The following is a 72,089-nucleotide window of genomic DNA, read 5'->3' as shown; positions in this document are numbered from 1 at the left end:
GGGGGTCGAATAACAAGTCAGCAGTCTTTTCAAATCAGTCCAGTTTAGGTCTAGAGCATGCCAGTGCCTGCGTGATGAGAAGAGGAATCAGACACACTGTGGTGAGATTTTTAGATATTTAAATCGACTGTAGACGCGTCTGCACCCACAGAAAATTCATTGTAACTGTTCATCTTTTTCTCAACAATGTGAAAAGTTACCATAGTGTGGTAAACCTAGGTTTAATCAAAACTTGAGTCCTGAAGTCGACATACTTAACTTCCTTGATACCATAAAGAGGAAGGGGAAGTATAACAAGATATTTTAACCGTGGGAGAGGTAATCTGGCATTTTTTTATAAAGTCAGCACTTCAAATAATACTGCAAAGGGGCATCTCCTCTCACCTAGTCTCTAGCAACTGTGTCTGAACTTGCTCTCCACCAGAGCCACTTAGAGTTGTTTGCCATTTAAAATGATAAATACCAGTCATCACATATAATCATTGGTAAGACACTTAAACAAAGCAAAATAAAGATGTCAGGGAAGGAGGCTGACAGGATTTGACTGGTTGCTCAGACAGGAATGCCTGACTTTATTTAAGTCATAATGCCCAGATCCTCAGCTTTGAAGATCCCCAAACTCCCTATTTTGCTGTATTGGAGGTAATCACTAGGGTTCACAGTGGGAGCTAACAGTAACTAAACTCCTAAGAAACTGATGTGCAAAACCAGCTGCCAATTTATAGTTTCACAGTAAGAAACTATAATACCAAGAGGACCAAATGGTCAGCCCAGTTGTCTCCCTTACGGGAATAGACATGAGCAGTGGGCAGCCACGTGTTAGTCTAGGATAATAGAAGTCAGAGACCAGGAGGTCACATCAGGATCTGAGAGGTCAAGAAGCCCTTCACTATCATGATAAATGAAAACCCACATTATAAAACAGTATGTCCAGTGTAACCCCCACTTTGATTATTTGTTTATTTTTCTTTTTTTGTTATGCTGTGTCGCTTATGGGATCTTAGTTCCCCAATCAGAAATCAAACCCAGGCCCTTGAGAGTGAAAGCATGGCATACTTAGCACTGGACCACCAGGGAATTCCCCCACCTTTGTTTAAAAATAAAAACAAACCTGGAAAAACATACATAATGATGTTTTAATAGCAGTTATAATCTCTCTGTAATGGCATTATGAGCAATTTTTATTTTTCTTATATCCACTTTAAATTTTTTCTGCAAAGTAATTATGAGTTCCTTTTGAAGAAAGAAAATAAAGGATAAGTTAAAAGTTCAACTTTAGAGTCTTTGTTAAGTAAATCAAGAAAATCTACATGGAAAGCTATGCTGTCATTAAATATGTTGTAGAAGAGTTTTTAATGCTTGAGGAAGTATTAATAGCAGTTAATATTTGTGAGGTGCTTACCATGTGTTAGGCACGTGTGCTTTATGTGTCTGAACTCACTTAATTCTGTACCGGGCTTGCAAGGTAGATGAGGAAGCTGAGGCCGAGAAACGTGGGGAAACTTGCCGGTGTCACCCAGCTGGTCCCAAGGTCAGTTTTCTCTTCCATAAAATTTTCTCTCCCTTCCTGACATTAGCTCATCAGATTGATATTTGAATTCAAGAAGATAACAAATATAAAGAAAAGAATCCAGCGCCCATAACGGGCGTCAGCAAACTTCAGCCACAGTCCAAATCCAGCCCTGTCACCTGGTTTTGTATTTTATGTGAGCCATGAGCTAAGAATTGCTTTCACAGTTTTAAATAGTTGGAAAAAGTGAAATCAGAAAGAGAATAGTATTTTGTGACACGTGAAAATTACATGAAATTCAAGTTTAAGTGTCCAAAAAATAAACTTTTACTGGAACACTATCAAGCTTATTCTTATTTGTCTGTGGACGCTTTTCTGCTCTGCTGGGATGAGTAGTTGAGACAGAGCCTGAACCGCAAAACTTAAAATATTTACTATCTGACCCTTTACAGAGAAAGTTTGCCAAAAGCCCCGGGTGAGGTCTAGCGCTGATTATAATAGTTACGTGAAGAAGCCTAATATTAATCAGTTAAAGCAGTGGTCTCTGACTTTGGCCGCACTTCAGAAGCTCCTTGCATGCTCCACTGGTCACCCTACCCTGCTCCCCTGCACAACTGAAGCTTATCCTGTAGCAAGGGAGTTGGGAAGTTTGTATTTTCATGTGCATACTGTGTCTCATATGTTTGTGTTTACATATATATCCTATTTAATTTTGACAATAGTCCAATGACCCCAGTTTTACAGATGAGGAAACTGAGGCTCACAAAATGAAGGTAGTTTGCTGAAAAAGTATATAGTTTAGCAAGTAGCAGTAATACCAGTTTTCTGGAGCTGGTTTAGTGAGTATTCTTACTACACATGCTGCCTCTCTGCACCTCTCTTGCTGTTTCACATGCTTTGTTTACTGTATTCTCTACAACTGTTGATCACTTCCTATTTGGGGTTGGCACCCCGATCCCACATAAAAATCAAACATCAGCCCACTAAGAGGAGTAGCTAATCCTCTGGCCAACCACAATTTACTAATGGGCAAAAACTAACCTCCTTTCAGCCCCAGGTAACATTTAAATCTCAGTGTATTTGAACCCAGTTCTTCTGAAACTGACCTTGCTGTCTTATTGAGGGACACTGTTGGTGGATATTCTCAGTGGAGGCAAGCACAATGGCAGGTTGTTGGGGATTTTTGTTTGGACAGGTGTGACTCCATTAAAAACCACACTATGGAGACTTTCACCATTCCACAGGGCACTTGTGTAATCTTGTATGCGCTCATTTTTACAAAGTGAAAATGGCTTTTCCTTTGTACTTTTGCATTTGAGTACCTCATGCTTGCTGGTAATGCCAACTAATAGCAAATGAAAGATCCATAAATAATGTTAAATCCAGTGGCAGAGTGTTTCTTAATGCCAAGTGTATTAGTAAACTTTGATTCTGTTTTTTTTTTCTTCTTCATGTAGAAGATGTGTTTATTTTTTCATTATTTTCATGGTTCTTTATAGACTGTTACTTCGATTCAGTCTTTTTCCTTCTGGCATATTTAATTTCTCCCTCATTGAGTCCATACCCTTGTGGCCACTCAGTAGGGCAGGGCAGGCCAAGGGGAAGAGAGTGTTGGGTTCTTTGCCAGCACTAGCTTGGAAGCAATGTTGTCTAGTGAGTGACTCTGCTTGCCGAAAGTGTGTGCAATACCTCTGGGGCCCAGAATCAGTAGAAGGTGTCGTGCAAAGTTGCTGCTTTCCTGGAAGAGCAAGTCTTAAATAGTTAATGATTGTAAAGAAACTCATTAAGAGAGGCATATTTTACCTCCTTTTCTGTCATCATTGTAACAGAGGATTCAATCAACTTTAATTTATTCAGCCAGGTGCCTGTGGAAGCTGCCTCGTTTGTTTGGCTTTGTTTTCATGAAATCCCTTGTCAACTGTGTTCCAAGCATCAGTGAGCTAATCCTGCCCCTCTGTCAGATTCACAGTAGACAAAGGCCACTAGCACAGAGTCTCCACAATGAGGACGGCAGAGGATCTATTAATGTGTCAGTTGCCTGTGAATTACAGCCAAGATATTTGCCTAACATATGGCATAAGGTTATCATGTTGTAAAGCATCTCGTTGGAAGTCAAGTATCCATGCCCACTTATAGATGCTCATAACTACTTAGTTGTATAAAAAATTATGCCCAAGGACAAATATCCTTGGGAATTTGATGCAACCACTAAATTACAGTAGAGTTAATCTATTGGGAGCATTTTACTTTTTATAGGATAAAAATAAATCAGAGATGAAATCAGAGCAGCTTTTAAGGATAAAGTGGAAAAACTGCCACATTTAGTTCTAATCCTCAATTAGGACTGAGAGGCGGGGTCTGTAGGCAGTAAGAGTGTTATGAGCAGAGTCCATTTTATCCACGAAGACATTCAAATGGAAAGGAATAAGATAATGTCATGGAGACAGATATCACCTGGTTTTCTGATTGCCCCTCCATATAGGCCTAAGAGGTTTGGCTTCCACTTTTGCTGATTAGGAATCTTTAATCAGTAGCCCCAAGTTAAAAGAACTCAGATACCAACTCACTAACAAAGCTCAAAAACAGGAATGTATAAAAGAGAATGCCAAATTATTCATTTCCAATGAGAAATAGAATGGCCCAACTCAACAGTTACTGAGTCAACCTAATCAAAGATCTCTCTTCTGGCCAGTAAGAGAGGCTGCCTTTTCCTCTTATTAATTTTCCATCCACTGACCACCTCCCACCCTGATTTCTTGCTATAAATTTCCACTTTTCCTTGTTATGTTTAAAATCGAGCCCAACCTCTCTTCCATACTTGTAAAAACCCCCTACTGTGATGGTACCTGAATAAAATCTCCCTCATCATTTTTTAATGATGTTTAGAATAATTCTTTTAAGGACACAAGTTACATGAGGTAACGACTCACAGTGGGACACCATCTTAACTACAGCTGAACCTTAAACAACACGGGTTCAAACTGCACGGGTCCACAGTACTACACGATCTACAGTCGACTGAGTCCCCAGATGTGGAACCGAGGATATGGAGGGCAAACTAAAGTCACATGCAGATTTTCAACTGAGTCATTGTCCCTACCCTCCACCCCCATCCCAACTCCTTTGTTCAAAGATCAACTGTAACACAACTGCAATGACCTTATTTCCAAATAAGGTCACATCTGAGGTCCCGGGGTCTAGGACTTCAGTGTGTCTTTTGGGAAACACAATTCAGCCCATAACAGGCAACTTCTCCAGAATGCATGGTGGGCATTCTGATGGTGCCTCCCACACTCTTATTCTTTCTTCTGGCAGTGCACCACCCTCCTTCTGTCCCCTCTTTCCAAACCTGAGATTCCACACCTCTGGCCACACAGGACTCAAGCAGGGCCTGTGGCTGGTCAGTTAACACCCTTCCCTCAGATTTTTCTAAGTAGAGTCAGAGTGGGGGAAGCCCTCCCCCACTGGGATGTGGTACTTGGGCATGAAACCTTAGACCTGCTGCGCTATGTCCCCAAATAAGTGGAAAGAACTTGTTTACAGGATGAGCCAATGAAGCCATCAGAGCAAAGAAGCTGAGACGAGGGGCAGAGAGCCCAAGCTTGGAGTTCTGGCTCCCAGCTTTCCCCAGGCTCAGCATCGGCTCTTCCAGGGTCATGAGAACTAATCAGGCCCTCTTTGTGCTCAAAGAAGTTTGAGTTGGGACCTATGATTTGGAAGGAAAAGAGTCCCAGGAGAAGACAAAAGATAAAGAGCGTTAAGTGGATCCTTGAGGGCTGTATCATTTGGGAAAACCCTGGAGAGAGCCCCTTGGGAAGGATAACTTCCCCCAGAGAAGCAGAGGGGCTAGAACCCTTCTCTTCAGAAGAGAAGGGAACCCTGAGACATATCTGGGGACACTTCGTGGGCTGAGGCAGGTGGCTTGCTACAGGAGAGCCACTGAATCAGAAAACTTGGTGTTAAAACTGAGGTGGACTCAGTTATGACCCTGTGGGACCTGAAGATACTTGAATTAGCAATGAGAATGCAAGTTATCAAAAGGCTGGCTGACGAGCCTAGAATCCTAGCAAGGGGTATTGACATGAGTTGAATGACTTAACTGTTTACTGGCACCAGGCTCTGACATCTGTTTTCATCATAGAACATGCCTATCAGAAGAATATTAATCTATTCATTATTGAACAAATATTTATTAAGAGACTTTGATGTCCCAGGCACTGCAGTAAGAATGACTATATACTGATATGCAAAAGACGTGAACTCACCTCCCATGGAGTTTTTACTCTACGGAGGAAAAAAGATATTTGACAAATAAATATACTACTAAATGTACAAATTATAGTAAATGTGAAGAAAAAGTTATGGGAATTGAGAATTTTAGATCAGAAGGTCAAGAAAGTCCTCTCTGAGACTATTGAGGCTTGAAGTTGAGTAGAAGTTGGCCAGGTATGGGGAAGGGTGGTAAGGCAGGAAACAAAAGGAGAATCCACATGAAGAAAACAGTGTATGCAAAACCCCTGTGTCCAGAAGGAGCTTGACAAGAAATGAGAGAGAAGCATGGCTGAAGAATAACTAGGGTAGGCGTAGAGTGGCCTAAGAAGAGCCTAGAGAGATGGGCAAAGGCCTAATATAAAGATCCTAGAGTCTATCCCAAATAATTAATGTTCCAAGGCACCTTTTAAGAAAGAGAAGTGATTGAAGGACATAGAGAAAAGAGAGACCAATTAGGAGGTTGTTTGCAATAGTTCAGATGAGAGAGGATGATGGGTGATGGCAGAGACGTCTGCATTTGAGACACTTGTTGAACGTAGAATTTATGGCTCTGGGCCTGGTGTACCTATCATAGGTGACATGAGGGGGGCATTGAGAATGACTTTCAAGTTACTGGCTTGAAATTGTGGTGGTTGGTAGTGCCTAAATGAAGTGAGAAATAATAAAGAAGGATGTTGCAAAGAGATAGGCAAGCAGAATCAAAGAGTGATTTCAGGTTCAACATGTTCAGTCTAAGACTGTTGGAGGACTTTCAGGTGGAGATAGAAAATACTAGTTGGATAGTCAGTCTTGTGATATAGGGGAGATCTAGACTGCTGGTAGAAATCTGTGAATGACTGGAAAAAGAGCAGTTGGGATAGGATAGTTGAGACTGCCTAAGAACAGAGTATAGAGCAAGAGCAGAACCTAAGGACTGAGGGAACTTTTTGCAGTGAGTTGTTGGGTATAACGGAGAAGGCAATGGCACCCCACTCCAGTACTCTTGCCTGGAAAATCCCATGGACGGAGGAGCCTAGTAGGCTGCAGTCCATGGGGTCGCTAAGAGTCGGACATGACTGAACGACTTCACTTTCATTTTTCATTTTCGTGCATTGGAGAAGGAAATGGCAACCCACTCCAGTATTCTTGCCTGGAGAATCCCAGGGACGGGGGAGCCTGGTGGGCTGCCGTCTATGGGGTCACACAGAGTCGGACAAGAATGAAGTGACTTAGCAGCAGCAGCAGTTGGATATAAGCCAGTGTGTTAACAAAGGGAACTGAGAAGGCGCAGCCAGACAGATGGCAGAAGAACCAAGAGAAAGTAGTGTCACAGATTCTACAAGGAGAGTGATATGAGGAGCCACTCCTCGTGAAGTCCAGTAGGATGAGGATGGAAAGGTATTGAATTTGGTGGTCTCATCAAGAGTTTCCTCAATGGAGCAGTGGGAGGGTAAGGTAGACAGGAAAGGGTAGAAGGGTCAATGGGAGGTGGGCAATGGAGTTAGGAAGAAGTATAGACAGTGCTTTCAAAACCTCTATTTAGGGAATTCCCTGACAGTCCAGTGGTTAGGACTCTGTGTTTCCAGTGCCAGGAGGCCTGGGTTCAATCTCTCGTCAGGGAACTAAGATCCCACAAACTGCAAGGCATAGCCAAACAACAGTAACAACAAAACCCTCTAGGGCGTCCCTGGTGGCTAGGACAGTAGGACGGTAAAGAATCTGCCCGCAATGACAGAGACCCAGGTTTGATCCCTGAGTCAGGAAGATCCCCTGGAGAAGGGAATGGCTAACGACTAACACTTTCACTTCACTTTCACCATGGGAGGCAGAGAAATGGTACTGTGACCAAAGAGAGAATATGGGGGCAGGATTTAAATATGAAAGATAATAGAGCATGTGTGTTAGTGGCTTAGTCATGTCCAACTCTATGGGACCCCATGGACTGTAGCCCACCAGGCTCCTCTGTCCATGGGATCTTCCAGGCAAGAATACTGGAGTGAGTTGCCATTTCCTCCTCCATAATAAAGCATATTTGAATGCAAATGAGAATTATTCCCACTGAGTGGGAGATAAAGCACAGGGGAGGTACAAGTCAGGATCCAGGAAGTAGCCTGAGAGAAGGCGCTCTCCTCCAGGCAGGGTAACACCTGACTCCAGCTGTGTGCTGCTTTTGTTGATGACCTTTCCTCCTCATCCTACTCCTTCTGGTTGGCAGAAGAATGCTTCATTTTCGTGAATCATTTAACTGTGAGTCAGAGTCTACGTCTGTTTTTGTGTTGTGTTTTGGTTTTATAGTTTTGTTCTTTGGAAAGAATTTCCATTTTCCTTAGATACTACACTAATGAGAAATATTCTGTCCCAAGGTAGCCTGGGTGGTGTGATTGGAATACCTAGTAAAATTTATACTTGCCCCAAAGTATCATTTAGTAAGAACTAATAATAATTAACTTAAGTACAGGAGTTACCTTTAATGAGCATCTTAATTTCACAGATATTACCTCCTTTCATCTTTTTTTTTTTCCCAGCCAGGGTTCGCAGCTCGTGGGATCTTAGTTTCCCAACTAGGGATGGAGTTCTGGCCCTTGGCAGTGCAAGTGCAGAGCCCTAATCACTGGACCACCAGGGAATTCCCTCCTTTCATCTTTTATTTTTTTACACCAAAAAAATTTCTTTTATTGGAGTATAGTTGATTTACAATGTTGTGTTAGTTTCAGGTGGATAGCAAAGTGAATCAGTTATACAGATACATATATTCATGCTTTTTTTTAGATTCTTTTCCCATATAAGTCATTACAGAGTATTGAATAGAGTTCCCTGTGCTCTAATAAGATAGCAGGTCCTTATTACTTACCTATTTTATTAGAAACTCTGACATGGTTTTTATTATTATTATCTCCACTAGGAAAATAAGAAACTGAGACCAGGAGAAGTTAAGTAATTCATAACTTTTTAGAGCCGATAAATGGCAGATCCTTGGTAGTTTAAACCCAAAATTCCAAGAAAAGCTCTAACTGTGTCTTTATAGATGTATTTTCATTGCCCTTGAGATAGATGTAGATGATGAAACAATCACAGATAATCTGACAACACCCCTCAATTGTCAGCCTCTAAGAACAGGGACAGGGAACGGGGTAGAAACAAAAAGCCCACATTTGAAGTTCAGCTCTGAAAGCCCCTTGTGGGTGCCCTGAACCCCCATCACCTGGGAATCTTTCACAGATAATCATCATTCCACAGAATTCAGCTCATGTCCTCACAAGCAAAACTGAGATTGAGAAATGATTTGGTTCCTGTGGACAATCAGACTGGAACCAGGCATGAATTAACTGCAGTTAACCAAGAGGAGGCTTATATTGTTACCTTTCTTGTACCAGCGCACAAAGTGGAGGGTAGAATAGAGGTTTCTCACAACTTAATTTTCTGAGAATAGTGTTTGCAGTTGGGGTAAGATAATGGATATGAAATCCTCTTGAAAACAGTGCATTCACGTTGCTGTGTGATGGTGGTGGGGGAAGGGAACTGGCAGCTCATGGTATTACCCTAGAGTTCAGGGTCTGTGAGCCAATGACCCTTCCTCCTCCCAGGGAGTGTGGAGCCTACAGAGCCTCCCTGAATCCCCCAACTGTGGTGCTCCATTTACCAACGGGCCCTTAGCTCTTCCAGCACATGGGAAGCCCAAGAATATTGGAGTGGGAAGCCTATCCCTTCTCCAGCAGATCTTCCCCACCCAGGAATCGAACCGGGGTCTCCTGCATTGCAGGTGGATTCTTTACCAACTGACCCCTCCATCACACCAAAGAGATTCAAAATGGAAGATGGACAGTGTACTTTAGAAGCTTCACAGTTCAGAAGCCTAAATCGACTCTTTGTTTATGCAAAGTAAACAAAGGTTTTAGAAAATGTCCACCATGTAGTTAAGCTGTAGGACTCCTCGACACACATTTATTGATAGGCAAACTGAGAAAAGCCACCCTTTTTTTCAGAAAATGATCCTTATAAACTAAGAAAATAAAATGATAGGTGCAATATTTGGATTCAAAAGGACCAGGGGTGGGATGGGGTGGGAGGTGGGAGGGAGATTCAAGAGGGAGGAAACATACATATACCTATGGCTGATTCATGTATGGAAGAAACCAGCACAATATTGTAAAGCAGTTATCCTCCAATTAAAAATACATTTAAAAAAAAAGGACTGGGGTACAACCTCATTCCTATCACTTATAAGATGTGAGTCTTACTTTATTTCTCTCAAGCTCACTTTGCTCAGTGATACAATGAGTATGATAACAATAATAATGCTTAGTTCATAGCAACAGTGTAAAGTAAAGAGATAAAGTTGTCAAGCGAGTTTACGCTCCTCGGTTCTTGTCTTGGCACACCGAAGATTTGGAGTGACGGACATTAAAGCCCTCGGCGTGTCACAGCTCTCGGGTCTTGGACAGACCGTGTTATAGCTCTCAGGTCTCGATCGGACCGTGTTATAGCTCTTAGACAAATCAGTGTTACAGCTCTATTTTATTTAGATAATAGCAGGAAAATCCGTCTTCAAAGCTTGAGTGCATGTCCACCCAAAGACGCGAAGAGAAGAGCGCCACAGCGTGCCGGGGCAGGGGGGAGGGAAGAAAGCGCGCATGCACAGGTGGGAGAGAGAGAGAGAGAGAGAGCCTTTGGCTCCTCTTTTTATGTTGTTTCTTCGCCCTGGGGCTGCCCTATGCAAATTGGGCTTGGCCTGGAGCGCCGTTCCACCTGAAGTCCTCACTCCGGTCCTTGGACCTTCCTTTGTTCTATCTTTGCGGGCTTTTCCCTTCCTTGTCTTTTAGCCACTGCCATTTTGGACTCCTGTTTTCCATTCTAACTACCTAACAAAGTGACAGACCAGGTAAAGTAGGCAAAGTGCTTGGTGTTTCGTGTTATAGCCATTGATCTATAGCTGACAGGCTACAGTCTGTGGGGTCACAGAGTCAGACATGACTGAGCGACTTTCACATTATAGCTGACATGTAGGAAAGTGGGCTTGTAGACATCTTGAGGAAAGTGTAAGGAATCAAGTGAGGTTTTGAGAACAGCTGCTACAGAGTGAAGACGTGTTGGTCTGGAGAAGTGGGTGGTGGGTGTGCCAGGCTTGGTTCCCTGGGGGCTGTAGACAGTGGTCTGCTGGCTTAGTCAGATTTGGACTGGAGGCTATAAAGCTTGTGTCCTTTCTGACACATTAAATAAAGTCCCTCATGCTGGCTTCTAAGTTCAAGGTTTTATAGTTCACCTTGGAGGTAAAAAGCATTTCGCTGCTAGCTTCACTGTTGCTTCTGTACTCGTTCCCCAACACAGGTGCTTTTCATTTCTGAGAACCAGTTTGTCAAGACTAAAGGCTGATGCCTATGCTGTAGGCTTGTCTGGAGAAAAGAAAGCCATTAATGACAGTTAACATATTAATTGCAGAAAGCGCTTCTTTAGGTTTCTGTTGGCAACAAGTTACCAGTCTAACAGAGTAAGTGAAGTGCATCCAGACTCAATTTAAAACCTGGCCAGGCAGGGCTTTTAATCTCCATGCTTCAGGTTTTCGTTATTACCGTTGCCAAAATGCCAAGCTTATAATTTACAAGTATTACCCGTGTGTCACTTAGAAAGAAACCCAAACCTAAAAATAGAAATGAAACTCAGGAAAACACCAACCCAGATAAATGAATCTCATGTTAAGTGCAGAAAGCTTGTAAACTGTGCTCAAGGTTACACTAATTGTTAACTTTCAATTGACTAAAGCAAATGCATTAACCAGTCAGTATGTCACTGCCCAGAGGAAAGTGACAATTCAAGAGAATTACCTCAGAAAAATTTCTCACAATCATTTCTTGCCCTTTTTTTCTCCTGTCTGATTATTCAGTTCTTAGGTAACAGACTGCTCTTTCTGTAACAGCCATGGTAATACTTCCATTGTGATTACTCTTTATTTATAATATTGATTTGGCTGCACCAGACCTTAGTTGCAGCATGTAGGATCTTTAGTTGCAGCATGTAGGATCTAGTTCCCTCACCAGGGATTGAACCCCGGGCCCCCTGCATTGGGAGTGTGGAGTCTTAGCCAACAGACCACCAGGGAAGTCCCCATCATGATTACTTTTACCTAAAGCGTTACTCCCGTAGGGCCACAGTCATTGATCATCCCTGTGCAGAACTTGGTTACATTGCCACACACGGTGTCCTTAACCCCAATCCTTGTTAGAAATGTGCGTGCCATTGTTCAGGGTAGGAAAAGAGATGGAAGTTAAGGGTAGAGACAGAGTACTCACGGTTAAGAGTAGGCCAGAAGTGAGGATAGTTGCAAACCATTGCATCCAAGCCTAAAACCTTGGACCTCCTTCGTCTTTAGCCCCCAACCCCCACAGTCTAGCCAATCACCAAATCTTCATAATGTTTTCTCAATTTTTTTTTTAAACATTATCCATCCTTTCTTTCCCTTGTGTGATGGTTTGTTTTATTGTCAACTTGGCTGGGCTATACTACCCAATTATTTAATCATATGCTAATCTAAGTTTGGGTTACAGTGAAGGTATTTTATAGATGTGTTAACATCTTCGATCAATTAACTTTAAGTAAGGGAGATTATTTTGTTAATGTGGGTGGGCCTCATACAATCAACTGAAATTGTAGGGGAAGGAAAACTTTTTATCTGCCCTCTTAGGTTGAGTGAATGGGAGCTGCAAATTAAACTGATAAAGACCAATTAACAGGAAGAGAAAATGGAGTTTATTTATGCAATGTGCATATAGCAGGAGAACTCTGTGAGAACTCAGAGGAGTGGTTAGAATTTGGGATTTACATACCATCTTAATACTAGGTGAAGGGAAGATGGAGAAAGGCATTTATGGAAAAACATTTATCTTTATAAAGATAATGGATTTTCAAGAGAACAAACAGGAGATAAGAAAGGTTGTGATGATGTTTGTCTATACAGGTATGAGTAGTCTTTCCTGCTCCTTCAGGGCCATAAGGAAACCTCCTTTGTAGAAGGGGTAGCTCTTTTTCATAGTGTCCCTTCTGGGAATAGATCTACCTTGAAGAAGAATTTATGGTAGCCTAATTTCCCAGAAGTTGCTGCTTTTGGTCAGAAAAGATGAGCTCTGAGAACAATTTTTCTCCATCTGTTGAATTTCAAATATCTTCAACTTAAGATAATCTTTATACCAATGTTTGGTTCTGAGTGGACAAAAACTGAGGTTTCCCAGAAAGGAAGTGATTTTGTCTCCTCAACTTCTGCCTGAATTCTAAGTCTTCAGCCTGCGGGCCTGCCCTAAACATTTCAGACTTATCAGCCCCCACAAATGATTACGCCAATTCCTTAAAATCAGTCTCTTTGTATATACATACATACGTTGGTTCTGTTTCTCTGGAGAACTCTGAGAGATACATGGTGCCACTACTGCTAATGAAGGATCTTATCATCTAATATTTATACTAATGGAAACTTATGCAGTCTTCCTATTTGAAGTATTTCTCTGCTCTAAAGTCTTATACATCAACTTTATCTTCCTTTGGTTGCTCTCCTAAGCCTGAGAACACAGCACAACTCATTAAGGAGGCAATCTAGATCCTCAGCATTTGATGGACCCCACCAATTCAGCCTCCTTTTCCAGCACACTTTTTCTTCTAGTCTCCTAGTTCCTGAGTATGCTGTGGGCATTGTCAGCTTCTTATTATCTGCATTTTTTATCACCCATTTCCCCATTCCCTTGTTTTCATTTATAGATGTCCTACCATCCCTCCGATGTCTAACTTTTCTGACAAGTCTTCTTTTACCACTTGTATTATTTTCCTATTTCTACTGTAACAAATTATTACAAATTTAGTAGCTTAAAACAACAACACAAATTTGTTCTGTTATAGTTCTGAAAGTCAGAGGTCAAAAATCATTAGGCTAAGGTCAAGATGTCAGGAAGTTTGGTTTCTTCTGAAGGTGGGAATATATTCACTTGCTTTTTTCAGTTTCTAGCTGTCACCTATATTCTGTGGCTTGTGGCCCCTTCATCCATCTTCAAAGCACATCACTTTAATCTCTGCGTCTGTCATTGTCAAATGGCTTTCTCTCTCATAATAAAATCTCCCTCTGCCACCTTCTAAGGATGCTTGTGATGAAAGCACTCTCCCCTACTCCAGTCAGCAATGGTTCCCTCACAATTCTTCTCAGTCCACTCAAGCACTTGACTTTTTCTCTTAAGCTGGCTAACTTGCTTCCATTTCATTAACAAAATCAAGGTCATCAAGCAACAGATATCTAAACTTCTCCCACTCCTAGAAACGTGGTTTCATTTCCCACCATGGCCACATCATTCCCACAGGTCTCAAAGGATGAGATATCCTTCTAGTGTTCCAGGCCAACTCTTCTACCTCTGCCCTTGGTTTTTCTATGTCTTGTTTTCCCAGGACCTTGCTTTATCAGACATGCTCCCTCTTTATCTTCAACATCTTCCTCTCAACTCATTCTTTGCATTCTTTCAACAAACAATTTATTGAGTGCTATGCAGCATAAGATGCAATGCTGGGTCTCATAGCCTATGAGCATGATCAAGTTATTCACGCTAAAACATAACAAAATGTATAAACAAAAAACTGTCTTTGAACTTTCATTCCTTTCTAGCTTCTCCTTTCTCCTTCCCTTCCTCAAATTAGATCTGTTCATCTATTCCTCTAAACCTGTTGATTTCCCACTTTTCTCAATCTCAGTTCATGTGACCATTATCTAAATTAAAAAAAAAAAACCCACTTATTCCAGACTCTATGCTCTCCTTCATATACATCCAATAAATAACCAAGTACTTCTTATTTTCCCTCCTTGAAATCTCCCAATCTGTCCTCTTTGGATAGTTCATTTATATCCAATTATGGCCCTTAATGATATTTCGCCTAAACTACAGCACTATAATCTTAAGTAATCAGCCTGCCTGCGGCCTTATTTCCTTTAATCTGTCCTCCATGCTGCACTTAGATATTTAAAAACATGAATCTAATTATGTCATCCTCCTGCTTAAATGCTTTTAATGGCTCCCACTGCTTAGAGCCTAAGTTCAAGCTCTTCATTAGCATGGCTCACAGGCCCTTCATGACCTGACCAAACTTATCCCCCATAAATCCTAATCATGCACTTGACACTGTAATAATTCTGCATGTTCCTTCAACATGGCATGCTTTTTCCCACTTAAGAGCTTTTGTTTATAAGCAGTTATTGTAACTTTGAAAGGCCTGCCCGTGTTTGTTCATCTGTCAATCTCACATTCATCCTTCCAGGTCTGCTCAAGCTGCATTTTCTCCAAATCTTCTCTGAACAACAAGCTGTGCTAAACATTCCGGTCTTGTGTTTCCCTAGTACCTTGTGCATACTTTATCATGTTATGTTGAAATTATCTATTTACCTATCCAAGATCTTTACAAGCTCCTTAAGGACACAGACCATGCGAACTCATAAAGTAATATGGTGAGTATATTTCATTTAATACAGAACTTATATTACTTTGTGTATTTGAGTAATTACTTTTTATGTAACTGTTATATCTCCCTTGTGAAACTGGAAGCCCATTAAAGGTAGGAATTATATTTTATAATATTGTGTATCCTTATCAAATAGCTAATGTTCTAAAGATATTAATTAATGATTATTATTGTGAATATTATGAAAAACACCTCAAGGATATACTTTACTATTTGTTCAGTTGCCAAGTTGTGTCCAACTCTTTGCGACCCCATGGACTGTGGCATGCCAGGCTTCCCTGTCCTTCACTATCTCCTGGAGTTTGCTCAATTTCAAGTCCACTGAGTTGGTGATACAATCTAACCATATCATCCTCTGTCACCCCCTCTCCTTTTGCCTTCAATCTTTCCCAGCATGAGGATCTTTTCCAATGAGTCTGCTCTTCGCATCAGGTGGCCAAAGTTTTAGAGCTTTAGCTTTAGCATCAGTCCTTCCAGTGAATATTCAGGGTTGATTTCCTTTAGGAATGACTGGTTTGATCTCATTACTGTTACAGGAACTCTCAAGAGTCTTCTCCAGCACCACAGTTCAAAAGCATCTGTTTTCTGACATTCAGTTTTCTTATGATCCAACTCTCACACCCATACATGACTACTGGGAAAACCTTAGCTTTGACTATCTGGACCTTTGTTGGCAAAGTGATGTCTTTGCTTTAAATATGTTGTCTAGGTTTGTCATAGCTTTTCTTCCAAGGAGCAAGTGTCTTTTAATTTCATGGCTGCAGTCACTGATCATAGTGTTTTGAAGACCAAATCTGTCACTGTTTCCACTTTTCCCCCTTCCGTTTAAAATGAAATGATGGGACCAAATGCCATGATCTTAGGTTTGTTTTATGTTGAGTTTTAAGGTAATTTTTTCACTCCTCTTTCACCCTCATCAAGAGGTTCTTTAGTTCCTCTTCACTTTCTGCCATTAGAGTGGTATCATCTGAGTATCTGAGGTTGTTGATATTTCGCTTGGCAATCTTAACTCTATCATGTAAAGAAAGTAGTCCATTTCAGGGAAAATCTAATTACAACAGATTCTAACAAGACTTCTAAATTCTTATACTGATCGTTAATACAAAAGATTGACTGAGAAAAGTGAAGCATCAGTTAGTATGTATTACACATACACACAAAAACTTTTTTGTTATTATAAAAGTGTCCAACTGACAGGCAGAGATATCAACAAAATTGGGCTGCTTTAATAGATAACTTCTTAGGTAAGGAACACTATATTTTATGTGGCATTTGTAGTCAGTCCTGTTCAACCACATTCTTGCTGTGGTCCCCTTAAATCCCCTTCTCCTCCTAGATAAGTTCATCTATTTTTAAAGCACTGCCAGCATGTTCTAGTCTTCTTTTGCTTTCTTACAAATTTAAGGGAATTTGGGAGAGTCAAGGCAAGCTTTTTTTTTTCATAGAAATATTATTTCCACTTGGTCCACTACTTGTGAGTGGCTCCATGGTGGTTAAAAAGCTATCTAGTACACATAAAAAGATACTAAACATTGCTAATTATTAGGGAAATGCAAATTAAAACTACAATGAGTCAGATGGGTCACATGGGTCAGAATAGCCATCATTAAAAATCCTACAAAATGGGGGCTTCCTTAGTAGCTCAAAGGTAAAGCATCTGCCTGCCAATGCAGAAGACATGGATTCTATCCTGATTCAGGACAATTTTGAGAAAAAAAAATTCTACAAATAACTAATGCTAGAAGGGTATAGAGAAAAGGGAACTTTCCTACACTGTTGGTGGGAATATAAATTGGTGCAGACACTATGGAAAATGGTATACTCAAAAACAGTTGCTCAAAAACAGTCAAAATAGAGTTGCCATAAGATTCAACAATCCCACTCCTGGACATATAGCCAGACAAAACTATAATTTGAAAGATAATGCACCCCAATATTCATAGCAGCACTATTTATAATAGTCAGGACATGGAAACAACCTAAATGTCCATCAACAGATGAATGTATAAAGAAGATGTGGTACATATATACAGCAGAATATTATTCATCTATAAAAAGAATAAAATAATGCCATTTGCAGCAACATGGATGGACTTAGAGATTATTGTACTAAGTGAAGTAAGTCAGAAAGAGAAAGATAGATACCATATGATGTCACTTACATATGGAATCTAAAATATGACACAAATGAATTTACCTATAAAACAGAAACAAACAAAAAACAAACAAACAAACAAACAAACAAACAAACAGAAACAGACTCGTAGACATAGAAAACAAACTTACCATTGCCCATGGGGAGGGAAGGTGGCAGAGGAGTGGACTGGAAATTTGGGATTAGCAGATGCAAACTATTATATGTAGAATGGATGAACAACAACGACCTGTTGTATAGCACACGGAACTATATTCAATATCCTGTGATAAACATAATGGAAAAGAATATGAAAAAGAATGTATATATATGTATAACTAAATCACTGTTCCAAACAGCAGAAATTAACACAACATTGTAAATCAACTATCCTTCAATAAAATAAATTTTTAAAAATGTTGTTTAGTGGCTGCAGGGAGTCTTCAGGACAATGCCCTAAAAGCAGGGGGATGCCAGGGCTCCTTAAATGACACTGGGCTCCATTCTAGAGGCTCCTTAGCATGCTTGAGGGTGAGCTCTTTTGAAGAGATACCCGCTTAGCCCAGTCTGGGGGCCTCCAGCCTGTTGAGTTTAGTTAGATAGTGGCGGATTTCTTGATGAGTTTCACCTTTTCATCTAGAAAGTGGCTCTCCAGGAAGTCACAGAGATGGGGGTTTATAAGGGCAGAACCCAGGGCATGCAAATCCAAAAAGCTTGGTTCATGAGATGGTTGTAAACCTAGCATCTTGGGTTTACCTCATTCATCTTGAGAATACTTCTCCTTGTCTTGGAAGAGGGCTCAGCTACTGCACTGGTTTTGCGTTCTCAAGAGATATACTTCTCCTTGGCCCATTCATGAAAAAAGTGGCTCACACCCTCCAGAGCCACATCACTGCCTTCAAAATAGAAGCCCAGAGAAAGGTAGGATGGTGATGGCCTGCATCTTGGTGGAATAATTCTTATGAACCTGGAAGTTTATGGTTGATCAGCAATAAGGAGCTAAGCTCCATACTGTTGGCTGGTCCTGGAGGTTGAGGATGGCTGAATGGTTGGTTCTGAAGACTGTGACTGGAAAAAAGGTTGGAGGATGACAAGAGGCTGGAAGAAAGAGTGTCCCTGGTCTGTTCTGACCAAATACTGTTGAAACAAGAGACACATCTGTGGACCAGGAGCAGAATGAATGCAAACTCCTTATTCTCCTAATATAGCATAAACATTTTTATGCATGTGTGATCAGGATAACATAAGGGTGCCTTTCAAAGGAAGACGAAGAGCAAAGCCATCATAAAAGGCCAGTATGTAGCCTGAGTAAAAGTGTTAGTCACTCAGTCATGTCTGACTCTTTGCAACCCCATGGACTGTAGCCCGCCAAGCCCGTCAGGCTCTTCCGTCCATGGGATTTTCCAAGCAAGAATACTGGAGTGAAAAAAAAAAAAAGAATACTGGAGTGGGTTGCCATTTCCTTCTCCAATGTAGCCTGAGGGAATGACCTAATAAGTCTGTTTTCCTTATTCTTTATGGCTGTTTCCATGTTAACATCTAAAATATGTTTGAGCACACCTTTGTGCCCCAATTGTTTCACCTCTTAACTTCATCGTCCACTACCTCCCTAGAGCTTATGCTATTTTATCTTCACAGTGTTTGTATCACCCAAGCACTTGGAATTTTCTTTCTAGAGATGTATCTCTAATTTTACATTTGAATTTACAAAAATCATTAATGATTATAAATAACAATGAATATTATTAGGCAACTGCTTTTCACAAAGCACTATGGAAATTCAAAGATGAATAAGGTGTGGATAAGCCTAGCAGTCCTCAACCCTTGGTATCAGGATGGCTTATGTAGTTTTTTGTTTGTTTGTTTTTTAATCTGCAAGTATCAACTGCAGAAATTCTAATTCCATTGGTCTGTGGTCTAAACATCTTTTAAAAATTAACACATCTATTAATATCAAAGTCAGACAAAGACACTACAAGAAGAGAACACTACAGATCAACATCCCTTATGAATGTTGATACAAAAATTCTTAATAAAATACTAGCAAAACAAATATATCAGTATATCAAAAGTATTACATACCACGACCAAGTGGGACTCATTTCTGGAGTAAAAGGATGGTTCAACATACCAAAAAAAAAAAAAAAAAAACCTTACTTATATGATTATCTCAATTGAGGCAGAAAAAACATTTGGAAAATTGAACACTCTAGTATGATAAAAACACTCAACAACCAAGGAATATAAATAAATTCCCTCAATATAATAAAATCCATGTTGAAAATCACAGAGTGAAAATCATACTCAATGATGAAAGACTGAAAGTATTCTTTCTAAGATGAGGAACAACAACAACAAAAAAGATGAGGAACAAGGCAAAGATGCTCACTTTTGTCACTTCCATTCAACATAGCACTAGAAGTTCTACCCAGAGCAATTAAGCAAGAAAAATGAATACAAAATATCCAAATTGGAAAGGAAGAAATAAAATTATCTTTGCTTGCAGATGCAAAGAACTAAAAGATTTCCCTCAACCCTCTTATCCCTGGTTGCACCTGAGAATTAAATGGGCAAAGACAGAGTAACAGGAGAAAACCATAAAAATTTGGTTGTTTTATGTGGCATGAGAACTTTCATAAGGAAACAGAGACCCAAAGAAACAGTTAAACCTAAATATTTTTATGCCAAGTTTGATAAAGTATAGAGAGTTATGAAGAAAAATTATAGTTCAAAGAGTGTGAAGTATAGTAAACTGAATGAAACTTAGCAAGGCCAGTTTGATTAGATTTTCCTTAGTGAAAGTCTCGCAGTCATGTCCAACTCTTTGTGACTTCATGGACTATACAGTCCATGGAATTCTCTAGGCCAGAATACTTGAGTGGGTAGCCATTACCCCAACCTAGGGATAGAACTGAGGTCTATGACATTGCAAGTGGATTCTTTACCAGCTGAGCCACCAGGGAAGCCCTTTGTGACCCTTTATTTGGAGATGAGGATGCTCCTTTCCTCTTGGTAAACAGAGGGCATCTCTCACATGAGATGAAACTTGCTCATGAAACAAGGTGACTTGCTTCAGGGGAGAAACTTTGTGGGGGAAGGTGAAAATGACTTTCCTGTTCATACCGTTTTCTCAAACTCCTTTAGCCAAAAATATCCAACATACCAAGGTGCCATATTATGGGGTGAAAGTGTGAAAGTGTCACTCGCTCAGTCGTGCCCAACTCTTTGCGACCCCATGGACTGCAGCCCATCAGGCTCCTTTGTCTGTGGTATTTTCCAAGCAAGGATTCTGGAATGGTTTGCCATTTCCCTCTCCAGGGGATCTTCCACACCCAGGGATCAAACCTGGGTCTCTCGCACTGCAAGCAGATTCTTTACCGACTGAGCTACCAGGGAAGTCATATATTATGGGGTTGCATGTCTTAAATCTCATCATAGATATGTATTTTATATGTAGAAAACCTTAAAGATTCCACAAAAAGAACCATTAGTACTAATGAATTCAGCAAAGTTCAGTTCAGTTCAGTTGCTCAGTCATGTCCCACTCTTTGCGACCCCATGGACTGCAACATGCCAGACCTCCCTGTCCATCACCAACTCCCGGAGTTTACCCAAACTCATGTTCATTGAGTTGGTGATGCCATCCAGTCATCTCAACCTCTGTCGTCCCCTTCTCCTGCCCTCAATTTTTCCCAGCATCAGGGTCTTTTCCAATGAGTCAGCTCTTCGCATCAGGTGGTCAAAGTGTTGGAGTTTCAGCTTCAACATCAGTCCTTCCAATGAACACCCAGGACTGATCTTCTTTAGGATGGACTGGTTGGATCTCCTTGGAGTCCAAGAGACTCTCAAGAGTCTTCTCCAACACTGCAGTTCAAAAGCATCAATTCTTCGGTGTTCAGCTTTCTTTATACTCCAACTCTCACATCCATACATGACCACTGGAAAAATCATAGCCTTGACTAGACAGACCTTTGTTGACAAAGTGATGTCTCTGCTTTTTAATATGCTATCTAGGTTGGTCATAACTTTCCTTCCAAGGAGTAAGCAGCTTTTAATTTCATGGCTGCAATCACCATCTGCAGTGATTTTGGAGGCCCCCAAAATAAAGTCTATCATTGTTTCCATGTTTCCCCATCTATTTGCCCTGAAGTGCTGGGACCAGATGCCATGATCTTAGTTTTCTGAATGTTGAGCTTTGAGCCAACTTTTTCACTCTCCTCTTTCACTTTCATCAAGAGGCTCTTTAGTTCTTCTTCACTTTCTGCCATAAGGGTGGTGTCATCTGCATATCTGAGGTTATCAGCAAGGTAGCAGGATACAAAATTAACCTGCAAAAATCCACTGTATTTCTATACATAAACACTAAACAATCTGAAAAGAAACTTATGAAAACAATTCCATTTACAATAGCATCAGGAATTAACCAGTGACGGAAAACCTGTACAGTGAAAACTGCAAGACATTGTTGAAACAAATTAAAGAAGATATAAATAAATGGAAATGTACTCCTTGGAAGGAAAGTTATGACCAACCTAGACAGCATATTAAAAAGCAGAGACATCACTTTGTCAACAAAGGTCTGTCTAGTCAAGGCTATGATTTTTCCAGTGGTCATGTATGGATGTGAGAGTTGGAGTATAAAGAAAGCTGAACACTGAAGAATTGATGCTTTTGAACTGCAGTGTTGGAGAAAACTCTTGAGAGTCTCTTGGACTCCAAGGAGATCCAACCAGTCCATCCTAAAGAAGATCAGTCCTGGGTGTTCATTGGAAGGACTGATGTTGAAGCTGAAACTCCAACACTTTGGCCACCTGATGCGAAGAGCTGACTCATTGGAAAAGACCCTGATGCTGGGGAAAATTGAGGGCAGGAGGAGAAGGGGACGACATAAGATGAGATGGTTGGATGGCATCACCAACAAAATGGACATGGGTTTGGGTGGACTCCGAGAGTTGGTGATGGACAGGGAGGCCTGGCATGCTGCAGTTCATGGGGTCACAGAGTCGGACACAACTGAGCGAGTGAACTGACTGAACCCATGTTTATAGAATGGAAGACTTAGTATTGTTAAGAGATGTCAATTCTACTCAAAGTGATCTACAAATTCAATGCAATCCCTATAAAAATCCCAATGATTTTTTTTTTCAGAAGTAGAAAAATCCATACCCAAATTAATGTGAAAACATAAAGGATTCTGAATAGCCAAATAATTTTTAAAAAGAACAAAGCTGGAGTATAAAATCATACTTCCTGACTTCAGAACTCACCAGAAAACCATAGCAGTCAAAACAGTTTGGTATTGGCATAAAGACAGACACTTATAGGCAAGTGAAATAGAACTGACAGCCCAGAAACAAACCGATGCACTTAACCCATGGCTAAATTATTTTTGACAAGAATGCCCAGACCATTCAATGGGGAAAGGGTAATCTTTGCAAAAAATGGTGCTAGGGAAACTGGATATCCATATTCAAAAGAATGAAGTTGGAACTTATACAATACTATACATAAAAACTAACTCAAAAGGCATTAAAGACTGTAATACTTAAAATAATTCCTGAAACTATAAAAACTCTTAGACAAAGGAATTTCCTGGCAATCCAGTGGTTAGGACTCAGCACATTCACTGCTGTGGCCCAGGTTCAATCCTTGGTCAGGGAACTGAGAACCCACAAGCCATGTGGGCCCTCCCCCACCCCCCAATAAAAAATGGCCATTAAAAAACTCTTAGATGAAATATAGGGCAAAAGCTTCATGACACTGGATTTAGAGGTGAATTCTTGGATAGGACATCAAAGCACAGGCAACAAAAGAAAAAATAGCCAAATTGCACTTCACAAAAATGAAAACATTTTCTGCATTAAAAGACAACATCAACAAAGTAAAAGGTCAACTCGAAGAATGGGGGGAAATATTTGCATATGATATATGGGGGATTAATATCCAGTATATAAAGAGAACTACTAAAACTGAATAACAAAACAACCTGATTCAAAAATGTGCAAAAACTTTATGTTTTAATTTTTTTTTTTACTTTTTGGCTGCACCAAGTGGCATGTGGGACCTTAGTTCCCTGACCAGGGGATGAACCTGGGCCCCCTGCAATAGAAGCAGAGTCCTAACCACTTGGCCACCAGGGAAGTCCCCCCAAAATGGGCAAAAACTTTAAATAGACATTTCCCCAAAGAAAATATACAAATGGCCAATAAGCCCATGAAAATATGCTCAATAGCACCAATCTTCAGGGAAATGCAAATCAAAACTACATTGAGATGAGATATCACCTCATATATGTTGGAATAGTTATTGTCTAAAAGGCAGAATATAACAATTGTTGGTGAGGATATGGAGAAATTGAAATGCTTGTGTGCTGTTGGTGGGGATGCAAAACGGTGTATGCTGTGGGAAACAGTACAGTGTTTTCCCAAAAAAATTAAAAATAGAATTACCGTATGATTCTCCTAACAACACAAGAGAGGACTTTACACATGGACAGCACCAGATGGTCAATACTGAAATCAGGTTGATTATATTCTTTACAGCCAAAGATGGAGAAGCTCTATACTGTCTACAAAAACAAGACCAGGAGCTGACTATGGCTCAGATCATGAAACCCTTATTGCCAAATTCAGACTTAAATATAAGAAAGTAGGAAAAACCACTAGACCATTCAGGTATGACATAACTCCAATCCCTTATGAATATACAGTGGAAGTTACAAATAGATTCAATGAGATCTGATATATAGAGTGCCTGAAGAACTATGGATGGAGGTTCATGACATTGTATAGGAGGCAGTGGTCAAGACCATCCCCAAGAAAAAGAAATGTAAAAGGGCAAAATGGTTGTCTGAGGAGGCCTAACAAATAGCTAAGCAGAGACGCTAAAGGCAAAAGAGAAAAGGAAAGATATACCCGTCTGAATGCAGAGTTCCAAAGAATAGCAAGGAGAGATAAAAAAAGCTTTCCTCAGTGATCTGGGCTTCCCTTGTGGCTCAGCTGGTAAAGAATCTGCCTGCAATGCAAGAGACATGGTTCAATTCCTGGGGTGGGAATATCTGCTGGAGAAGGGATAGGCTACCCATCCAGTATTCTTGGGTTTCCATTCTGGCTCAGCTGGTAAAGAATCTGCCTGCAGTGCAGGGGGCCTAGGTTTGACCCCTGGGTTGGGAAGATTCTCTGGAGAAGGGAATAGCTACCCACTCCAGTAGTCTGGCCTGGAGAATTCCATGGACTGTATAGTCCATGGGGTCACAAAGAGTTGGACACAACTGAGCGACTTTCACTTTCACTTTTTTCTTTCCTCAGTGATCAATGCAAAGAAATAGAGGAAAACAATAGAATGGGAAAGACTCGAGATTTCTTCAAGAAAATTAGAGATACCAAGGGAACATTTCATGCAGAGATAGGCACAATAAAGGACAGAAATGGTATGGACCTAACAAAAGGAGAAGATATTAAGAAGAGGTGGCAAGAATACACAGAAGAACTATACAAAAAAATCTTAATGACCCAGATAACTATGATGGTGTGATCATTCACCTAGAGCCAGACACCCTGGAATGTGAAGTCAAGTGGGTCTTAGGAAGCGTCACTCTGAACAAAGCTAGTGAAGGTGATGGAATTCCGGCAGAGCTGTTTAAAATCCTAAAAGATGATGCTGTGAAAGTGCTGCACTCAATATGCCAGACTATTTGGAAAACAGTGGCCACAGGACTGAAAAAGGTCAGTTTTCATTCCAATCCCAAAGAAAGGTCATGCCAAAGAATGTTCGAACTACTGCACAATTGCACTCATCTCACACACTAGCAAAGTAATGCTCAAAATTCTCCAGGCGAGTCTTCAACAGTATGTGAACCGAGAACTTCCAGATGTTCAAGCTGGATTTAAAAAAGGCAGAGGAACCAGAGATCAAATTGCCAACATCCGTTGTATCATTGAAAAAGCAAGAGAGTTCCAGAAAAGCATCTGCTTTATTGACTATGCCAAAACTTTTGACTGTGTGGATCACAACAAACTGTGGAAAATTCTTTATGAGATGGGAACACCAGACCATCTTACTTGCCTCCTGAGAAATCTGTGTGTAGGTCGGAAGCACCATTTAGAACCCGGACATGGAACAATGGACTGGTTCAAAGTTGGGTAAGGAGTATGTCAAGGCTGTATATTGTCACCCTGTTTATTTAACTTCTACTCAGCGTACATCATATGAAATGGCCAACTGGATGAAGCACAAGCTGGTATCAAGATTGCTGGGAGAAATATCAAGAACCTCAGATATGCAGATGATACCACCCTTATGGCAGGAAGTGAAGAGGAACTGAAAAGCCTCTTGATGAAAGTGAAAGAAGAGAGTGAAAAAGTTGGGTTAAAACTCAACATTCAAAACCTAAGATCATGGCATCTGGTCCCATCACTTCATGGCAAGTAGATGGGGAAACAATGGAAACAGTGACAGACTTTATTTTCTTGGGCTCCAAAATCACTGCAGATGGTGACTGCAGCCATGAAATTAAAAGACGCTTGTTCCTTGGAAGAAAAGCTACGACCAACCTAGACAGCATATTCAACAACAGAGACATTACTTTGCCAACAAAGGTCCATCTAGTCAAAGCTATGTATGGTTGTGTATGGTTGTGAGAGTTGGACTGTAAAGAAAGCTGAGCACTGAAGAATTGATGCTTTTGAACTGTGGTGTTGGAGAAGACTCTTGAGAGTCCCTTGGACTGCAAGGAGATCAAACCAGTCAATCGTAAAAGAAATCAATCTTGAATATTCATCGAAGGACTGATGTTGAAGCTGAAGCTCCAAAACTTTGGCCACCTGATGTGAAGAACTGACTCATTGGAAAAGACCCTGATGCTGGGAAAGATTGAAAGCAAGAGGAGAAGGGGATAACAGAGGATGAGATGGTTAGATGGCATCCCGACTTGAGGGATATGAGCTTGAGCAAGCTCTGGGAGTTGGTGAAGGACAGGGAAGCCTGGCGTGCGGCAGTCCATGGGGTCACAAAGAGTTAGACGTGACTGAGTGACTGAACTGAACTGAACTGATGATTCAACAATTCTACTTCTGGATATATATCCAAAATAACTGAAAAGAAGTACTTGAAGAGATATTTGTATGTCCATGTTCATGGCAGGATCATTCACAGCTGCTAAAACAGGGAAGCAATACAAGTGTCCCTTGATAGATGAATGGGTAAGCAAAATGTGGTAATATACATATAATGGAATATTATTTATTCTTAAAAAGGAAGAATATTCTGACATATGCTGCAATGTGAGTGAACCTGGGGACATTATCCTAAGGGAAACAAACCAGTCATGAAAAGATAAATATGGAATGATTCCATATGAAATACTTATATGAAATACTTACACTAGTCAAAATCATAGACAGGAAGTAGAATGGTGGTTGTCAGGAGCTGTGGGGAAGGAAGAATGCTGCTGCTGCTGCTAAGTCACTTCAGTCGTGTCCAACTCTGTGCGACCCCATAGACGTCAGCCCACCAGGCTCCCCCATCTCTGGGATTCTCCAGGCAAGAACACTGGAGTGGCTTGCCATTTCCTTCTCCAATGAGGTAAAGTGAAAAGTGAAAGAAGTCGCTTAGTCGTGTCTGACTCTTAGCAACCCCATGGACTGCAGCCTACCAGGCTCCTCCATGCACAGGATTTTCCAGGCAAGAGTACTGGAGTGGGGTGCCATTACCTTCTCCGGAAGGAAGAATGGACAGTTACTATTTAAGGAGTATAGAGTTTCAGTTTTACAAGATGAAAATAGTTATGGAGATGGATGCTAGCAATGGTTGCACATTATGGATGTATTTAGTACCACTGAACTGTATACTTAAAATGGTTAAGATAAATTTTATGTTATGTATATTTTAGCACAATAAAAAAACTGAAAAAATATTCTCTGGTGATTTTCACGCACTGCAAGGATTGAACTATTGGAAAATATCACTTGCTGTTTGAGGAATCAGGGTGAAGTCCATGAAGAAGTACAGTGGAATTAATCCAGAATTTCAGTCTAAGAGACCTGGTTTCCTTTCGTCTTTGCCTCTTACAATGACATATGAGACACTTAGTAAGCCTCATAACTGCTAAGCCTAGTTTTTATATGCAAATAAAAATGTGACAAAGACTCACATCTGTCACAGAATTTTTATGAAGATTTTAAACAATGAAGAGAGATATAACATGTGGAAGCACATAGAGTAATACCAGATCTAGAGCTGGCAATCAATAAATGATAATTATGTCTGAACTTGAGCTGGCATTTGAGTCAGGCCTTGAAGGATGGATAAGATTTAAACATTCAGACCTGAGAGGGAAAATGTTTCCAGTAAAAAAAAGAAGAGTTTTTATGGACTGCATGATTTTATGGCTATTTATGTGTATGTACCATACAAAACACTTAGAAGCTTTGGAGTCAGATCAGATATGGATCTTTAATTCAAGAAGCTAACAGTCACCTTAGTAACTCATTCATTAAACTGATACAGACACTTTTTCTTTTGTAATGTTCCTTGTATTCCTAATGTGCCACATATGTTTTAATAGGTGTTTTATACCTTAAAATATTTTACAAGTATCTATAATAGATGTTCATAAAGGTTCAAAGAGGAAAAATTATATAACCTAAAAATTACTACCCCCACTTTCTCAATTCTATCTTCATCAGACGTAACATGTGGTATGTCTACTTAAAATCACTTTTTGTGCACATACAAATACATTATATATGTATTTCTTTTTGCCTCTCAAATGAAATCATACTTCACCTGCTGTTCTGGAAACTGCTTTTTATCCACTTTAAACAGAGTGCCAGTATCTTATTAAGTCAGTATATATAAAGCAACCTCATTCTTTGAAATAACAGTATAGAATTCCATTTTATGTACATTTCATCATTTCTTCAATCAGTTACCTATTGATAAGCATTTTGGCTATTTCCATCATGAATAATGCTGGAATGAATATCCTTAGACATATCTGTGTGCTCTGTATAAATATATCTTAGGGGAAATTCCCAGAAATGGAACCAAACAAAATTTCCACATTTCAATAGATAATGTTAAATTGGTATCTTAATGGAATGAATAATGTATACTCCCAATAAAAGAATATGACAGTTGTTGTTTCCCTACATGTTCATCAACCCTGGATATTATCAAACAAATTTATTTATAGTCAAATCTAGATAAAAGTGGTTGATTTTCTTTATACTAGAATTATTAATAAAGTTACTATAAAATTTTTAAATAAACAATCATTATAAAGTATGACTAAAGTTCAGCATCTTTCCATGTGTTTATTTCTATTTATATATTTTTGGGTGAATTATCTTTTTATATTCTTACTCATATTAAGAAATTATTTTGCAAGATTTTTTCAGTTTGACTTTTTTTAGTTGGCACTATCATATCTTTCCCCTTGTACAAATTTTTAAATTTTATGTAGTTAAATTTATTAATCTTTCAAGTCTTTTGAATTCCTTCATTCCAGGATTAAAAAAAAAATGATATAAATTTTAAATTCCAGGGTTTCCATGGTGGCTAGCTGGTAAAGAATCTACCTGCAATGCGGAAGACCCAGGTTTGATCCCTGGGTTGGGAAGATCCCCTGGAGAAGGAAATGACAACCCACTCCAGTATTCTTGCCTGGAGAATTCCATCGACAGAGAAGCCTGGCAGACTACACCCTATGGAGTCACAAAGAGTTGGACATGCCAGAGTTGGACATGACTGAATAACTAACACTTTGACTTTAAATTCCAGTCTTTAATTGCAACATTCTATTAAAATAATATTCATGATATGACAAAAAGAGGGAAAAGTTTATAAATTTTATGTTCTGATTATACTATATCAATTATGGTAAAAGTTAATGAATGTGATTTATTTATGTTCAGTTTTCCAAATCAAGAATTTGGACAAAATTAGTTAATTATTCAAAACATGAAATTTATTCTAGCCCCACTGGCAACTCAGTTCTGATTTGAAGAAATGACTGGTAAAATTTTAAAGAATGCATTTTTTCAGAAATCGTTTTAAAGATCTGGGAGTCCTGTATTCTCCTCCACAAAGTATTATTTTGTAAATTATTAGTCTAAGTATAGATTACATTGCTGGCATTATAGCAGAGTTTTAGTTGTCAACAGTTGAGTACAAACACACCCCCTATTTTCAACAAGCTTGAGGGTATGTTTTAATCTTATTACTGTAAAGAAATCTAAATTATGTTCATAGTCTAAACCTTGCCTGCTAGCAAAACAGTATGTAATGTTTTATTCTCTGCTGATACCATCATGTCTAACCATTGCCACAGATGCAATATGGTACATTGATTACCTCTGTTGCATCTGCTCTGCTTTGTATTTCCATTTCTGGAACACTAAAGCACTGCCAAATTAGCAATATTATCTAGATAAACTACTAATGCTTGCATCATCTGAAACCTTGAAACCAGTATCTCTTATTTGCTGAGCTAAGCTAGGAAGTTGCATTCTTTTTTTTTTTTTAATTCATGCACAAAAATTCAAATTCTTTAAAATATATATTTAAATGTTTTAAAAAATTAACTGTCAACAAAATTTTCTAGGTTCCTAGTTTCTAGGTTTCTAGGTTCAAAGTTTTTAGAAATGGCATCCCAGCATGTATCTTTTACTTTTCTGTATTATGTAACTGCTTGTTCACCTGTTCACCTATTGTTCATTTGATGTAGCATATTTGCCTTGAGTAGTGATCTGAATAATTAGAACAAGGATTCTTTCAGGAAGTGGATTCTATGGATGGGGGATCAATTTCTTATTGACATTTAGAAAAAGAAAATTGCAGAAGAAATACATATTGATCATACCAGTTGTAATCTAATCACAGAGGTTTGTCTCTGGAGTCTCTGCACTTGCATGGTGCAACAACTTCCAACTCAGTGTAGATACTTCCAAATCCATAGGGCTTACATTCTGATTTCTACTAGACTCCAACACGTGACATGATCTTTTCCCTCAAACAAGATTCATGTGTGATTTTTATTCAATCAAACTTATGATTCTTCCGGTCATGTCTTTTCTCACCACCCCAAGTACCTGACTGTCTTTAAGAACTTGTTCTTAAAATTGCCATTGGTTCAACACTCTTTCCACCCTCCAATCCTCCATCCTATCCTGCTGATAATTCAACTTTACCTCTTCAAAGACGCTTTTACCTCCAGATTATATCAGATCTCCTTGCTATACATGATTAGGTTCACAGTACTTTTTCCTTTTATTTCTCATGGTCTGTCATCATATTTGTGCTGTTATTTGGAATGCCTGCCACATTCCATGAGAGACTGTTTCTGCATTGCTCACCATTTTACTGTCAGAGCCTGGCAATTAGTAGATACTCAGTACGTACTGGTTGAATGAATCAATGAATTCATGTCCAAACTCCAATCTCACACACTCCGAAATGACATTCCTCACCTCTCCAGCCACAGTGATTGACAAATTCCTTTCCTGAACTTAAGACTCCTCTTGTTGATGCCATTCATTTATCCTAAGGAATCACAGATTCACAGAATTCAGTAGGAATAGATAGCAAGCTTTCTACTGTAAATAATGTAACTCACTGAAATAAAAGTCTTGGTTTTATTTTTGTGAACACCATCATTACTGATGGGGACTTGACTTCTAAAGTATCGTGAACCATCCTTGGACTATTCAAATGTTTAGAAATATTTCTTATATTTAGCAAGACATTCTTGGGCTTTTCAAGATGAATTTGGCTCCTAAGCATAAAAGAATAAGCCCATTTGCTCTTCTAATGATGGTCCTTTCAGGTGGTCAAAGATTGCTCTCTTGCTCAATCAAAACATAGCCCCTCCCTCAATTATTGCTTTTTATGCTGTGGTTTCTGGACTCTTTCATCATCGTGATTTCCTCTCCTGTGAACTCATTCCAGTTTGTCAATGTCCTTCTTGAAATAAAATTACTTTTGTTACCAGTAATTTTATTTTAAATTTAAAAATTTTTATTTTTTGAAAGTTAAAGTCGCTCAGTCGTGTCCAACTCATGGGATTCTCCAGGCCAGAATACTGGAGTGGGTAGCCTTTCCCTTCTCCAGGGGATCTTCCCAACACCAGGGATTGAACCCAGGTCTCCTATATTGCAGGCAGATTCTCTACCAGCTGAGCCACAAGGAAAACCTGAGAATACTAGAGTGGGTAACCTATCCCTTCTTCAGCAGATCTTCCCAACCCAGGAATCAAAGCAGGGTCTCCTGCATTGCAGGCAGATTCTTTACCAATTGAACTCTCAGGGAAGCCTAATTTTTATTATTATTATTATTAAAAAGAATTTTTAAAGTATGCTAATATCATAGTATTTAAAATTTCTATAAATTCAGAGGTTGCTCTAAGAATAAATTTGTGACAGTTCTTTAAGTCTAAGTTCAGAAATTTGAAAAGTTAATTTTGATTAAGTAATAGATACCTTTTCTGGCAGCTGTGAACAGTTGCTGGACGATTGCTTAGATTACATAACCAATTCTATACTTACAGTTTAAAATTATCTGATTTGCTCTGTCCACTTGCTAGTTGAACTTCAAAAGGACTTAAACAAATGAGTAACAAAATACTGTGCTTGTTTAGGTGTGAGGAAAAGGTTTAGTCTTATAGCTATTCCCTGTTAAGGATCCAAACCCAATGGTTAATAATAATAATCAGCTCTTTCCTGGGCTCAACAAAAATGTTTTGATGTGGTTCGTACCAGCCTCTGATGAGGGTATCAGCCTTCATTTAAAAAAATCATCTTTAGTTTCAGTGGTCATTACAAACCTTACTAAATTGCTGATGATATCCTACACTGCCAAGCACTAATTGTCCTTTTCAGTCCTTTATATAGAATTTATCCTCCATTCCAAGATCATAATAAATTGTAAAGTTGCTGATAATAGTTAATCCTCAAAACAAGACAACAAATGCTACAGAAGAGAAAGTAGCAAGTAAAATGGAATAAATTAGAAGAGGTAAGAAGGGCTTGAGTCTCTCTACTTCTTAAATGGTTTTACTGTCTGGCACATAGTTATGATTATTAAATGTTTGCTAAATGATTGAAAACATCTGGGCAATAGAAATAATTCTACAACAGGGACAACACATAAGCAAGGTACTTGGCTTATCTAGTAACTTATTTTCAATTTCAATTTTTACTACATTTTCAATTTCAATATTTTTGATAACTATGAGTTCAAAATAGCACTACAGTCATTAAAAATACTCAAATATTTCCCGAACATGGTATAAATCAATCTCCTATAATCCAAATATAATCTATACTTGTATATTACAAGTTTCTTCCATCCTACCTTCCTTCCTTATGAAAAATTCACTTAGGCTATTTAAGAAATAGTTATTTTAAAAGTAGCTCATAAATGAAGCTATTAGTTGGCCCTGGATAGAGCCAGCTATAACAACGTGTTCAAGCAATGAAAGGAACAAAAGAACCTTTGGAATGCACCAGCTTGTTCAAAAATAGCAGTTGTTTTTATTTTAAGACTTTAAGGAACTGAAATTTCTCTTTAACGATTTTGTTGCTACCTTTCCTACAGAAATTACCTAGATTGCTTCTTGACCTCTATTCTGAAAGTAGAAGTCTTGTTGTATAGTATTAGTTCCACAGCACAAAATATCCAAAATACTGTAGTTACTGCATTCCCTGCACATTTGGACCTATTTCATCCCTGTATTAAAATATATATCCTTTTTTGTTTATATTGAGCTATAGTTGATTTATAATATATTAATGTCAGGTGTACAACATAGCAATTCAATATTTTTGTAGATTATACTCTGCTTCAAGTTATTAAGAACCAGTGGCTTACAATATATATTCTTTACATAAATTTTCAAGAGAAAAGGCATTGAAAGTACATATTTATATTTTACATGAATATACATTACATATATATTCAACACATTTATGTATATTAAACTATATAAATATATCCTACAAGCAATAATTGAAGTTTGAAAAATATTACTATATTTGTAAGTTCCATCCTTTCAGAAGCATACACTAATGTGAAATAATTTTTGGACTATCTGTCATAAACCAAATAAGTACTCGAGACAACCTGGGCCACATTTTAAAAATCCTCTTTAAAAAGAAGAAAATAGAAGTTTATGTTTAAGAGTACAATTTGCCATCAAAGTCCAGAAATGGTTATGAATCTTATTCTGCTTTACTTATTATGATTTAAGGACCATAACTTCCAAAATCATTTTAGATAAAATACAAAAATTCTAAACTAAAACTGTTTTTATGTGAAATAAATCTGTAATAAATTTGAAAACGTCCATTGATTTATTATTTACAAGCAGTCTGTCAGAGTTCATTACATATCCTGCACTGTTTTAGGCACTAGGGTACAAAAAAGAATGTAACAGAAAATTCTCGCCCTTAGGGAGCTGACATTTTAGTGACAGGTCTCAGGTTTTTTCTCCTTTGTAGGTATTTAGCATATAGTTTTTACAAACAGTTACACATAGGATGCTACAGAACCTGAAGAAAATGAAGAAGCATTAGTTGAAGACTTCAAAAGTGTGTTTGTCTTGTTTGTACTAGGAACTGACTGTCGCATTAAATTAGCATTTCAGAAGAAGCTGTTTAAATCCATATTGTTGACACTACAGTGAAAGCAGTGAAACTAGTCAGCAGATGATTAAGTTTTATGGTTGATGTCCACACTTTTGTATCCTGGGACCAATATCAAGTTTCTGGGAAAAACATCCTTGCTCTCTCCCCATGTCCCTCTATCATTAAGTCTAGGTCTCAGCTTGTTGGTGTTAAATGTGTTCTGGGAATAAAGATGTATCTCAATCATTCTTTCTGCATTTTTCACTTATCAATCTGAGAAGATTTACTTCAGCTTTTCCAGGTTTTTTCCTCTCCTGAGGCAAGAAGCATTTAGATTGTTTATTATATATTCCACAAGTGAAAGTCTGCATTTAACTGGCTACTTTTTCAATTCCCAAGACCATCAGTTAGTAGAATCAATATTATTTCTGGGTGAGTGGAACAACCTTTACTAGCAGTTGGAGGTGGCATGTACATTTCTAGCTAGATTACTGACTTCCCACTAACTAGTCTATTAGGAAAGCGACACTGTTCCCACGGAAATTAACCACCATTCAATTCAGGCTTGAAATCTTAAGGCTGAAGTGGAGGAAAAAAATGGATTGTCATGGGTTATGTTACTGTTTCAGGAGGGCAGACAGGAGTTAGTGAATTGGTAGTGTTAAAATGGGACTTTACTAAATGACTCATTAAAACTTCAAGAAAGACGAACCTCTACTGGCCCCAGAAGATTAAAGCAGAAAAAAGACTCAAAAACCTGTTTTCAAAAAGAATTTAGCAACTGTGGGAAACATATAAATTCAGTCTGGATGCTTGCAAGACCACCTCCCCTATCACTCAGGCCAGAAACCGGGCACAGGTATGAGAATTTTGCAAAAACAGCTTTCAAAACTATTTTCTAACGCGAGACGGTGTGCCTGAAGAGCTTCGAGGTGGAAACCACTTCACGCAGTCTAGTATTCTCCCTGGCTTGCTAACCTCTCCGCCTTTCCCATCCCGCCACTCCCACTTGGCCGCCGCCTGCAGGCAGAGGGCGTTTGTTTACGTGACGTCAGCCGTAGTAAGCAGCCCCCGCCCCCGTTTCCCTCTGGCCGCCGCGTTTCCCGCGCCACGGCGCTTCTCCCCTTAAAAGGACAATAGAGGCCTCGGGAGCGCGCTCGGCCGCCGGGCCTTTTCCCCTCCCAGCCCTCGACGCGCGCGCGCCCGTATGCAAATAAGTTCGATTCAGGAGAATTTTGTACCGGGAGCCGCGCGTGCGCAGAGGGAAAGCGGAATCTACACCTTCCCCGCCAGCGGTAGCAACTGCAGAACTGCAGGAGACAATCTTTCTAGACAAGGCTGTTGAGGAGGAGGGAGCGATTGAAGGGGGGGTTGACTTAGCGTGCACTGCGCCCCTCGGGATCGTTATTGCGCGTGAAACGGCTGCTTTTGGAAGGTGAGTAACTCGAACCACTACTGTGGTGCAAAACTGTCTCACGAGGCTTTGATTTCAGAGTGGTTTCTTTTCTCTTTTCACCTCACCTCACTACCTCCCCCAGTCCTTCCACAGACACACGCACCCATTTATACACACAGGAAGTTTTGTCTTGGAGATGGCATTTCGAGGAGCCTGTTTTCGTGATCTTCAGACCCCAGATTCTTTTGTATCTGCATGTTTTAGTGTGCCCTTTTTGATTGGGGAGGGTATTTGAGGAAAAGCGAAAGTCTTGGGGTGGGGGAAGTGAACGGAGCCTGGAAAGGGGTGAGGAGTCGCCGGAGTTGAGGGATCCACGTTGAAGGTGACAATGACTTTTCGCAGCCGCAGTGTTCGCTGGCGAAAGGGAGCCCGGTGGCTTAAAGGCCCCAGAGAAAAGGACTTGCTGGCGATTGCAGAGGGGCCCCGGGTCTGTGCACCCGCGTGGGCGCGCGCCCGGGAGTGGCCGGGCGCCGTTGTTGGCCCTCGTGGTTTAGTTTCTTGCGGCCCCTCGCGCGTGTTGTCATGAGGGTGGACAATGAACGCCCCTTGCTCGGAAACTAAGTTGCCGCTTACTTGCGAGCTGGAAGGCTGAGGGGGTTTAAATCGGCCTTTCGGGTCGGTGCCGGCGTGGCCATAGTGCACGCGGGTGGCGTTGTCCGCCCAACTCCGGAGGGATGCGGATGCGACAATGAGCAACACGCGGCCGCTCGGAAGCGGCCCCGGCTCGCAAACGCCTCTTCCCCGGCCGCGCCCAGACAGCGCGGGCGTCCGGGGTGTCGGTGGAGCCTTAAGTTTGGTTCGCAAATTTATTCACCTGTAGCGTATAAAGTGGGCGCCGCGAAGCTCTCTAGGGCGACGGTGCGCGGCTTAAGATGGCCAGTCGTAGCCGAGTTGACTCCGGGATGGAGGCAGCGGCGTTGTCTGCGCCAGAGGAGTGCGGGAACTCTGGAGGGCACTGCTTTTTGTGCGGAGCGTGACAGACCACGTGCTAGGGCTGCGACCCGGGTTTGGTCCGGGGTCCGACTGAGCGTCCGGCTCGCGGTCAGCGGGGAGATGCGGACGCTGTCGGGCCGGCCGGCCGGCAGGACAATGTGACTTGCTGATGATGGCGTCTTGCCAGTTTAAAAAGCAGAGTGAAAGTCGCCAACTCTCGGCCGGTGCGGGGCGGGGGATCCGGGCGTTTCTCATCAAGGACATTGCAAAACTTTGATTAAATGGGCCTACTGCTTGGGGAGGACGGCGGGACCGGCTCCGGACTCCCGGGGCGCAGGGTCCGGACCCTTCCCCTGGGCGATCGTCAAGTGTCTCCCCCTGGGAAACAATCCCACGCCCCTGATGCTGCACGTAGGCAGCGCCCGGCTGGACAGAAAACAAAGAGCTGCATGTGCCGGTGCGGGCCCGGTCGGCGCTGGAGGCGGCCGCCTGGCAGGCCGGGCCCTCCTAAGTTCGGGCGAGTTTCGGGAGGGGCTTTTGTCCCTCGGCCCCTCGCGGGGAAACTTTGGCGACGCTACTTGTGCGCGGTGCGGTGCCGGAGCGCGGTGGGGAGGCGGCGTGCTTCCTCGCGGTGGGCGACCGAGGGGCAGCAGTCGGGGCTTGGCGCTGGAGCCAGGGCGCCGGGTGCCGCGACGGCCGAGGGCCCGGGAGAGAGCGGCCGCGAGGGCTCGGCCCGCTCTCCGGGGCCGGAGCCTGCGTCTGGGAGGTCTGTGGATCCGCCTTTGAAGTCGAACTGTTGCCATGTTTGAATTACGTCAGGGCAAAGCCATGAGGAGGAACAAGCCCCGGCAGCACGGCGTGCGGGAGGCGCGGCCTGCGGGAGGCGCCGGGCCGACCGGGTGGGCGGGCGCGGGGCCCGTTGTTCCGGCGCAGGTGAGGGAGGCGGCGGAGAGGGAAGCGCTTCCCTCGCGCCGCCACCCCCTCCCCTGCGGGCAGCTCTCCACTGGAACTTTCCTCCCGACCCCAGCTGCTGTATTTACCCACGGGTCCGCTGGGGAGCGGTTCTGTTTGCTGCCTGGGTGTCTCTCTCTCGGCCGTCGCCGCGTGCCCGGGGGTGGGGGGGGCAGCAGCCTGGGGCCACCGCGGAGGACTGGGGCGGGACGGGGAGGCATTTTACTGCTTTCGGGGAAACCGGCGAGCACCCCTTCCCCCCAGCCGAGCCGCGGCCCGCACGTTCAGGGGACCCAGCCCCGACGACACCCAAAAAGCAACCGCAGGGAACTTCGGGGCTCCCGTTGTCCTACAAAGGGAAGTGAGGACTGTGGGCGAACCGTGCGTGCAGCTCTGGTCTTTGTGTGTTTACGCGTGGGAGGGGGCCGGCTGTGGCCAGGGCTGTTTTGGTTGGGGAGGTGCTACTTGGGGTGGTCGGGCGGTGCAGACTTTGTTCTGCTAACTCTGACCCCTACTAGATTTCTTTGTTTTTATTTTCTCGCTCTAATCTTCGATTACTCCAGGCACCCGGAAGACCAAGAATTACTGTTTAGCCAAACATGAACCCAGTGCTAGACAGTTTCTCCCCATCCGTCCTTCCCCTACCCCCGCACTCCTCACTCACATTATCCTAAGGAAGCTTAAGAAAAGTCCCCCCCCCCCCCACCCACCGCGCCTTTCTTCTAATTAAAAAAAAAAAAAAGAATTTGACCTTGTCATTAAAAGTACTTAAAGCACCTGTTTTTTTAACTGGAGTTTGTCACTCTTGAAGAGCGTTTTCATAATTTGTTACAAAACCGAACGCGTTTACTAGTTGCTCAATCTAAATAAACTTCTGGGACTTTGTTTCTGGTGGGCTATGGCATTTAAAGTATTTACGTAATGGTTTGGGCAAGGGGGAATCTTTTGGCCTAAAGGTATGCTCAGCTCAGTTCCTGCATTATCTTTGGACGACCTTGAAGAAGCTAGCACGTAGGAGTTAGGCCTTTCTAGGAGATTTTCTGTGGGGGCTGGGGGGGGGGGGCTACTCGGGGGGGATGACACAAGGTAATGGCTAGCTGTCCCTGCTAGCTCTTCCTAGTTCTGTGAACTGGGATTGACCTGCTGGTTACCCCTCTTAGATTTTCTTTTCAAGCTAACTTTTTTTTTTTTTGGTATGTGGCCCCAGGCATAGCTCAGAAATTATGCTGGTTTGACACATGGATGCTTCTTTGGTATTTGGGGTTTGCTTGCAGTCTAGACATCCGATAAGCAGCACCGTGTCTGTTGTTTCTTTCCTTGTTTCTCCTGTATTTTGATCATGTTTAAGGGTTAGAATCTAAAAGTGGCCTTTACGGAAAAATAAAAATATCCTTTGAGGGCCGCGCCCACACATACCAGAATATCCATACAAACTGAAACCAGTTTTGTGCTTTATTGTTTTGCTATTCAATATACTATTTTCCCCCAAGTTTTGGTTGACCAAATGACAAATACCTAGGCTGCCAATATTAGTACATTTCTGAAATAAATAGAAAGATCTTGTCAAGAGAATGAGAAACTTCAGATTTAATAACCTTACAGCTTTCCTTCGGGGAGTTATTTCTCTGGGTCAGGTATTTATTAATAAAACGCATATGAGGAGCTTTGCCAATACACTGAGATTCTTTGTTTTCTTAATTAGTATTTTGTAGCCAAGTTACAGCTAGATTTCAGTATTCTGAGAGATTTCAAATGTATCTAGAGTTTAAGGCTTTTGTTTTGAATATCAGATGATATGTGCAGCAGAGATTTGGTTTATCAAGGTAAATGAGTTGAGAGTGGGAAGGACACAGACAAGGTCTCTGCTGCCTTCCCTTTTTGCATTACTTTTGCAAGAGATTGGAGATAAAAAGTTCTATACATAGTATATCCTAGAATCTTGGGTGGGTCTTACGGCTGCTATTGCACAGTACTATTCTGTATATCTGGAACCTGAATGATCAGTTTTTTCTCCAGAGTTGGCAGTCAGACCCTGGGAAAACCTGGCTCATAAGCTCACAGTCAGGCAGATTTATGTCACAAAAGCACTTTGAGAATGATTTTCCATGTAAAAGAAGTTTTTCACTGGGAAAAACTTAAGCTAATTTGAAATGTAGACCAAGGTCATAAGCTGTTGCAAGGACAAATTAATTTACTATGTGCTAGGCACATAGTAGGTTGCTTTAAAAGTATTACATTTTCTTTTTTTCCCCTAAGCAGTGCTAGGCATATAATTGGCTAAGAAGGAGGGGAGTATATTTGTTGAGGCACTAGGTTAGTGTTCAGAAGTCTATGGGGTTGAAATGCTTGGTTTCCAAAGACTTGATCATCTTAAGCAAGTTACTTTGTAGTCAGATTTTGTTATCTGCAAAATAGGAACAATCATACCTGGTTCTCAGGGATGTAAATTAAGTAAATCATGTGCTTGGTAATACAACCTGTTGTCCTCACAACTTTGAAAAGTAGACATTTTGCAGGAGACAAAACAGGTTTGGATCAGTTTCCTTGCTGGAATGCATAATTTAGTAAATGAGAAGTGGAAAGAATAATTGTTTTTGGCCCCATCCCCCACCTTCAGAAACTGTTTCTGGGAAGACACTGCCTTAAACTCCTGGTTGCCAATCTAATTCTGATTCACCAGGTAACATCAAAAAGTCCGGTAGAAATCTAGAAAATACCATTTTCTTTCTGATTTGTCCACAAGAGTGTCCTGTTATAAATTGAAAATATTTTGTTATCTTTTGGTTCTCCAGTTTCTCTTTTTCAGTTTCTCTTTAATTGAATCTGCACTTGAGTGGTTTTCTGTATTATGGAAATGCAGCTAATCCAAAAGAAGGGAGTTTTATTTTCAAGGGAGAGTTTTCTTTTTGTACTAGAAATATAGAAGTCACAGACACATTTGCTATTACATATTCAAGTACAAAATTTCAATTTAACTAAAATAATTTTTTCTAGCTTCATATTTAGTTGTTTGCACCTACTATAAGTTTGATTTGGCTTAATGTTATTTTAATTTGTTTGATGTTAATGTATGCTGAGTTTAAATAGCTCTCGTTTTGAGATTCATTTCTACACACATTGTTCTCCTAATCCTCCCTTCCTCTACACATGCCTGCTTGAAATCAGCAAGAAATATTTTTTCTACCAATTATTATGAAAATATTGACTAGTCTGCTATTAGTCTTTTCTGATTAAAGTCATTCATTTGGTTTACATTTCTTGGAAATCTTTACAGCTCACTTTTTTGGGGGGTGCAAAAGTCTAGAAACTAAATATTAAAAATGACATTTTTTAAAAAATTTGTTGTGTACACCATTCCTGTTTCATGCCCTTAAAAACACTGTTCAAGTCCATTTTGTCTACCCCACACTTCTTAGCAAGTTCCACCCAGTTCTGTATATGATGTACAGTCAGCACCTGGTTGTAATATAAGACTTATTAATAGTTTCTGTCCTGTAACAGTTGAGTAGAGGGAGCAGTCCTCTGGAGGAAGGCATGGCAACCCACTCCAGTTTTCTTGCCTGGAGAATCTCCATGGACAGAGGATCCTGGTGGGCTACAGTCCAAGGGGTTGCAGAATCAGACACCACTGAGTGACTAAGCACACAGGGAACAGTACCTTAAACAAGTACATGAAATCCAGTGTGTTCGTTTTGTAAAAAGATGTAATTCTCAAATAATTTCTTAGGTTAAGAGGATGAAGGAGAAACCATTTGGACAGAAATAGAAGACTTAAGTATTGATGTGGTTAGTTATTAAGGTTGATTTGACACTCCTGGAATATCAGAATTCTGTGTTGGGAGTAGCTGGTAGACAGGACTAGATCCTGAAAAGCTTTGAATTTTCTTGCCAAGGAGTTTGGATATTATCCTGATATCCAGGTGTTGGTACCTTGGAAGGAATATTAATATTTGAACTTTAGGACAATACCACTTATTTGAAGGGTGCAGCCTTATAAGTCAGTTATGAGGCTCTGACAGAAGTTCAGACACGTAATGAGGAACAGGCAATGGGAATGGAAGGAATATGAACCAGAGAAGTGAAAGAAGAAACAGATTCTCTAAGGACTTCATCATGGAGATGGTAGAGATCTTGCAGAAGATGAGAAAGGAGCACCTGGTTGACTTTCAGATTTTTTATGTGATTATGTGGATTAAAGTCAGGTTAGATGAACACAAAAAGAATGTGTTTGAAAGAGAAGACTATATAATCAGGAGGGCATTTAAAGGTTAGGACTGCCAGTCCTTGTATTTATTGGTGCTTCAGAGAACTTTAGGAACTTTCCTGAGATTTGGGTTAGACCAGGTATGTGCTTTCTTGACATTTCTGTCAAGTTTGAAAATGGAGAACAACCTTCATGGAAAGGAATATGGTTGTTTCATAAACTTAAAATCTCTGGAAATTTTAAGTTCCTCCTTCCCCACAAACTTGTTCTTAAAACCTTCTGAAATCAGGATTCTACCCTCATTTTAATTAGTTGGGTGTGTCTTGGGACAGATAAGAGTTTATATTTCTATAATGTGCAAGTCATAAATTCAAGGAAATAAATGGTATATATACACTGATGTTTTCATATTCTTGCTCCACAGCATCCCTGGAAAATAGAAGTAAGATTTTACCCTAATATTACAGAGGACAAATAAAATTTGAGGTGACTTCCTATTTACTTGTAAAGACAAAAGCAGAAATATAGACTCCACCTTGACTTCATCACACTCAAAATAGTCATATTTCTTAACTAATAATCATCCTTTAAAAGCAAATAAGTACTATCCCCGAAACCTTTAACTTTCTCATTCACTGGAATTGCTTTTAATCTAGTGTTGGAATACCCAGGTTTGTCTTGTTTTGTTTTTACAGTATCAAAATGGGAAGACCTAGTATTTCTTTTTACATTGTCTAAAATGCAGAGACCTGGATTTGTGATTTTTATTTTTAACCTGTGCTATGTCAGCTGAAGACTTAATTTCTGGGTTTGACCCCTTGCCTGTCAGAGGAGTTCTAGGGTCTTCTACTGAGCGTGGATTCCATAGGCAGCACTGGGTAAATATTTTATCATATAATTTCTCAGCCTGGGTACATGTTTGGAGAAGCTATTGGCAGACAAGTGGGCGTCCACCACGTCTTTCAGTTTTTCTCCAGGCAAGTTTAAATTTTTAAATTTCACTTTAAAAAGTGAATTAATAAATTCAGAAACGTTGGTATTGGGATGTGGGTAGGTACCTACTAGAAGCAGGTAAAAGGAAATAGTAGTGTTTGATTGCCCCATGGTTTTCCTTAAGCACTACTGAAATGTATCTTTTTGTAGGGGAATACTGCAACCAAGTGGCCTAGCAGTGGGAGAACACAAAACAATCCTATTTGACCCTTTGTGAAGAGTGTTGCTACAGTTACACTGTTAGTGTTTACTGGATCCTGTACTTACATGTGATTAAAGATAGCATACCGTTGACTAAAATGGTGTTGAAGGTGGCATTACCAGTTTCAGGCACTCGAGATGGCACTTCACTTTGGATCATAAGTGCTTTTTCGCATTTATTTCTCTTCCTTTCCCATAATCATGCCGTTTAAAGTGCAGCTCTAAAAAATGCCTCTCCTTCACTTCAGACTTGTCTCTGGTTGCTGGGTTCCTTTCGTCTTTATTCACTGCTGCTTCCTTCAAACTTTACACATCTTTTGCTTGTCTCGTTTCTGCAGTTTCCTTCCCATTCTGTTCTGTCTGTTCTGATTTTACTATTCTGTATGCTGTCTTGTGGAGTATATTTCCTAATGGGTATCTCTTCATCTATATGTCTTTGAGGAAGTTTATTTAAGTTCTTTGGGCTTTTTCAGATTCCTCTTTAAGTCAAGTCAAGATATGTGATGATGACTGAAGTTTTGGGGTGTGGTGTTCTTGATTAAAAAAAAAAAACAGTATAGAAGGGAGTAAAGTGAAAGTAAACCTCCCTCATTCTTAGCACCCCTCAGAGACAATTGCTAGTTATTGGTTCTTAAAAGTCTGTTTTAAAAAGCCAGTTTGTGTATTCAAGATCTCATTGAAAACATACTATATAACAAGATAATCTTGGGAAAAAAGTTCCCTCCCTGCACATGTTGTAGACCTACTGCCTTTTAAGGGCTGAAAGGGTATCCTGTAATATGAAGACACCATACTTTAACCAGTCTGAGAATCCATGGACATTTACATTGTGGCGCAGTGGTAAAGAATCTGCCTGACAGTGCAGGAGATACAGGAGATGTGGGGTCGATCCCTGGGTCAGGCAGATTCCCTGGAGGAGGAAATGGCAACTCATTCTAGTAATTTTTTCCCAGAAAATTCCATGGACAGAGAAGACTGGCAGTCCAAGGGGTCACAAAGAGTCGGACACAATGCCTGAGCATGCATGCACGCACACTATCTTACGTGTGCTTTTTTAAAAAAGAAGTCTAGGTCATTTGGTTTTTTTAGAAAAAATGATTAGAAGCTGTAGGGTTTGGTCTCTTGAAAACGAAGAACAATTTAGAAACATTTTAATTTGAGAGATTGCACCCCTGATTTGTGCATCAGAATTTCACTTCTCAAGATGGTATGGACAAGTTACGAAGTTAACTATAAAAGCTGATTTATCATCATCTTTGGCATATTTACTTCTGTTTTCTTCCACCTAGTCTATCCAGTGCATTTTGCGTTTTGAAAAAAGATTTTTTTAAACATTTGTTTATTTTGTTTCTTGGATGTTTTGAGTCTTCCTTGCTGTACTGGAACCTTCTCTAGTTGCAGCAAGCTGGGGCTGCTCTCTAGTTATGGTGTGCGGGCTTCTCATCGCAGTGGCCTCTCTCGTTGTGGAGCATGGACTCTAGGTAGGGCATGCGGCCTCAGCAGTTGGGCACAGGGCATGTGGAATCTTCCTGGACGAGGGATGGAACCCATGTCCTCTGCATTGGCAGGCGAACACTGGACCACCAGGGAAGCCCCTGAAAGGTATTTTTGAATATGAGAAAAACAACTGCCCAGGAGTCTAGAAAATGGAATTGAGAAAGTTATTACATTGGAGGAACTATTGGTGTCCTTCAAAGCTTACCAACTAAGGTGAACCTAATAGATGTTACTTGCATACATCATAATAAGAACCTTCTCCATTTTCCTAAGTGTTAATTAAAATCACACCCTTATAAGATTTGAAAGATAAGAAAATACTCTGCAGAGTTAATATCTTCACCTCACTGTCTCCTCATTGCATGTTAAAAAGGGTACTAAAAGCTCGAAAATTTGCATTTTTCATGATTCTTCATACTGTTTCTTAGTTGATACCAAATCATACTGTTCCATAGTTGATACCAAATCAAGTATTTGGTATTACTAAAAATTATAAGAGATCATCTTTAAGCTTGGAACTATCAGAAAACTTAAACAGCCTTTTACTATTGATTGTGAAGATTACTGCCCCATCATATTATATTTTGCTCAGTAAACTTACATTATGTGTGCTGTATTAAGTGTACTAAGACATCATCCGCTCTTTGGCTTCATAATCTCATTAAATGAGATTAGAATTGGCTCCTTTGCGTCTTGGTAAATAGTGGTTACTTCACGCTTTCCTTGCTTCAACACTAAGGATGCATTCCCCATCCTTTCATTAAGCTGATCATTGAATTTTTATGAAATTTACAGTTTTAAAATAGATGAAACCCCAATAAACCAATCAAAACAAATGTTCAGAATTGATTGTTGCATTTTAAAAATTCGCATTGCTGTCTCTGTATGCTATTTGTTCATGTAATTACAGTTCTTTCTCTTATGGCTTTTGCTGACTAAGCTATTAGCTTTAATCTTTAAGATTGAATTAAATTGGACAGAACAGTAATTTCAGCATGGTTGGTTTGTCTTTAACTGTTATAATATTTTTAAAAAATTGTGGCTTTTTGGCTGACAGTAGGTAAAGAAATGTCAGTGAAAGTGCTTTATCTAACATGAAGTACTGTACAAATGAGTTTTTTAAGAAAGTTTAATCCACACATTTGAGTACATATTACATGGTTGATAATATTCTAGGTGCTGAGGTTACAAAGATGAATAAAGTCAAGAGAATTCCAAACCCAATCTTTTTATTTTTAGAAACAAGCTTATTGTAATAATTTATGTATCATAAAATTCACTCTCAAAGTATACAATTCAGTAGCTTTTAGTATATTTAGAGTTTTGCAACCATTGCTGCTGTCTATTTTTAGCAGGCAAATGAGTTTTTAAATCAGCATTTTAAGCTTTTTTTCTTTTTACCTTTATTTCAAAGGTAAATTTTCTTCTGCTTCTGCAAATACATGCTTAAGGGTGATATTATATGGAGTCTCCTCTCATCTATAACTATTCATCAGTTAGGAAGCAGATGGCATTGGCTTCCTTCTATTAAAACACTGCTGAGTGATGTGACATCTGTAAGAATACATGCAAAAATCACTAATAATTTGAACAAATAGGTTGTTCTGGAGGGATCATTTAATACTGCACAAATGTGAGCTTAGGAAAGAAATACTCTTTTTTTAAAAACTGAAGTTGATTGTTTCATTATGTTACTTATTTTTATTATTTTAATTTCAGGTATATAAAACAACAGTGATTCAGTGTTTTTATAGGGAAGAAGTATTCTAAAGACCACTTAGTTTGTTGAGATAACAGAAATCCCAAGTTTAAAATCAAATTGTGCCATGCTCACTCACCACCTGCTCAAATATATAAAGTAACTTGGTTTCAGAGCCATTTTGTGTCTTAGTTTTTTCCCAGAGATTAGATAAGGTTTTTAATTTTGTAAAACATTAGTGGGTCTGTAGGTTTTGAGAAAATACTTTCAGTTAATCTCTGGCCTCCCCAAAGCTCAAAATGGTTAAACACCAATCACTGCTTAAGTGGGTTGCTTGTAAACAAAGCCCAGAATGAAACCCCTGTGTCTTTACTGCAGATTCCCAGGTGCCTCTCAAGTGCAGGAATAAGCTCAGAAAAGGTTTAATAGGTTTATTAAGTAGTCATCCATTAAAAGGCTCATGTGCTACTTGTGTGTTGCATCAGGACGGGTGCCTGCCTCCTTACTGCACTTAGCACTGAAAGAGGGTGAACCCTAGAATTTAGACTCCCCAGTCAGCTGTTTAGGCAGAAGAATTTTGTTAGGAAAAACAAGGTTGCAGAGCTACATAAAAGATATCAGTCAGAAGACATCAGGCTATTAGATTTTCTCTGATGTGTAAGAAGAACATTTCTCAGGCTGAAGAGTGGATTGGTTCACTTACTATTTATTGGGTCAGTTTTGTGGTGATTCCTACCACCAACAAAAATTGATTCACAATCGCTGATGATGGAAAGGAAAGTAATATTTAGCTATAGCTTTAATATTCCTTAGCAGCTTGCCAGCATGATAACTGGCACAAATTATGACTTCTTGGGCAAATCCAGCCTCAGTGAAGGTAGTATTTAGTTCATATCTTGGAGATGACCTGAATTTTTATAGTTTTGATAGTATGTTTATTATTTGTGGAAGGAAGGGGATTGTGAGGGTAGAAATAGTCTGTCCTGTAATGGGATTTGGCCTGTGTATTAATGGAACGAACTGACCTTTCTTGCTGTACTTCCTCTGTCCTTGCTGAGAAGGGAGAAGGGAGGTTGAATTTTCCTAGAGTTATTGATGAAGCTGGCCCGCTGCAAGAGGAACTGTGGACTTTTGACCTTGGTGATAATGGAAGGTATTAGGGGAATTTGGAGAGGCCACAGGTTGGTGTAAGGACTAGAAAGAGTTGTGTTACATTTTTGCCTCAAAATATTGTTACATTTAATATACAAATTAAAGCAGTAGCTTCTACTTTCTCAGTACTTTTAAAGTTTGTATAAACCTGTGTAGTTTGACATAGTTTTTTCCAAAGCAGTGCATGGCCATTTTCTTCAGGAGGCAATTTTCTTTTCATTTATCATGTGAAGTTTTGTTAGACTGAAAAAAAAATCTACCTCATTTCACAGGTCTATGCCTTTTCCTATTATATACCGAGCACCTTCCTCATTTTTTTTCCTTTCAAAAAGTCTCACTTAATGAAAACAATTAAATCAACTAGAAATATTATGTTCTTCTTTGTTTTAACAATTCTTAAACTAACTTTTAGTTTAGACTTAATTAGTGAAATGCATCAGTGGCCTTCTGATCCATCACATCTTTCTTTTACTTGCCTCTCAAAAACATCAAAGAACACTAGTCCCTGTTTAAAAGGAAAACTTAAGTGTTTGGCTAATTATTTGCTGATAAATTATTTTCTTAAAAGCAAATTTTAAATCCTTTGTATTTCAGAATCCCTTCATCTCAAACACACACGCACACACAGAGTCTATTTGGTTATTTTTCTGAATCACTTTCATAAATACTTACTCTGGTATGGCTAACCAGAATTGTAGTGGAATGAGGTTAGGGAAGAGGTCATTCAAAGACAAACACCAAGGCTTTTGTTTTACTCATATATTTGAGTGTATTTCTAAAAGAACTTTTAAAAGGATGGCATTCCTTTTAAAACGTGGTTATAACTCCTGAAACTGTGGGTACAAATCTAGTTAATACTAATAATTTTCTCTTACGCTTTATGTGATGTTTGTGTGTGCACGTGTGCGCGCGCACACACACATGCACACGCCCTGCTGTGGATTTGTCCTTTGGGGTTTAGTTTCTGTTCATTACATTTACATCACCTCTTAGTCCAGATGTTTGGTGAAGTTGGTCCTTGGTTTGGATATTCTAAATTATTTATAAGGTATGTGTTTACTACCAGCTGCCTTTTTGTTGCAACCAGCCCTAGAGTTCTTCCTTCCTTCCTTGATGGATGTTGAGGGTTTTTTTGATCATGGAAATCACAGTTTATCCCACTCTACATTTTTGAACATCTGCCTCCCACTATTACAGCTCTCAGGCACAGCACCTCATTGAAGAACTTCAAAAACCTCTGTAACGACTGAGGGGCAGACCACTGGTCAGGCAACATGAGCTCACTCTTAATCTGTCTTAATGATTTATGAAATTAGCATTCTTAAACTATAACCCTGGTTTTTTGTATATTTTACATCCTCCTTTCCGTAGTTTCAATTCAAGGATAACTTGCCTGCTTAGAACTCCCCGTTTATCACAGAGAAATCCCCTCTGATTTCCCACAGGGCGAAGTAGTGTGGGTTGATGCATATTGAGCTACTTCTGTGCTTAGTATCAAATTGTAGTCCTGTGGTAAATGCTCAGAACTTTCCAAGAGGGGAATCACAGTAATGCAAACATGCAGAGTAAAAAGACGTACCTTTAATTTTAGGATGTGTCCTCCCCTAGGTGTGATTCCGGCGTTTCATAGGATAGTGGAGAGAATGTGTTGTGTTCTCTACTTTGTTGTCAGACAGTCACTCAGTTGCATTTGACTCTTTGCAACCCCATGGACTGCAGCGCGCTAGGCTTCCCTGTCCTCCTCGACTTAGAATCTTGAATTTTAGAAAATGCCTGCTTCCCGCAGTTTTAGAGTGAGTTTTTGCCAGGAGAGTAGAAGGAGGTAGGAGAAGCCTTGTTATATATGTAAACTATTCTGTTTGTTTTAGACACTTGGCATGCTCGTGTGCCAAGAATTGAGGTGGATCCAGGAGGTCTTCACCAGAGCCCTGATGTCTGGCTTGGTCGTGTAATACCATGTTGCAGGGGGCGGGGTGGAGCAGAGAGCTTGCTTTTAATGGTTTCTTGTTATAGCCCTCAACAAAGCTGTGTCAATTCCCTTGGCTTTACAGGCTATTGCCCAGAAGAAAAGATGTTTGGTTTTCACAAGCCAAAGATGTACCGAAGTATAGAGGGCTGCTGCATTTGCAGAGCTAAATCCTCCAGTTCTCGGTTCACTGACAGTAAACGCTATGAAAAGGATTTCCAGAGCTGTTTTGGGTAAGATCATGTGATGTTTGTACCGTTTTTTAGAGTGAAAAAGATCACAGTCTAAGGAGATATTTCTAAGCAAAGGGATTGGAACAGTGCAGTAATAATTAAAATCACTCATATTCTAATCTAGGTTGTTTCAAGGCACTTGCTCTTAAATCCAAACGATACTGAGAGCATACCTTTTTTTTCCCCCCTAGATTATGAGGAACTACCAAGTTTATTGTGAAGCCCTTAATCATGGGGGAGTTGAGAGGGAGGCTCAGAAGGGAGGAGATACTTGTATACCGATAGCTGATTCATGTTGTACAGTAGGAACCAAAACAACATTGTAAAGCAATTATCCACCAATTAAAAATATATTTTTAAAAAGTTATAATAGAACCTTTCATTGTTAATTTCAAGATGTATAGATTAAAAAAATAACCCTTATTCTCTCTTAGAGTAATTGTCCTTTACTAGTTTTCTGTACTTTGTATTGTTTTTCTAAGTTATACAAATAAATTTTAACGCGATCTGCTGAGGATACTAACAGGGTTTAATATTCTGCCCTGAAACCTGTCAGGGTACATTAGTTTTATTTTATAATTTTGTTCTTTATTTATCTTTTGACAGTAAGCCTCTGCTTAATAAAATGGAATTTACTTTCCAAAAAATACTTTGATGAAACAAGATACTTAATGTTGAGCCATTTTTGATGTTAGGAATTAATTTCACCCCTACATTTTCTTGTCAAAGCATTCTGTTGATTAGTTATTGTTAATCCTAGACTGTATTTATTTTGAAGAGTGTTAGAGTCTCCAGCAACCAACGTTGCCATTTGAAGTCACATTTTTCTCTTAATGTCTTTATTTCCAATTGTATATATAATAAATGCTATTAGTATTTTTCTGTATTTATTTGTAATATAGGAATATGTGTAGTAAATGAAAAATTCCTCAGAGAGACAATTAAAAAATAACTTGGAAACTATACATTTATTTCCCCTTATGCAGATACATTCATTAAAATAATATTACAGTGCCTCTCTGGTTTTGTTTGTTGTGAAACTAGAATATCATGGCACATTATTTTTACTTAAAAGGGTAGTGTTTTATTGCTTATGTATCTATACGTTTCAAGAAAGATTAATTTGACATCATTGTTTAAAACCATGGTGACCAGGCTCTTCTCTAGGTCTTAAATTTTACCATTGTTTAATTAAAAAAACATTCTTTATTTTAAAATGACCAAATTGCAGCACATAGGAGTTAATTAGACTTCTGAAATATTCTACAGAAACAGTAGAACTGGATCACCCCAGACAACTGGAAATAACATCTATAAACTATAAATAGTGTTTTTTCTAAAAGAAATGTAAAAGGAGACAAGTAAAGGTTTGATCTTTTTCTTATCAGGTTACATGAGACTCGTTCAGGAGATATCTGTAATGCCTGTGTCCTGCTTGTGAAAAGATGGAAGAAATTGCCAGCAGGATCAAAAAAAAACTGGAATCATGTGAGTTTATCTTTTTCTCTTTCTCAGTTGTACCTCTGTTATATTTAAAGTAACACTGGTTTTCCCCCTAATTTAGGAAATAATATGTTTCTGGGGTAGAAAAGTCTGAAAAAAAATAAAAATACTTGTTGCTGCTTAGATATAATCATTTAACATTTTGGCATGTTTGGGAGCAAAATGTTAATAGCTTGGTATGGCGTTTCCCCTGAGGTTGTATTGAATATACCCATTTTGGAGATTCACAGTGTACATTTAACATATTTTTAGGTTCAACCCAGAGATTCCTCCAGTTAATTAGACATGAATCCTTTTTTTCATCTCTTAGGATAACAGATTTCCTAACTCAGGCTGGTACTAATGAGCACATGGGTTTACATTCAGAACTGGATTTAAACCCTCGTTTTTTACCACTTACTACTTGTGAACAAGTGACATTTATTTATTAAGTGCAAAAAAGGATAATAGCCATGTCACAGAACTGTTGTAAGAACTGAATGAGATGATATATAAAAAGAATAATTAGTAATCACTCAGTTAAATAGAAGCTGTTTTTATTCTTTATGTTAAATTGAGATTTGCATTTCACTTTATAATGTCACTAGAATTCTTTAGAAAATATTTTCAGTAACCAGAACAACACTGTTAAGTGTTATTTATTTTTCTATATGCTAGCTTTCAGAAGATTTATGACATTTATACAAGAGACTTGTTTTTAAGCAGGCAGGCATTTATTCTTTACATTTTTTCTTAGGCTAGCCTTATGCTGTTCTTTGGTGACAATGTTACATTATTATAATAGGTTTCTGTGTGTCTGTTAACTCATAACATTGTGAGTTTTTCTTTAATTAATAGCTTATGTGGGGAAGATCCAAATTGTGATTTTGAAGGTGATGTCAACCTTTTTACATCAGGATGCATGCATGCTAAGTCGCTTCAGTTGTGTCTGACTCTTTGCGACCCGGTGGACTGTAACCCACCAGGCTCCTCTGTCCATTACATAAGGATAGAAATCTGTAAATAGTAAATGTGAATGAAGACATGAGAAATGAGACCATATGGGGCTAGGCCAGTGGCCTTACCAGGCTGTGGGAGAACATGCCATTGCCCACACGTGGCTGACCTCAGGCTTAAGAGTGTGTAGTAAAAGAGCATAAAGCATAGGCCTGAAAACCCTGATTTGAGTCTGGGCACCTTCCCTACCTACCTTGGCCTATTTACTAGTTTAGTGAAATAAGGCAAAATACAGTTTAATATCTCTTGGTTTTCTTTACCCTAAAATTGGAATAACAAATTACTGCTTACTGCTTTGTGGTGAAGTTAGAATCAAAAGTATACGAAAACGTTTTGTAAACTGCAGACATCACCCAGTAGGAATGTTAATTGTTGTAAGGTCTGGTTTTTCTTAACCTACTTGGCTCATTTTCACCATATATAAAATCTATATAAATTTTTTGTCCAGCAACTCCTGCTGTTACTACTTCAAAGTAAAAAAAAACGTAGATAAACTGTTTTTAATACCATGTGATGATTCAAAGTGCACATGAGCTCTTAAACCTGAGTAGAAAACTATGGTTCTCAAATTTGGCTCCTTCAAATAAGTACTCATCTGAACTAAGGGAATACAGAGGTGTCATTTTTAAAATGGTATTAAATATTCAGTATTTTCTTCCAGGTGGTAGATGCAAGGGCAGGACCCAGTCTAAAGACTACACTGAAACCAAAGAAAGTGAAAACTCTATCTGGAAACAGGATAAAAAGTAACCAGATCAGTAAACTGCAGAAGGAATTTAAACGCCACAGTAAGTTGGTTATTGAGACATGAGGATTTAAGAATGGATGTTTTGTTTTTGTCTGCGGGTGGCACATGGCATATGTAGACCATTTTTTCTCTTGTTGCTTTTTAAAAAAAGAGTGGGAGGCAATGTTGACTTGGTAGAGATATTTTATTTCTAGGAAATCTTGGAACTTTATCTTTGATTTTGATGTCTTAAAAGTACTTTCATTAGCCACTTCTTCAAACTGTACTTAGAACACTTGGACCATTCTCATCTCTTTATTGACATCTTTTCTGGAAGATTAATGTTTCAAGTGTGTTTACTTGATTTTTATCCTTAAGGAGATTGAGGCCTGAAGATATGCAGAAAGGCATGTAAATAATTAGTGGGCAACCCGAGACTAAAACCCAGGTTTTCTGGAGAGTAATTTTGGAAATCATAACTCACATATTGCAGCCTCAAGATTTTTAGGTTTAAAGGGGCTTAATGTGTTGGGTCAGAGGATGGGAAAGAAATGATAAATTACTAATAAGTTCGTCTAATTTTATGGGAAGTCATTGGGGGCAGGGGACCTGTTGTAGTACTTCTGTATTTAGGAATTTAACTTTTGAAAAGGAAATCCACTGTATATAATATTATTACCCCCAGGGGGTTTGAGGCAGCGCTATTGAGACAAGCACAATAGTGTTTCTGCAGGAGAAATGGAGACATATTTATATCGGTGGGATAAACTAACTGTAAATAAACTAGTCATGTTTGCCCACCTGATTATGATCCAGATCAGACCAGATTTTGTGGCCAAATGGGTTAGAAATAAACGTTTGTTTTAAGAACCATTTCAGAATTGTAGGTGGACCTATATTGGAGTTTTCTGGATTAAAAAAGATGTGGGGACTTCCCTAGCGGTCTAATGGTTAGGGTGCCACTGCATGGGGCATGAGCTGTGGCTAAAAAAAAGATCTGTAGGCCCTTGTTAGACAAAATATTATTAATCAATGTTTGTTTTAGAGTAATGGAGAAAGACAGTTAAATTTACTGATCAGACAGAAGGAAAGGAAGGAAGGAGAACTATCATATCTTGAGCATTTTGGTATATATACCAAGCACTTTACAATTATCCCAGTGATTTCAGTTTTAGAGATTAGGATAGGAAGTACAAGGTAGTGATTTCACCTTGATCTGGGGTCATTTAATAAGTGGTAGAGATGAACTTGACCTGGGGTTTGTCTAATATCAAAACCCTGTGCCCTTTCTACACAATCATCCTGCTCTTTTGGATAGCATAGCTAGCTTATGCCCCAGGACCCCAAAGTCTTTCCAGATCTGCTACTGACTCCATGCTCTAAGTTGGTGTTACTAGTAAGTTGTTGGTGTTACTAGTACATAGTTATTTTGATATATATTTAATTAATTATATATTTAATTGATATATATTTAATTAATTATATATTTAATTAATATATATTTAATCTTTGGCTAAACTTTTATAATACATTGGTAGTAAAATATTTATATAACATCAAATACGTGTATATTTTAATCATAGATGTTTTTTTCTTAACCAACTACCACCAAGGGGCAAATAAAAACTGACTCTACTACCCTTTATTCTCAGTAAATGTTTTAGTGAACGTTTAGAAAACAGTAATTTTCTTATCATTTCAGGAGTAGAGAAATTGAAAGTTTGTATGTATATTCTTAGCATCTTCCTTTAATTATAGGGAAGGTGACACCTAACTTTTGCCTTACCTAAGGGAATATGTCCAGTGTAATTTTAGATTTTTGTGATAAAGCTATGTTGTGGAGGGATTGGAGATTGAAAATTAATGGGTTTGGAGACTCAGTGAAACAAGATTTCCTAGGTGCATTGTGAATTGCTAGCAGCTGTGTTCAATGTAACAGTTTTGAGATATTTGAATTTTTATACATCACCCACTAAGTGGTTTCTCTGCCTCTAGTTATGTATTTACTTCTGTGCATCTTACGTGTACCTGACATGTATTCCTCGCCTTGGGATATTCTTTCCTTTGTGATATACTGGAAAGGCATTGGATCTAAGGCTTGAAGATCTAGATTTGAGTTCTTGAACAAATATGTGACCCTGGTGTTGCTTAACATTAAACCACAGTTTCCTAATCAAGAGAAGTAAGGATAAGCAAGTAAAAAGGGCTTTTGTAAAACAAACAAAAAAAAATTCCTCTAGAAATGTTAGCCTTTTTTTTTTTTTTGTCATTTTCCCTAAAATCTGCCATGATTCTGGTTGCTGTAGAATAAAATTGAGAATCCCTAGCAAGTCTTTGGATGTCTCCTTTAGGGAAAGGGTCAGTTCCCTTAATGTGCATGGTGTATTCTGTTTCCATCACTTTGCTCATCATCCCCGTCTATCCCGTGTCGGGGATGGGATTTCCAAATCCTGCCTAATGTTTAAAATTTTAAAAAGTTCTTATATAGTTAGAAATGGATAAATATAACTGCAGTTTCAAATGGTTCATAGATAATGAAGCAGTTACTAGGATAGTGCATTTTCTTCAGAAGCATAGCACTGCTATTGCTGTTAATTATTAGGGAAGTCTTTTAAGTATTCCCATAGCCTTACTCCTTTAAAGCCTGCTACTCTTTTTTTTTTTTAATTAAAAAAAAATTCTTTTACCATTATGGTTTATCATAGGATATTAAGTATATTTCTCTGTGCTGTACAGTAGGACCCTGTTGTTTATCCATTCTATATGTAAAAGCTTCCATCTGCCAAGCTCACCTTTCCACTTCATGCCACCCCAACGTCCCCGCCTTGGCAACCACAAGTCTCTTCTCTATGTCCATGATTTTGTTTCTGTTTCATAGGTTCGTTTGTGTCATATTTTAGATTCCATGTATAAGTGTTATCATACGGTATTTGTCTTTCTCTGTCTGACTTATTTCACTTAGTATGATAATCTCTAGTTGTATCCATGTTGTTGCAAATGGTATTATTTTGTTCTTTTTTATGTGAAGCCTGCTGTTCTTAAGGATTTTGTTTGGTTGTTTTTTCCCATGGAGTTAAGCTATTCATAGATTGGAAGTAAATGAATGTATTAAAAACACTAATGGTGCTTTCTTTGTTTTAGATACTTAATATTATGCTATGTTATGTAAAATTTTGTTAATAGAAAACACTTGTGAGTGCTGTTCAAAAAAGCTTTCTTGAGTCTTATTTCTCCCCATGGAGGGTGTGACACAGGGTTTGTTGTCTAGTGGATACTTCATGAATATTTGATTGGTTCTCTAAATTGGAGGATTGTTCTATCCACCTGTCCTGGGAGGGGGAGTCTTTAGATAAAGGTGAGATATGTAGTAGACTCAGCCCCTGACTGATGTTTCTGATGCTGAGAAAAGCAGTAGGATGGCTTTATAGCTCAGTGACTATTAACCAAAAGATTTATATTCTGGTTTGTAAATGTATGTGATATCTTCTGAGGGCAAAAATACTAAATCATGTGTAGCTTGTATCTGATTAACTGCCTTTATTCCTTACTAAGTTAGAATCTATTGTTTTTGGTTTATAGGTAAGGTTTTGTTTTTCTTTTGATGCTTTCAAGATTTTTCTCTTTTTCTTCAGTTTTTGGGAGTTTAATTATAGTGTGTTTTCTGGCAAAGATGGTAAAGAACCTGCCTGCAATGCAGGAGACCCATGCCTGGTTTGGGAAGATCCCTGGAGAAGGGAATGGCTACCCACTCCAGTATTCTTGCCTGGAGAATCCCATGGACAGAGGAGCCTGGTGGGCTACAGTCCATGGGGTTGCAAAGAGACATGGCTGAGTGACTAACACTTTCACTTTGGCATTGGTTTCTTTGGGTATATCCTGTGTGACGTTTGCTCAGCTTAAATCTGTAGGTTTGTCTCTTGCCAAGTTTGGCACATTTTCAGCCATTATATTTGAGTACTTGTTCGCCTGCGCCTGCTTTGTCCTCTTCCTTCAGGACTGCAGTCTCATGGATGTAGTTCCGCTGGTCTCTTACGGCTCTTCATTTATTTTCTTTAGTGCTGTACAGGTTGGGTGATTTCTATTTTTCTTTCTTCCAATTCACTTATTGTTTCCTCTGTCCCCTCCATTTTGCTGTTGAGCCTGTCCACTGTCCTGTCATTTATTGTATTTTTTGCAGTTTGGATTTTAGTTTCTTGGTTCTCTATAGCTTTTTTTTTTTTTAACTGAGACCTGCTTATTGAGCTTATGTTTCCATTTATTTTAAGCTTGTTTATAAAGGCTCACTGAAGCATTTTTGTCATGGCTGCTTTAAAATCTGTCAGGTAATTCTAGCATCTCTGTCATCTTGGCATTAATATATACTTGACTTTTCATTCAATTTGAGATCTCCCTGGTTCTGGATATGATGTTTTTTTTTTTTTTTTTTTTTAAATTGAAACTTAGACATTCAAAAATTGTGTGATAAGACTCTGAGTTTTATTTAAACCTTCTGTTTTAACTGGCTTTTTTTTTTTTTTTTTTTTTTTGGTCAGAGGGGGAAATGGGAGAGGGGTACACACAGCCCTGTCCCTGCCGGCTGGTGTTAAAAGTCAGGTTCCCCACCCAACCTCTATAGGTATCTGAAGTGGGAGTGGCTCCTGACTGCAGCTGGGTGGGGGTGGGATGGGAATTCAGGCTCCCACGTGGTGGGGCCCTTGGGTTCTTGGTGGGCCATCGTGAAAGCCCAGACACTCTAGTCCGCTTCCACTGCCATCACCCTGGTGAAGGTGTTGGGGAGGCCTCATAACACTCTTGATAGGATGGAAATCTAGGCTTTCCAGTTGGCCTTTGCTAGGGTGGGTGTGGGTAGGGACCTGTTTTTTCTGTTTGGCTGCAGTAAAGTGGTTATTGTGTTGTAAAGATTTCCTGTCTTGTTAGACTGCCCCTTTCTTGGTCCTCTGAGGAGAGAGAGCAGACTTTTGTTGGGGGGTGTGTGTGAGAGCGCGTGTGTGTCTCACTGTGTACCCACTGGCTTTTCTGAATTGCTGGCTTCTTCACCTTCAAGACTGGGATTTATAAGGCAAAAATAAACCCCATAAAAGCTAGAGTGCTCACCTCCACATCCTTCCTTTAAGTCTTAAGCCCTCTAGCTGCTGCCAACTTTTGGAGTCTTTAGTTTTGTTTTATATGTTATATCCTTATATGTTTTTAGTTGTACTTATTAGCAGAAGAGGGAAAAGTATGTCTACTTTTGGTCTTATCAGAAGCTCATTTTCTTTTAGATACACTTTAGTACAAATACAGTAGAATAGAAAATAATTTTTTTCCGTTTTCAACTATCTCCTTCACTGTTTCATGCTGAGGCTTAGTTGCGATGGCATATAATGAAATGATCATTTTTGTTTTCTCTTTACTTCAGATTCTGATGCTCACAGTACAACCTCAAGTGCCTCTCCAGCTCAGTCTCCCTGTTACAGTAACCAGTCAGATGATGGCTCAGATACAGAGATGGCTTCTGGCTCCAACAGAACGCCAGTGTTTTCCTTTTTAGATCTCACATACTGGAAAAGGTAAAAGCAACAGAAAATATCTCTCTAACCAGCAAACCTTCTTAATTATAGGCAACTGTTTCCCACTTCCTTAGCAATTATATGGCATTTGGCAAACAGCTGGTAGCATGTGTGGTTGGAGGTGGATTAGGCAAGAATGGAGCTGAGAGTTTGGATTTTGTGTGTTTTTCCTATTAAAATTAACTTAAAATAAAAACCATGTTAAGGAGTCTAAATTTGCTATAATGGAGTATACTTAGGTATTCAACTATCCCACTGTAAAAAAGTAAAAAGACTAGAAGTATATATATTTTTTTATGTCTTTAAAAATGGCATTAACAAGTGGACAAGTTAATAAGAAATATATATGCATGCTCAGTCACTCAGTCGTGTCTGACTCTTTGTGACCCCCATGGACTAGCCTGCCAGGCTCCTCTGTCCACGGGATTACCCTGGCAAGAATATTGGAGTGGGTTGTCATTTCCTCCTCTAGAGGATCTTCTCGACCCAGGTATCAAACTTGTGACTCCTGCGGCCCTTGCATTGGCAGGCAGATTCTTTATCCCTTAGCAGCCTGGGAAGCCCCTAGTAAGGAATCACCAGAGGACAAATGCCATGTGAATGAGAAACCCCAAAGTCAAAAAAGAGATAATAGACCAGGAAAGAGAATATTGAAAGAGAAAGTGGTTAAGGATTTTGTAGCTCATAGATTTGGGAAGACTATAACAAGTTAAAAGCAAGGTAATAAGCAGTTATCCTATGGGTAAGGAAAATTCACCCATAAACTATGGAACATGGGAGGCGAAACAGTTAGTGAGAAAATAAAGGCTTTATTTTCAGAGGAACAACAAATACACAAGCTGAGTTCTTAGCATGAACAAAGGATGCCAAAAAACCATAGATTTAACACCTGCAGTGGCCCCAGAGATAATTCTCCCAGGCAAGAATACTGGAGTGGGTTGCCGTGTCCTTCTCCAGGGGATCTTCCTGACCCAGGGGTCGAACTCATGTCTCTTAGGTATCCCTCATTGGCAGGCGGGTTCTTTACCCCTAGCGCCACCTGGGAAGCCCTTACATGACAACAATAGCATGTAAATCAAAGTAGTAGAAGTAATGGGAGTTAAAATGTCCTAATATCTTTGTATTGTTGAGAATAAATATATTGAATAACTTTAAAGCTTGGTTAATGAACTGTATAACCACTAAAAGAATAAAAATAACAATGTAAAACCTCCAGAGAAGAAGTGAAAGACCACGAATTTAAAACTATACCTAACAAGATAAAATGATGAAAACTTCTATATATTTGAAAATCGAGAAACCTTGGGCCAAGAAGAAAGTGTAAGTTAGAACATCCTTATAACTAAAAAATAACTGGAAAATACCACAAATCAAAACGTGTGGTATGAAATTAAAGAGGTAAATAGAAGAAGAGTTGCTTTTAATACTTACTTTTAACACGAAGGTTTAAAATAAATGAAGTTATATATATCCAGTTTATAGATTAATGAAGCTCAATATAAAGAAAAATAAAAGCAAGAAAATCCTAGAGATAGAAGTAGGAATATATGGAGTAGAAATGCAATATGAATGAATAGTATCAGTAAAGCCAAGAGTTGGTTCTTGAAAAAGATGACCAAAGAAGTTACTAGAGATAAAGCAGATCAAGAAAAAGATGGTACCTTCTTATTTCTTGGATAAGAAAGTGATATTCAACTCTAGAAAAACAGAAGTTTAGAAGACAAAGGATATTATAAACAACTTTATGCCAATAAATTTGAACATACAGGTGAAGTGGATACATTAGTAGAAGAAGACAGTTTACCAAAACTGCCAAGAAATAGTAGAAAACTTGAAGAGTTGCATAATAAAGAAAATGGATTCAGTGGTCAGAAGTCTTCCACAAAAAACCCAAGGCTGAGGTAGACAAGTCCTACTGAATGTTCCAGAAACAAATGAATCTGATCTTGCACTGGCTTTTCCAGACTATGGATCAAGCAAGGCCTAGGCTGCAAGCATTCTTTGAGGCTAACATAACTTTGATATGTTATAAACAGTTTATCATAAGCATATTAGATTTATTCTAGGGATGTGAGATTGTTTCAAGCATTAGAAAGCCAACTAACATAAAGTGACAGTTCCTAAAGGAGAGAGGAAAATGCCTATTGTATTAGTGGTGTATTGAAGATATTTGATAAATTTGAACTTTGCTTCAAGGTTTAAAATAAAACCTTTAGCAAAATAGGGATAGAAGGGAACCACACTGATAAATACTTTGTATTTTCAGGTAAAATTGAACATGTTCCTATTCCTATATTTCAGCAACATTACCTAGAAGAAACTTTCAGACATGTGCACTGATATGCACAGTGTGTTTGTAATAGCAAAAATCGTCCCATCAGAAGAAGAGTGAATGGCCCTTTCACCATTCACCTAAAACTATCACAACACTGTTAATTGGCTGTACCCTAATGCAAAATAAAAGGTTTTAAAAAGGAGAGTGTGCAAACTGGTATATTCACATGGTGGAATACCATACATAAGTTAAAATGAAAAAAAGCTCTAACAGCATAGTATATATGAACTTCAGTTATTGTTGAGGAAAAAAATTGCAGCATACAGTATGATTCCATATATGTGCATTTCTGTATATATTTTTATTTTTTGTATTACATATATGAGATAACTAGCAATATGTTTAGAGATGCAAACATGTATACAAAGAAAAAGGGGAGTGATAAACCTAAAATTTTAAGGCGAGAATGAGATTGAATGGAGTGGGGTTGAGAAGGGCATACAGGGGGATTTCATAGGAAATAATCGTTTTTTTTCCTTTAGGGTGTGTGATCCATGGGTGATTTGCTGTGTTGTCATTTTTGTATGCCTTAATGTGTATTTGATAATATGTATATATATTTTTTGTCTGATCAATATTAAAATAAAACCTCCAGCTGTGTCAGCCTGTTCATGGTGGCTGTTTTTCTTTAAGATGTGGTGACTTTTGGAGGAAACAGTTAATAACTTTAGGAGCAGCCTCTGAAACTGAGGAATGCCTTCTCCCCCTTGATACTTAATAAGATTCAGTGTGGGATTTGGGCTTCCCTTGTAGGTCAGCTGGTAGAGAATCTGCCTGCAATGTGGGAGACCTGGGTTCGATCCCTGGGTTGGGAAGATCCCCTGGAGAAGGGAAAGGCTTCCCACTCCAGTATTCTGGCCTGGAGAATTCCATGGACTGTATAGTCCATGGGATCACAAAGAGTCAGACATGACTGAGTGACCTTCACTCACTTAGTGTGGGATTTAAGGGGCTTGGGTAATTCCCATTACCTGGCAAATTGAGGTCACTCAATTCGTTAGAAATGTGATGAGATGGTGGAAGTAGAACCTTTCTTTGATCATGTTCTACTAGTTATAATGATTGGTGTGTATGTGTTTATGTTAGTCACTCATGCGTGTCCAACTCTTTGCTACCCCCGTGGACTGTAGCCTGCCAGGCTCCTCTGTCCATGGGATTCTCCAGGCAAGAATACTGGAGTGGGTTGCCAGTTCCTTCTCCAGAGGATCTTCCCGACTCATGGATTGAACCCAAGTGTCCCACAGTGCAGGCAGGTTCTTAACCGTCTGAGCCACCATTAAACTAATATAATGGTTGGTGGATCGTTCATTTTTTTGTATTCTTTTTCTGCCTTATTGATACATTTTGTTCTCTCTCCATTTTTTCTTTTAGACAGAAAATATGCTGTGGCATTATCTATAAAGGCCGTTTTGGGGAAGTCCTCATCGACACACATCTATTCAAGCCTTGCTGCAGCAATAAGAAAGCAGCTGCTGAGAAGCCGGAGGAGCAGGGGCCAGAGCCTCTGCCCATCTCCACTCAGGAGTGGTGACTAAGCTTTATGTAGAAGGGGAGCAAAAATGATTTAAATTTTGGAAAACAAAGCAACAAAATGACCCTCCTATTTTTAATTTGGATACCTGCTATTCTGCCAAAAGATGGATTTGTAGAATAGTTTTGAATGGGTTATTTTTCCTCCAGTTCCACAAACTCTGAAGCCAGTGAAGCTTACTAAGAGATAAAAAAGAAGTGTACATAATATTTAAGATGCTGAGTATTTCATAGGAAAGCTGAATGCTGCTGTAAAGTGCTCTTTGAGTCTTTTTTAAACATCCCCTTCTAATGAATGAAATTAGGGGAATTTTCAGGGGACAGAGATGGGATTTGTTGTATGATAAACGTATGTAGTTTTAGTCTTTCTATTTTGAGAAGCAGTGGTTGGGGCATTTTTTAAGATGGCTGGCTACACTTGTTTTCCTTCATTATAATAAATTTGTCATAACTCAGTAAACATGGACTTGCCCCAGAGGTAGTTGTTAATAACTGAAATATTAAGGTCTTGCCAAGGTTTCTGGTGATTCAAACCTGTACTACTGAATATTAAGCGGGACAGACAGCTCTCTGGTGCGAATATCTTGAAGGAGCAATTTCTAAATAGGCAGAGGTAACCTGACTGTATATGTTGCATCCTGTGTCACCTCCCTCCATATTGATATTTGATACAGATTTTAATTTATATGAAACTTAAAAAGCAGAATCAAAACTTAAAGCAGAATCAAAGTTCCTCTTGGGGAAATGTCAAGTCTTTAGGAGAAGCAATCCTATATGAATAGTACCAAAGCATTACCACTTGGTAGAGAACATTCTCTATTAAAAATGTTAGATTATCTGAAAAATAACAATGTGCAAGTCTTTAGGATGGCACACGAAAACAACAAAGGTTAATGCTTCTTGGGGCACAGTTCTTAGAGGGCTTGCAAGTGTGTAAATAATTTATGTTACGTGACTGGTGACTTCACTGAAAAATCTGCACAATTCAGTTTTAGCTCTGGATTACTTCAGTTGACCTTTGTGAAGGTTTTATCTGTGTAGAATGGTTGTTTGACTTGTTTTAACCTGTTAGGGTTTTGGGTTTGGTTTTTTTTTTTTCATTCTATATTAAAATTCTACTAAAAGAAAAGAGGTGTGTGTTAATGCTGAGTGGGTTGGTTTTGGTTTGGCTTCTTTTAGTCAGGCTTTCTGAACATTGAGGTGTTAGATGATACATCCTAAATGTGGAGCTCTTCCATTCTAAAACCTTCATTAAAAGCCTTTTACTTGAACCCAAACCAAAGTACTATCTATTGCCTCTTTTCTAAAAGTACAGGAAAAATATATCACCCGTTTTCATAATGAGGAACGATCGTTAGCCTCCCTGGTAAAACATGACTCAGTGCTTATTTTTAAAACTGGATTTTAAAGATTGGATAGTATACGTAGCAAGAGAGTGAGCCACTTTTTATGGGCACCCTATAGTTTTATAGTTTTTAATCAAAACTTAAAATTTTATATTTCTTCCTTTGGAAAAAACTACAAGCCACCATATGCACAGACTACACAGTGAGTTGGGTCAGTGCTCCCACAGACTTTGAGGTGTATTACAAGAACCCCAGCCATTATCATCTTCCTCCTGAGTTATTTTGAAATTTTTTTTGTACATTTTGGCTGCAGTATTGGTGGTAGAATATACTATAATATGGATCATCTCTACTTCTGTATTTATTTATTTATTACTAGACCTCAACCACAGTCTTCTTTCCCCCTTCCACCTCTCTTTGCCTGTAGGATGTACTGTATGTAGTCATGCACTTTGTATTAATATATTAGAAATCTACAAATCTGTTTTGTACTTTTTATACTGTTGGATACTTATAATCAAAACTTTTACTAGGGTATTGAATAAATTTAGTCTTATTAGAAAATAAAAGAGGCTGTTTTGTGGTTTTGTTTGAAAGGTGTTCCTAAGAATAACTAATACTTTTGGCCCTCACAGGTGTTACTCAGTATAAGCCCTTAGTATTGTAAGAAGCCATGAAGGAAAAAAGTCCTCTTTTCCAAGAAGTACAGAATATAGACTGCAGAATCTGCCTGCAGTGCAGGAGACCCAGGTTTGATCCCTGGGTTGGAAGATCCCCTGGAGAAGGAAATGGCAACCCACTCCAGTATCCTTGCCTAGCCTGGTGGGCTGCAGTCCATGGGGTCGCAAAGAGTCGGTCACGCCTGAGCGACTAACACTTAGTTACAGACTTTAAAATACAGATCTCCTCTGCTTACCTTAGGGTTACACCCCAATAAATACAAGTTGAAACCATTGTAAATGAAAAATGCATTTAAGTGACTTTCTTCCCTCTGGTCCAATGGTTAGGAATCCGCCTTGCAGTAGGGGGAGAGGAGAGAGAGGGAGTGAGGAACACCCAGGTTGGGAACTAAGATCCCACATGCTGCAGAGCCACTGAGCCCTTGTGCAACAGGCAGCTAGAGTCAGCTGTGAGGAAAGATCCTGCATGCTAAGTGAAATAAATATTTTAAAAATGCATTTACTACATTATAGCTTAGCCTAGCCTACCTTAAACATACTCAGAACATTTACATTAGCTTACAGTTAGCAAAATCATCTAACACAAAGCCTATTTTTAATTAAATATTGAATGTCTTACATAATTTATTGAATGTTGCGCTGAAAGTGAAAGCCCGAATGGCTGAACATACTGGTAGTTTACCTCAGGGTCATGTGGCTGATGGGGAGCTGTGGTTTGCTCTGGCTCCCTGCTGCCAGTGCATCACAAGAGTATCCTACTGTGTATTGCTAGCCTGGGAAGGGATCAAAATTCCAAGTCTGATTTCTACTGAAAGTATGTCTCTTGCACAATCTAAAGTCAAAAAATTAAGTTGAATCATCATTAAGCCAGAGATTGACTATAAAGGACATTTTAATTGATGTGCACAATGAGGTGATTTTAACAATAAAGGACAAAAGTTCTCCGGTGATTCAATGACTACAGTGTTTTTATTACTGTTGTCTATGTACATATGGGAAGCACCATTGAGACTTTAGAGAAACTAAAAATTGTTTGGAGACAGATTTTGGCGTTGGGATCAGACCTGCGTTCTCTAATTTCCGGTCCTACATTAGCTATGTGAGTCACTTGACTTTGTGAGTCTCCAAACTTTCTGTTAAGGACTTTCCTGGTAGTTCAGATGGTAAAGAATCTGCCTGCAGTGTGGGAGACCTGGATTCAGTCCCTAGGTCAGGAAGACCCCCTGGAGAAGGGAATGGTAGCCCACTGCAGTGTTCTTGCCTGGAAAATCCAATGGACCGAGGAGCCTGGCCGGCTATAGTCCATGGGGTCGCAAAGAGATGGACATGACTTAGTGACTAACACTTATATAAACTTATGTTACTTTACTTCACAGAATTGTTTCTAGATTTATGAGGAAACCAAGAGGTATAATTAATACCAAAGGTTTTTGTTTTTTTCTGTACCACTCTGCCTGTGGGATTTCAGTTCCCTGACCTAGGGATTGAACCGGGGCCATAGCAGTGAAAGCCCAGAATGTTAGCCACTAGGCCACCAGGGAGCTCCCATATATCAAAGTTTTAAAAACAGATTGTTAATTGTGCAAGGTATATTCTGTGGGTCAAACCTTTTATACTACAGTTAAATTTGCTTTGGGATAATCCAGATGATTTTTGCCAGCACCTAACCTAGTTACTGTGAAGCTACTAAATTAGGTAGTGAAAGATGATAGCACCTACATTATTATCTATTGCTGTTTAATGAAATTACCACAAATTTAATGGCTTACAAGAAATTGATTTCAGTTTCTATCTAGGTGCAGTGTGGCTGGGTCCTTTGCTTAGGGTCTCATAAGGCTGCAACAGGTGTCAACTTGGTTACATTCTCATCAGATGACTTGAGAATAAATTACTCCAAACTCGCTTGGGTTGTTGACAGAATTCTTTCCCTGTGGCTGTGGGATGGCAGGCCCCCCTAGATCCTTACCAGTTGTTCAGTCGCTCAGTTGTGCCCGACTCTTTGCGACCCCATGGACTGCAGCATGCCCGGCTTCCCTGTCCTTCACCATCTTCCAGAGTTTGCCCAAGCTCATGTCCATTGAGTCGGTGATGCTATCCAACCATCTCATCCTCTGTTGCCCCCTCTCCTCCTGCCCTCAATCTTGCCCCGAATTAGGATCTGTTGAGGTTTTCCAGCATGGCACAGACTGCACCAAGCCGGCAGGTCTCCAGAGCAAGCGTCGTCTGGTCCACATTCAGGTCATACAGTGAGCACAAGTGGTGGAGTGTGGGAACCATAGAGTTTGGTCTGCCACAGCACCTCTTTCATAAATGAACCACTTGAAAGTGTCCTATAATACAAGCATTTCGTGTAGCAAGAAAAAAAGAAGCTCCTCCTATTAGGAAACAAACTATGGTGGGCCTGGCACCTTTAAACTTTGTTCAAACAACCTCACAAGTGAAAGAAAAAAACAAAAAATGCGTTTACAGGTAGTGAAGGTGTGCAAGGGGGCCGTATAATTTAAATCAGCTTTCCTGATTGCAAAGCCTTTGCTCTTCAGACTGGCCCTTGTCCCTGCTCTAACTCCAGTCTCCTCTGAAGGCTGCAGATGAGGCAAGTTTCACCCTTGCAAAGAGGTTGACCTTTGTCTAAACCAGTTACTCGAATTCTGATAATTTTGATGTTGAAAATGCATAGTACATACTATCTTTTTGTGGGGAAGGTAGTCTCCAGGAGGCTTAGTAAAACACAGAATCATCTAAAGAAAGGAGCCAAAACTAACTGCTTGCTCTGTACTAAAGAATGGAAGATCCCGAGGGAGCCTCTTGATGTGCTGGCCCTAGAGCGGTTTCCCAATCACCCAGATTTAGCATTGTGCTGCCCTGGCAATCATTGTTGTGTGATGTTCAGTGAACTGGGAAGGAGGAGAAAGCTAAACTGGATCAAAGTTAGATGTTTCACAGGCTCATGTTCTCAAAGAAAGGGATCTGAGGGTTCTAACAATTTCTCAAGCTATGGAGTTTGGTTACTCATTGTGATCATGAGAATGCTTCAGGTTTCAAATATCTTGCCCCTGGTTAGAAACTGCTTGTTATTTTATGTCGAGTAGGGGGGTCTTGGACACGCTTAGTTACAGGCTTCAGTGTAAAAGAGCTTAATCTTTCAGTTTGTTTGTTGTTGTTTAGTCGCTCAGCCGTGTCCGACTCTTTGCGACCCCATGGACTGCAGCACGCCAAGCTCCTCCGTCCATGGGATTTCCCAGGCAAGAATGCTGGAGTGGGTTGAAAAGACTTTGGCAAAGCTTGCCTTTTGTCTCAGTGACTGAAAGAGGGGGAAGTAATTTACTCTGTTTTAGAGCTTTGATTCTCTACACTCCTGTAGCTTACATTAGCTTTAGTATTGTCCAGGTAATTTTTTTTTTTTTTTTTGCAACTGCAAGGAAGTGTGGCTGTTTTATGTTTATACTTGCACCTCAAAAATTAAGATCTCAAGATTCTTCAGAAAGTCCCTGGAAGAGTTAAAAAGTTAAAATAGGAACCTGAACAGTTGTGTCTTTTTCTGAGGGTAACAAGTGTGTTCTTTGCCTCCAACCACCATTACAGTCCACTCAAGTTAATTTTGCCCCCACCACCCCAAGGATGGCTTTCTCATGGGGAATTCCAAGGCCCTCATTTTACTCATCCAGCCTCTCAACAGCACTTAATACAATTGTAGTTTCTCTTTTGAAACAGTCGTGGCTGATAAGGCTGGTGTTTACTGGTTTCCTACTTCAGATGTTCACTGGACCTGGGTGCATCTTCAGCCCTCTTCTCAGACCATCTCCATTACCACGATTCCAAATAACATCTAAAACATGCAGGCATCTCCCAAGTCTATCTCATCAGGGTGCCAGTGGGAAACAGATGGCTTTTTGAAACTGGATATTTTGAGGAACGTTTAATAAAGGGACTTTACAAAGCTGTGCACATGGGGAAACTCCAAAGGAGGATGCAGTTCTCAGGACTGGTAACATTGTCGCTAGTAACCTCAGGTTGCTGTTAACTACCCCTGGGTCTGAAGGGTTGGGAGTAGGGCATTATTGATGTAAAAAAGGGTGGGGGACATGGTGAAGCCATAGGAATAAATATTTTTGTCACTTCATATTGACCTACACCAACATTGGTTTACACATACTGTTTGTTCTCTCTGATCCATTTCCCCACCATACTATAGCTCGGTAAAACCTACTTATCCATCAGGTTTCAGCTTAGGCACCACCTGAGGAAGGCTTCCAGAACAATCACTACCCTTCCCAACACACACACACACACACACACACACACACACACACCACACACACACAGATTGTATGCTAAGTGGGTCCCATGAAAGCAGAAACCATGTTTATTTTTTACCCCACTAGTTCCCAGAATCTAGTATGGTTGTTAGTAGTATATGAGTAGGAGCACAATAAATATTTATTAATTGACTCATTGGTTACAACTTTGTGTTTTTATAAGTCATGATCATAAAAGAGTTGACTTTATGCTAATGATCTTGATGAATTTCAAAAATTTTTAAAAATATTTTGACTTTGAAAAATTTTTAAATATCCAAAAAGTTGACCCACCAACTTTTAAATTTTACCACAAGTACATTATCTGCTTTGCTGAATCATTTGAAATTAAGTTATGACCATTGATACTTCATCCCTGAACACATAAGCACTCATCTCCTAGGAATTCTACATCCTTAAGTGTGCCATTGTCATACCTGAGACAAACAGCTCAGTAATATCTAATATGACAGATCTGTATGGAATAATTGCCCCAGTCATCCTAATGTGTCTTTCAAAACCTTTTTCCTCATCCAGAATCTAGTCAAAGTTTATTTATTTGGTTATGTCTTTCCTCTTTTCATTTAATCAAGATTAGCCCTTTTCTGCTTTTTTTTTTTCTTCATGACACTGAACTTTTTCACATATCCAAATCAGTGTATAATATCCTAAATCTTGAACTTTTTCTAATTGTTTTCTTCATAGATTTAGATTGCTCATTCTGTGTGGTTCATCTCTTAGCACATCAATAGAGGTGCTGGTGATGCTAACATGATCACTTGTTTAGGGTAGTGACAGCCAGGTATTTTCAAAGTACATTTTTGCCTTTTGTAAATGAATAATCAGTGGGATGATACTGTAAACCTTTTAAAACACCTTTTCATTCAAGTGTTCATTGAGCACATATGTCCAAGACCCTCCTAAGTGTCCCAAACAGTCCTTTGATACTTGAGAAATCATGTAATCCTTAATTCCTTTGAGAATCCTTGCTTGCTGAGGTTTTTTGCTTATTCTTGCCATTTGACTTTTACTTTCTTGATTTCCCTGTGATTACCATTCAGAAGTAGAGGGGTGATGGATGGGAATAGGGGTTGTGTTTGGCGTGTGAGCTTATTAATGTCACTGGGGCATAGATGAATAAACAATGGAGTTAAAGTCAGAAGACTTGGATTCAAATTCAGATCTTGATTTTGGTGCTTAATGGCATTATGATCTCTGGTAAATTTTCTCTGAGATCATTTCCTTCTCTGTAAAGTGAAGTAAATAATAGCAACCCGAGTTGTAGTAACACGAAATGAGTAATATAGAATGAATATTGCACAGTGAGGCTTTGTGCTATCCCTTGTTCTTTTTAGCACCGAGGTCTATTTGAATATGGAGAAATGAAAACCTTTTTTTGTTATCTGTAGTTATGGTGAACACAGGAAAGGTCATCACGAATTCACATCAAGACAACTACCTCCTCCAAACCACCCCCTCTAAAAAAACTACAACCCTAAAGCTTTCTTAAGTTTCAGTGCTTTAAGGAGAGAATGTATTCACTGCAGGATAATAACCCTTTGGCAGCACACGAACTCCAGGATTGGGAAATTGTATAGAGGACACGAAGTGATGCCAAATATAATTACACTATCCAAAAGTGTGCTGAGACCCAGGGAGTGGCCAAGATAGGCTTGCAGGATGGTTTTTGAACGGTTAAATTTGGCTGTGCTGTAACAGTACAGTGGAACCAATTCATAAACAAGGTGAAATAGTAGAACATACCTCTTAGCCTCAAGGCCTAAGTCTTCAGTTAGTTTAAGCCAGACCAGTTGCCTGCTTCGGCCAGCCTATCCTCCTGGAACAACTCCAAGGGTGAACCGTTCATATCCTACAGAAACGCTGTCCCTCCTTCTCGCCCCCTCCGCCGCACCCCCTGTTATGCTAGCACTGAAGATAATGTCAGTGGAGTGCATGATTTCCGGAATACTTGTGGCTCTAGCAGCTTGAAATTCTTCCTAAACTCCGTGGGACAGAGTTTGGTTCTCTGTAATGTTTTCTTTCTTTCCCAAATAAACGAGTGATGAGGGGTATCTTTGTCTGTTTCTAGACCGTCCTGGGGATTAAAATCTGTCAATTGTTAAAGAAATCTGACATAATTAAAAATTCTAATTTTCATTTTTTTCTGAACCATTGTTGAGGAGGAGGCTGGACATTGGGCCACCAAGATTCCCTTATCATGTTATTACAAGAGTATCCACAAGGTGGTGCTAGTCACACAATAGTTTTAGGGCCATCCAGTTTAGCGCTTTCATTCACAGAGGAAGAAATTTACCAAATGATCACCTAGCTCATTAGTTGAAGAGCTAAAAGCGGAGCTAATCCATTGTTGAATCCACAATCAGCTAAACAGTTGTTTTAGTTTAAATGTAAGTCTTAGAAACATATTTTAAATGTCTGGAGAATCTATTTGTATTTCCTTTGACAAGATAACAAATCTTTTTTAAGAACTGAAAGCCAACCCTTAGTGTTTTCTGCAGTTAAATTATCGCAAAGGAGAAATAAAACATACTTGTGTTTTCCTTCTTCTAATTTCCAATCCCAGAAGACTGCCGTTGTGGATAAACATATGCTACTGGGGGAGTCAATTCTTGAATATCACAGATATTGTGGACATAGTCCTAAAGGTTTAGAATAGCTGGGATGTCTGCCCAGTGTACATTTGGAGATTAAGCTGGTGCCATACAACAGAGACTACATCAAGCCCAGTGACAGTATGCTCCTGCTGTCTGTACAGGTGTGGTTTCCAAGTAGTGTGCAAGGCTGGTCCTCTGAGGTATGCAAAGAAGTTTCTGTTTATTTTTTCTCATTCTTTTTGTCTCCTATTTTTTATTGAAGTATAGTTGACATATAGCATTATATTAGTTTCAGGTATTCAACATCATGATTTAATATATGTATGTTTTGTGAAATGATCATCACAGTAAGTCTAGTTAACATCCATCACTGACACAGAGTTACAGAGTTTTTTCCTTGTGATGAGAACTTTTAAGATCTATTTTTCTTCTATGTCTTAAAAAATTTTTTTAATGTACATAATACTAGCCCAGTGTTACATACATATGGAAAAAACATGTATGGAGTATATACTCAGTCTTTTTCTTACTAGTTGGAGAGGGATCAGAAAGGTTTGGAGAGAATTGTGTACTTCTCTGCTGTGTATTATATATCAATAAGAAGTTTACTTTTAATATATTTGAAGTTCATTGCTCTAGATACCATATAGTGATGGAGGGTTAGGAGTAGGAGCTATTTATTTTCAAGTCTAAGAGATTCTTTAGTGTGAAATATTAGAGAAAGTGGTCTATGGACCTTTCCTAAATTGGATGGGGAAGGAGGATGGCAGTTGCCAGAGCTGGTTTGTATTACACGCTTTTCAAAGGGTTGTTTCCTCTCCCGTGGTATAATGGTTCCTCCTTCCTGCCTTTATCACCTAGAGTGGAGTGTTTTCAGAATGGCATATCCTCCCTTGGGAGTAAAGTCTTTAAGTATGCCTTGTCATTGGTGGAAAGGAAAAAAAAAAAAAAAAACAACCTAGCTTTACCTTGGGTTTCCTAGTTTTTTTCCTTTACCTCCCATTCAACTGGATCCCTACAATTTCGAAAACCCAATTATTTTTTGGTAATCGTATTGAAACTCCATAGAAAATGGTAAAAATGACCATACTGGCTTATTAGTCAAGGATAAGTCTCTACATTTGCCAAATTATTGAAGGCACTGAAATGGATCAGGAAAGATAAAATTATGTGCAAGCCTTTTTAAGGGAGGTTGAGAGTAGAGGGTAGAAAATCAGTTACTTAGATTTTTAGT

General features: G+C 39.4%; 1 protein-coding gene across 2 annotated transcripts; it reads left to right on the top strand.

Moving 5' to 3' along the window:
- Window positions 1–35,265: 35,265 nt before the first annotated feature.
- On the top strand, window positions 35,266–61,942 carry SINHCAF (SIN3-HDAC complex associated factor). Of its 2 annotated transcripts, none has more exons than XM_043440917.1 (6): window positions 35,266–35,429; window positions 49,132–49,279; window positions 50,668–50,767; window positions 52,440–52,566; window positions 57,904–58,054; window positions 61,761–61,942. In XM_043440917.1, exons 2-6 carry the CDS (start codon window positions 49,152–49,154, stop codon window positions 61,918–61,920), a joined length of 666 nt encoding a protein of 221 aa, XP_043296852.1. In that variant the 5' UTR covers window positions 35,266–35,429; window positions 49,132–49,151; the 3' UTR covers window positions 61,921–61,942. The 2 variants fall into 2 exon arrangements, with proteins under 2 accessions (XP_043296852.1, XP_043296851.1); XM_043440916.1 differs by lacking the exon at window positions 35,266–35,429 and adding an exon at window positions 36,253–36,900.
- The last annotated feature ends 10,147 nt before the right edge of the window (window positions 61,943–72,089 follow it).

The sequence above is a fragment of the Cervus canadensis genome, chromosome 21, assembly GCF_019320065.1.
Source record: "Cervus canadensis isolate Bull #8, Minnesota chromosome 21, ASM1932006v1, whole genome shotgun sequence".
In the NCBI taxonomy this organism is placed as follows: Eukaryota; Metazoa; Chordata; class Mammalia; order Artiodactyla; family Cervidae; genus Cervus; species Cervus canadensis.
Note: the sequence above shows the minus strand (reverse complement) of the source record. Positions and strands in the feature narration are given on the sequence as shown.

Coding starts and splice junctions, on each gene's coding strand:
- SINHCAF (XM_043440916.1), top strand. CDS start 36,786: ATGCTGCACGTAGGCAGCGCCCGGCTGGACAGAAAACAAAGAGCTGCA. Junction 49,280..50,667: donor GATTTCCAGAGCTGTTTTGG/GTAAGATCATGT, acceptor TTTTCTTATCAG/GTTACATGAGACTCGTTCAG. Junction 50,768..52,439: donor CAAAAAAAAACTGGAATCAT/GTGAGTTTATCT, acceptor ATTTTCTTCCAG/GTGGTAGATGCAAGGGCAGG.